The sequence below is a fragment of the Neltuma alba genome, unplaced genomic scaffold, assembly GCF_004799145.2.
Source record: "Neltuma alba isolate B1F8T4 unplaced genomic scaffold, ASM479914v2 tig00013326_pilon, whole genome shotgun sequence".
NCBI lineage: Eukaryota > Viridiplantae > Streptophyta > Magnoliopsida > Fabales > Fabaceae > Neltuma > Neltuma alba.
The window spans coordinates 1-51,690 of NW_021637600.1; the positions used below are offsets into that span (position 1 = coordinate 1).

The 51,690-nt window shown below is 34.2% G+C and overlaps 2 protein-coding genes, 1 long non-coding RNA gene and 1 pseudogene across 3 annotated transcripts; 1 reads left to right on the forward strand and 3 right to left on the reverse strand.

Moving 5' to 3' along the window:
* Positions 1–27,711: 27,711 nt before the first annotated feature.
* On the reverse strand, positions 27,712–31,701 carry LOC114736308 (uncharacterized; annotated as a pseudogene).
* LOC114736309 (uncharacterized) lies at positions 30,973–48,434 on the forward strand. The gene is made up of 3 exons (XR_003739338.1): positions 30,973–31,050; positions 31,727–31,730; positions 48,406–48,434. It is a non-coding gene; the product is annotated as an uncharacterized LOC114736309 (long non-coding RNA).
* On the reverse strand, positions 31,744–32,563 carry LOC114736307 (uncharacterized). Its single transcript, XM_028924095.1, has one exon. The coding sequence runs from the start codon at positions 32,307–32,309 to the stop codon at positions 32,097–32,099; it is 213 nt and encodes a 70-aa protein (XP_028779928.1). The 5' UTR covers positions 32,310–32,563; the 3' UTR covers positions 31,744–32,096.
* On the reverse strand, positions 36,481–44,017 carry LOC114736306 (protein ACTIVITY OF BC1 COMPLEX KINASE 7, chloroplastic-like). The gene is made up of 7 exons (XM_028924094.1): positions 43,964–44,017; positions 38,326–38,410; positions 38,122–38,183; positions 37,888–37,962; positions 37,641–37,745; positions 37,218–37,354; positions 36,481–36,704 (listed from the first exon to the last, which is right to left on the reverse strand). The coding sequence occupies exons 5-7, from the start codon at positions 37,728–37,730 to the stop codon at positions 36,626–36,628; spliced, it is 306 nt and encodes a 101-aa protein (XP_028779927.1). The 5' UTR covers positions 37,731–37,745; positions 37,888–37,962; positions 38,122–38,183; positions 38,326–38,410; positions 43,964–44,017; the 3' UTR covers positions 36,481–36,625.
* Positions 48,435–51,690: the final 3,256 nt, after the last annotated feature.

Below are 51,690 nucleotides of genomic sequence, written 5' to 3' on the forward strand. Positions count from 1 at the left end.
CTACATTTGCGCTATTCACATTCACAACATGTACAGCAGCCAGTGACAACCATACTCACCAGAATGACAACACGAACAGACTGAAATTACAACCTATACATAAAACCAGGTGACACCAACACAACCCAATGACAACCTGCACACAGGACAATAACAACCTCCACACCATCCACTCACAACATATACATAACGGTTCACAGCGTACATTTCCCCAACTGACGACATAGAGTAGTAAATAACAACATATACAGTGACCAATCACCACCTACACATAAGCGATCACAACCTACATTTGTGCTATTCACAACATGTACAGCAGCCAGTGACAACCCATACTCACCAGAATGACAACACGAACAGACTGAAATTACAACCTATACATAACCAGATGAACACCAATACAAGCCCAATGACAACCTGCACACAGGACAATAACAACCTCCACACCATCCAGTCACAACATATACATAACCAGTTCACAGCGTACATTTCCCAACTGACGACATAGAGTAGTAAATAACAACATACACACTGTCCAATCACAACCTACACATAATCCTGCCACAACATACATTTGCGCCATTCACAACATGTACAGCATCCAATGACAACCCATACTCACCAGAATGACAACACGAACAGACTGCAATTACAACCTATACATAACCAGGTGACAAACCAACACAGCAAATGACAACTGCACACAGGACAATAACAACCTCCACACCATCCACTCACAACATATACATAACCAGTTCACAGCGTACATTTCCCAACTGGACGACATAGAGTAGTAAATAACAACATACACACTGTCCAATCACAACCTACACATAAGCCTGTCACAACATACATTTGCGCCATTCACAACATGACAGCATCCAGTGACAACCCATACTCACCCGAATGACAACACGAACAGACTTGCTACAACCTATACAACCAGGTGACAAACCAACACAGGCCATTGAACTAAGTAGCAGCCACTAACAACCCACGCTAAACCAAATGACAACATACACACCATACAGTCACAACCTACACATCAGCTAATCACACCTACATTTGTGTCATTCACAACATGCACAGCAGCCAATGACAACCCACGATAAACCGAATGACAACACGAACAGAAGGCAATTACAACTTATACATACCCAGGTGACAAACCAACACAGTCCATTAACAACCTGCACACAGTACAATAACACCTTGACACCAGCAAATCACAACCTATACATAAGCAGTTGACAGCGTACATTTCTCCAATTGAAAACAGAGTAGTAAATAACAACATACAGAGCAACCAATCACAACCTACACAGCACATTGACAATAAACTAACATCAAAGTAAATGAATCATACCCACACTTACCATTAAGAAGTACATGCAACCTCCCACATTTTTCGCCCATCAGCTTTTCCTTTCTTCTTTCCTTTCTTGAACTCTGCAATTGAGTTGCAGAATTCTTTCAAAACTAAGCTGCTCCAATCATAGTGTCCTAAACTATCCTTTGTCACCACCATGACTTTCAACACTTTATCACTCACCCATACACTAGAGCCAGGACATAAGAGGACTCCTAGTGCATACATAACAAAAAGGAATTCAAACTTTTCTTCCTCTTTTCCTTCAATCAACATGTTCCTATGTTTTGTATGGCACTTTCCCGTAGTCACTCCTTAATTTCTTAAACGTTTCATCTTCATCTCCACATTTATTTAATATCTTCCCCCTTAAATGGTAGACCATCAATTCATTTACATCTCGGGCCCCACTAAATGCGTCTTCCCTCGAATTAAAATTTGCCTACTTACAGGGTCAAACACACGGATCAATTCACCACAAAAATCTCTATAGATCTGTGAGCAGCATATGTCAACCAATTATCAAAACCAATTCTTTTCAGTCTTTCCATCTTATCTTTACTTTTCTTTAATTGCTTGCAGACTTCCATAAATTGTCCCAGAGCACAGCGTGTGTGAAAGGGAACAATATAATTCTTCCCTTTGGTGGGACTCTCATTTCTTTAGCCCTTTCACCATATTGTTCTTTCTCCTCTTCTGTTAAGTTCCCCCAAGCCTTTTTCACAGAGTTAGTGCCCTCTTCAAAAGACTTAAACTTCTTCTTGTTCTGCTCATAAAACTCTTCAGTGAATAATATGTATCCGGAGAAATTCCTAGCCCTTTGTCCATCTTTGCTCTTACTCTTTTTAGTCATTTTGTTCGACTGCAAAAAGGAAAAAAAAATATTGTCATCAAACATATTTTTAAAATAGTAAGTTTCTTCAACACCACCAAATTATTCACTAATCAACAAAATCAAAATATATCCCTTTGATGACAGAAAGCAATGAACGGCAGTAAATAATATGGATCACAAATCAATCCACCAGAATGAATTTCCCTTCATTGGTTATAGTATAGAGCCAATAGGTGCTATATCCAACAAGCAATTCCCTTTCTGACCTTATGCCCAAATTAACATTCCACCATGGAGCCCACCATAAAAAGCCAAACAAAACCTTTATTATTTTATTGCCGAACAAATCAATTACATAAAGTTCTCCCTTTTAATTCAGCAATATTAACAATAACTGATTGCTGCATTTAAAAAGCTCTACCGAATCAAATTTTGACAATTTTAACCAGTGTTCTTTCAAACTGATTTCTAATATAACTTAGTACCAACCAGCCCCAACTTTTGCCCCTAACTTTGATTCGCATGTCAGATCATTGTAATATCAACATACTTCATATTTCTAATATCAGAGTGAAAATACAAGTCACAATTATCACTGGTTCCATATATAAACACACGAAACAACCGAACATTCCAAACCACTTCAGGTCATCGAGCAGCTTTACGAACAATCAACAATTCAAATGTTCAAACATTCCAAACCAAACATTTTTCAAAATATAACCAAGAAGCTTGAAATTGTCAAATATTCTAACCGAGAGAGACTACTTGTATGGAGATTGAGGCGTTAGTAGAGAGACCACCGGACTGTACCAGAGAGTTCACGGCGTCAGAGCAGACGGCAACCGAGTGCGGACCAGAGAGGGATGGAGTGTTGAGCAGAGTTGGCCGGACCGTGCTGGAGATTGAAACCGTTCAATGCATCGGAGAAGAGGCGAACGAGGGCGACGAAAGGGCGGATGAGAGACCGACGGCGTGCAGACCCGAGACCGATGGACCGAGCAGGGGATTGAAGGCGTCGGACCACAGAGTGACCGAATGCGGAGCACCGACCGACAATGTACCAACCAGAAACTAACAGACCTCGCCGAGATTGAAGCTGTCGGAGCACACAAGGATAGAGCACCAACGACATGGCGGCGAAGTGTGAGCGGGCGACGGAGTGTGAGCGCGGGCGGCCGATTTCGCGAAGATGAAAAACGAAACGATTTTGAGTGTGCTTCGGTTACTTTCTCTAATCAAAAGGGCAAGAAAGTAATTGCAAGTTTCAAATTTTTTGCTATAAGGTCCCTTGGGACCTCATATACATTTGGGGATTTCATGGGACCTTTTGGTAGTAAATTGTCTTCTGTGGGACTCTACAGTAATTTTCCCTAAAAAAATTATTTGTTTAGATCTAAGGGGCGAAGTACTATGACACGGTGGTGTAAATTTCGGAATTTGACTTCAAGGCTTCGTAAAGACTTTTTTTTTTTTGCTGGGGGCAGCAGGGAGAAATTTGATATAAAGTATTAGCAATATTATTATTAAAATATTAAAATTTAAGTATTCCTCCGGCCCTTAATAAAGACCTAATTGTTGAGTTAATTTGGTCATAAATATAAGACCTATTTCTCATACTTATCAATTTCTCTAAATTATCCCTATAGATACTCTCTCAACCATAATCAAGTAAGAGGGATAGGGATATTAAGAAGAGGGATTATGGTTTTTAGGAAAAAACGTGTCATATTTCTTATAATTAACTAACTTACCTAACTTTTTAATCTAATCAAATTAGTTAAATAGATCTTATATTAAGGACAGGAGGAGGAGGTTAATTAAAACTTGATGCCAATCAAATAAGTGGTCAGGTAAATTATCTCAAAATCCTAATTGGGGACAGAAGTGAAAAACACAATAGTGCCTGTGAAAACAAAGTAAATTTATTTTCTTTAATGATTGAATATTGATTAAAAGGCGCGAAACAGTTTTTTTTTTTTTTTTTGAAATTGAAGGGATGAAGAACTATGTCTCCATAGTAGTAATTTTGAATTTGACTTCTAGGCTCTGCGAGGATTTTTTTTGGGGGGGGCGTTGGGGAGAATTTTTTATATTAACAGTATTACTGTTAAAATATTAAAATTTAAGTAGGTTGTCTTACCAAAACAAAGTAAAAATAAAGTAGGTTGGTCGAAAATTGATGTCAACCGAGTAGGTGGTCATACAAACTATCTTAAAATTTCAATTGGAGGCAGAAGTAAAATAAATGATATAATATGGGGGAAAAAAACGTAAATTTATTTTCTTGGATGATGGAATAATGATTAAATAGGTTAAACAATTTTTTTAATCCAAGGGTCAAACTTCAAAGAACTATGACACGGGGGTGTTAATTTTAGAATTCAACTTCTAGGCTCTGTAAGGATTTTTTTTTTTTCTTTTGGGGAGGCAGGAAGAGGTTTTTGATATTAACAATATTACTATGAAAATAATAAAAATATAATATTTGGGGGGTGGCAGGAGAAAATCCCATTTTGAGTACTATTTTGCTATTTTGGCAGGGTTGATGTTGTTCGTTGTCACAAAAATGTGACCAAGGTGACCTTTGATTCTATTAACCAAAAAGAACAATGACTATGAATATGATTTTGGTCGGGAAGAAGCAGGTCCACCAAATGATGCGCCTTTGATGTGAATACAGTATGTATGGTTTGTTACCCGTTTCACTGATTAATGACTATTATCAATTTTTAAGCTATAATTGTCATAGACATCGTTTTGGTTCCAACTTTGGATAAAAACAAGACTATGGTTTTAAAAGTGCCTTTACGGTATACAAAGTAAATATATAGAGAAGGTTGTCTCGATTTACGAAAAATGTTTCTGAAAAGTGTTTCTGAGATTGCCCAAACACTTCTTTGGATATACAATTATGGAGGTCACACCGTGGACTCCTTACATGATTTGAACACACATGTTTTTTCATTTCGCATGTGAGTCAAAATTCCCACTCATTTTCACTAACCGTGCATCGCACGGAGGCTATCACTAAAATGTGATTTCTCATTGGCTGCCTACCCATTGCTGAAACGGCGTGTATGTCTATCCCTTTCATTTTTTTTCTTCCCAGAAAAGACTGTGGTTTATATCCACATATATTTGTTAGGCTATGATATAATCGAGGAGTTATTGTGATCAGGTATTCAACAGATGCCAAAATAAATTTAAAGCTTAGTGATTAAACTATCAAATTAAAGGCCAGTTGGCCCGTGCAAGTTACTGGGAGAAATTATAGCCAAGATGGAGTAGCGTTGGGTAAAACAACACTTGTCTCATTTTGTGCCTGATATTCTTTTAAATATGATATATTCTTTTTCCTTTAAAGATGCGAGTGATATCACATTCAGGTCTTAAAGGCTATTGGTTTTAATTAATATGTTACTCCCTCTTGTTCTTAATATAAGAATTAGATTGACTTTTAATCTAGTCTTAACTATAAGAATCCAAACTATTTTATCTCTCATATTTATCTATTTTTTAAGGTAATCCTTGTATTAATTGCACATGTTAAATTTTTTATCAACTAATACTTGATTAGTAAAGGTATTTTAGAGAAAACAATATATATTTATTACAAATAACTAAATTAACTAATTTTTTTAATATACTTAAATTAGTCAATTAGCTCTTATAATAAAAACTGGAGGTAATATTACTTTACTGCTAGTAGTGTTTCCTTTCTTTCTTTTTCAACGTGGATGAACTCATGGGGGTAAAGGTGGAGAAGGATAGTGGGAAGGAGCCTCATTGATTAAAGATGCTGAAAACAAAATTTGACATATTTAACGCTATAAACAACTTTTGCTAATCGTAAAAAATTGATATATAATTTTAATAAATAATAATTTTATTATTAATGTCTTGATATATTAGTTGCCGTATAGTATCACTTACCATTATTTTGGGAAATAGAACCGAAGTCACATTTATCTTATGGGCCATAAAGACATCAAATATGAAATTATGTATGCTTGCTTCGTCGTAATGTATAGAAAGTTCTAACTGACATTTCATTGTGTTGGTAAGCATTTTTTTAAGTGGATATATGATGAAAGTATTTGCAATAGACTCATGTTCCCAATATATACCCTTCAAATTAAATAGCATATTTTAATATAAAACATTAATACGATATTATACACTACTGTTTACCAAAGCAAACGACTTCATATCAGAATGAATTTATTATCAGGCTAATCTTCTGCACTCTCTTTGCTTCAGTGATCTCATTGTCTTTGTATCTTTATACTTTGCCCTCAAAGATTTGTTGTATATTCTGAAGGGTGAAGGTCAGGAGGGAAATGACGAGGCATCCGGATTCCTCTTCATTGTTGTTGTTGGGTTTTTTTGTTTTTTTTTTTTTTGGGAATCTTCAATGCTGTTGATCGTGATTTGAGGGGAACAAATTCTTGATGGCCCACAAAATGTCTTATCAAATCAAACTTCTGTAATGCATTAGTTCTGCAACTTTTTTCACATGTCACTCACAAAATTTTGGGGCTAAATCATACAAAACCTCTGAACTTTGGGATGGGGTTGCATTTAACCTTCCTCACATTTCAAAGTTCAAATTCCACCCCCTTGATATTTTGGTTTTTTTTTTTTTTAATTATGGTCCTCTTACCGTTAACTCACTGTTATCTTTTTAATAGAATTAATCATGTCAGATCAATATGAGACACATTGTATCTTATGTGGAATCTTACATGGCATATTATCTAAGTTAATTTTATAAAACTCTCTTGAACTTTAAGCTAGTTGCACATAACTCCCCTTACATTTTAATACTAAACCCCCTTCCATTGCTTTCTTTCGTCCTATTTAATGCTTCTCAAGATCAACTCATTACTTTCACTGTAACATTTGTACAATGTTATGATCTTATTTTACAGTCTTAATAAATTTATTAAGATTTTGACAATCGTTTGTTAATTAAAATAGCCATTTTTTGTGTATAGAAGAAAAATGTTATTTAAAAATTTATGTTGACAACAAATATAAGAATAAAAATGAGTAAGATTTTTTTTTAAATGATAAAATGACATTTTAACCCTTGTATACAAATGATGTAATTATTATAAAATGATGATATTAGATAGGATGTTGTTGGTGGCAGTTTCACCCAAAAAGAAGGTGAATTGGGTGATATATAAAAAATTAACTTAATAAAATAAATAACCAAATAATTCAATGGAGACAAGTTTAGAAAGATTTCATCGAATATGAACAGATGAAGAATGACATAAGAAATAATACTAGTTCGGTCTCAACTACTTGACCTATATTCAGTCTTCAAAGCACCTTTGAATTTTTCACTAAACCCTAAGATTCAATGGGCTCTTGGTGCCACAGTATAGCAATTGAGTTCACTCTCAATCACTCTTTTTTATTATCCATAAGGTTACAATCCCTTCAAGAATCCCACACTTTTGAGTCACTCACAAATTTGAGTAAAAAAGATTACAAACTCTCTCTTAGAGTGTATATGATAAGCACTAAAACTCAAGAAATAAAACAGAGTAATGAATGCAGAGATTAATTTTGACAGTTGGTAGCTCAGTGAATTCACTACTTCATTCAATGCTCTTCTCGCCATTTATAGTTAGAGTCTTTCAAGTTTTTGGTAGACACAAGAGCTTGTAACCGTTGGGATATTGTTTGCGTGTGTTTGGCAGTTACAATGGTTGTTCGTAATAAATGCTTCTGACACAGGTAGCTTGAGCCTATAAAATGTATTTGTTAAGCATTGTAACTTGTGGAAATGTCTAGATACAAAGATAAGTTTTCTTCTCAAGTGAATATGAATGAATAACAGAAGAAATATTGATCATTTGAATTAATACAAGAAATGAAAATCATAAATTAAGGATCAGATAATTAGAGAATCAATTTAATTGAATTTTATCAAAGATCTCATCGACAATTGTTTAATTGATAACTTTATCAATTAATAGAAAGGAATGAGACTCAAAAGATGAAGTCATTTATCGATGTTATTATGGATCATTTACTTTATGGAATAGGTGATCGATAAATGGTGAAATATAGTCAACAAGAAGATATTTCTAAAATCAGTTAGAAAGCTTGTAATCTTGAGACATATGCCTTCTTATTTTTTATAAGAATATAAGATAATTACTAAAGATCGAGAAAAGCTTGAAGATGAGATAGAATTATATTTTCTGAATAGTATCATGAAGACCAATAGTTTAAAAAAAAATATGTTTGTACTTTTATGGAACAGATGATCGAAAAATCACTTTTTCAAATAGATTATTGGTAGTTTAAGTTATCGTGGAAAAATACTTTAAACATATTAATTTGAAACGTTATCGATAAAGGCTTGATCAAACAAGTTATCTCAAAAGTTGTTCTGAAGGACTTGAGATTGATTTAGATAGAAAAACATGACATTAATCGATTAAATGATTGATAATTTAATTATTGATTAAATGATCGATAATTAACCGAGAAAACTTGAACTTGAGTAAAACAGAGAGGGACTTGATCAATCAGCCAAAGAAGTTTTGTCAAACAATTTTAGGGCAAATTATTAATAAATGGATGATCGATAAGATGATTGATAAACCATAAAGCATTCCAAATAGTATGTGAGTTGAAGAGACTTACCAATGATCGATAACCTCTTAATCGATAAGGTGATTGATCAAGTCCTTGTTAACAGTGACAAAAATTATCCTTTTAACTTGATATCTTATCAAACATTTAAATTGCCGATCAAGTGATCAATAATTTCCTAATAATACTCATATTCAAACAGGTGATCGAATAATATATTTATCTAACAGGTTATCTAGCACAGTAATGATCTAACATGTTATTGATAAACACTTAACAGTATTTGAACTCATAATATATAGTTATTTACCTAATACAGCGTATTTGATCAACCCAATGATCTAGCACATGATCGAACAACTTAACTTGTATGCAGATAAACTTAATTACTTATTTTGTTATCATCAAAATCTTAAAACTAACAGATACCACAGTGTAGTAGATTCTGCTAAAAAGATAATGGTAAGTTAATGGCAAGGTGTTCATAATAAAATAACAAAAGATTGGGGGGTTAAATTTAAATTTTAAAATGTCCAGGAGGTTATATGTAACTATCCCATAGTTCAAATGACAATAATAATTGATTGTGTCCTAGTGGCTAATGCGATGGTTAATACTTTACTCCATTTTCCAGTTTTGCAAATCCTTTTTATTTTAGAAATAGCTGTAGTTCAAATGATAATTATAATTGATTGTTTCTTAATCAAAAATACTTTATCACAATTAGTTATCTTTTGAAATGCGTCTCATATCCTATTTAGAGGATGTTTAAATGGAAGCCAAACCATGATTTTTAAAAGTGCTTTTACAGTATAGGAAACAAATATTTGGAGGAGTTTGTCTCGTTTTACGAAAAAGTGCTTTTCATAAGCACTTTTCCATCTTGCCAAACACCCCTTTGGACTGAACAATACTACGCCTGTTTTCTTCATTCCGCATATCTTAAAATTCCTATAATTGTTTAACACAAATATTTCAAATAAGTCCAAGAGGCAGAGAACTATGACACTGTGATAATAATTCTGGAATTTGACTTCAGGGCTACGCAAGAATTTTTTTTCTTGGGGGGATGACGGGAATAAGATTTGATATTAACAGTATTACTATTGAATTATTGAAGTTTAAGTAGGCTAATTGAAACTAGATCCCAACAGAATAGGCGATCATGTAAGCTTTCCTAAAATTTCAAATGGAGGTAAGTAAAAATAAAATAAACAATAGGACAGCGGAAAACAAAGTAAATTTATCTTGTCTTATTTTCCAGTTCTACAAAATCCTTTATTTTCTTTGATGATTGAATGTTGGTTAAATAGATTAAACAATTTTTTCCTACAATCCAAGGGGCAAAGAACTATGACACGGTAGTAGTAATTTCAGCATTCGACTTTTAGGCTTCGTAAGGATTTTTTCGAGGGGGCATGGTGAAGTTTTAATATTAGTAATATTATTATCAAAATAATACTACCTCCGATCCTTAATATAAGAGCTTGTTTGGAAGTTTTAATATTAGTCATATTATTATCAAAATAATACTACCTTTGATCCTTAATATAAAAGCTTGTTTGACTTTTATTTTAGTCCTAATTATAAGATACCAATCTAATTTGTCTTTCATATTTATTCATTTTTTTCATGCCAAGTAGAGAAATCCCTATGAAAAGAAAAAAATAATTTTTCTTTTTATAATTAGTAAAAATTTGAGATGGTAATAAATGAGGACATTTTGGAAAGAAAAAAAAAAAGAAGAAGAATGGATTATAGATCTGACAGAAAATAATTACAGTAGCTAGAGTACTGTAATTATAGAAAAAGAATTAAACCCGGAGCAAAAATACACTGATAAAGTAGAAAGTAGAGTCTTGTCCTTTACTTGGCCCACGAGTTGCCATTTGTCAAGCCATCAATGGAAAGAATTTGGAATGCCAAGTGTCAAGCCAAGTATGGAGAGAATCTTGACTTTAAAAATTGATTTTTAATTAGAATTAAATTAAAAGTGAAAAGTTGCAAGATGGCTTAGGGATAGGGCTGCACATGGGCAGGATTAAGCATGGTAGGACCCTTGCCCGATGCTCAACTCGAAAAATGAACAGGCTAAAAAATACAGCACATTGCCTGACAAATCCTACCCATGTGCAGCCCTAGTAAGTTTGGGCTGGACAGGGCAGGCTTCCATGCCCAACAAATCAACATACTATATTAATTAACTAATTATTTATGTTCCTCTAAATAATCTAATGTAACTTTATATTAAAATGGCAACTTGACCTTAATTTAGTTGCTACTAATTAATATATTATGAAACTACATTTTATAGTAGCTAAGAGGAGTGAACTATGACAAACAAAAATGTTGTTAGTATATTTTATTAAACTTAATTATTTTTCTAGTTTCTAAAATTTCTTAACCAAATATGAATTTTTTTTTCCATAACTCCCAAATACTCATAAGAGGATGAATCAATTATACAAATTGCCAATGGTCATAATGTTTGCATTAAAAAAGAGAATGATTATACAAATCACAGTAAATGATAACACATTTAACTCTCAAAATCATTTGAAAATAAATAAGTATAATAAACACTGAATATTGATGCAACAATGTGTTTGATTCAGGAGATAAATATGAGGCGAATAAAATATATATAAATACAATTATATATATTTTTGCGGGCAGGGCTAAATGGGTAGGGCGGCATACCGTGCCTGATACCCAGCCCTGCTCGATAATTTGCCCGGCCCGCACATGCCCAATATTTCTTTCGGGCTATTTTCTTTTAGGGCGGGCTGGGTATTTTTCTGTGGGCTTGGGCGGGCATAGTGGGCAACTGGGCTCCATGACCCCTACTTAGGGAGGTGACACCTCACACTTGCATTTATTATGGTTGGTGAGAGTTTATGCCTATAAATAGATACATCCTCTGTCACATCCTGAAAATCTTATCTGGATATAGAAAGTTAAAAATTTGAATGAGGGCCAATATAGAAAATAGACGGAGAGATGAAATAACTTTTGATGTGAAATTTCGAAAGGACCCGGGCTGACATTTTCAAAATTTTTGGTCTAAAAAGGACAAAATGAAAATTTTTTCAGAAAATCCTTGAAAAATAGTAAAAAGCTGAATTAGAGGTTTTGGACCCTCGATAGAGGTTCTAAAGGTGAAAATCATGTGAAAATGAATTATTAAGGAATTTCTCAAATACGGAGGTTTTTCAGGAAAAATAGTGAAAAATCAGAGGAAAATAATTATTTTAAATAGTTAGAGGCTTCAATAATTCTGAAAAAATATGGATTAATTATCTAAATATTTATGGGAAATTATAAAATTAGTTTCAGGCCCTAGAAGCTTAGGAATTAATTTTTAGAAATTTATTTTTCACAATTTTACTGATAAAGGCCTAATTCGGAAAAATTCAAAATAAATAACTAGAGATGGAGAAAAATTCTAAAAACTTCCAGATCATATACTTATATTAAAAATGGATATTTTATGGAGAGAAATAAATTTTTGGAAGCCTGTAAAAATTATAAAATGTTATTAGTGAAAAGTAATCGATAAAGTTTCAAAATGGTCTGGAATTGTGATTTGGTTTCAAGGTCATCTTTTTAGGCCATCCTAAATCATGAGTGGACCCAAAATTGGGCCTGGAGAAGGCCCAAATTCGTGCGCAATCTGGACCCTCCAATTAAATGGAAATAGAACCCATTTTTCATACAAAAATCTTGGAATATTCTAGCAAATGGACACATCGCTTGATTTGAATGTATCCCATACTTGATATCAGCCAAGTGCCCCTCTTAGGTGGCACTTTGGTCATCCAAAATAGGGGAAAAATAGTAAATTATTTTGCCTATAAATACCCCCTCAAAATACCTAAAAATGGTGGGAAATTGGAAAATCTAGGAAAGGTTTTGTCCAACTAAATTTCTAGCCTGAAAACCAAAATTTGTAAGGGTGTTTGGACAAGAAATCATCAAGCCTTGATCAAGGACTCATCAAGGTATGTCTAAGCCTTGCTATGGTTAAGATCAAAGCTTGTTTTGGTTAGATTTTTGCATGAAAATTCAAGGGAAAATGCTGCCTAAATTCGGTATGAACGCTTGGTCATTAGGGAAGTATATAAACCTTAAATATGATGTGGAATAAGCATGTTTAAGTGGTATATAGATTGATTTTTGGAAGAAAACCAAGTTAGGTTTTCTTAGGGTTCATTTCGGCCAAGAAGAAAAGTTGGGGTAGGAGCTTGTTTCACCTTGATTTGATGATTCTAACGGGTTTAAAATGTGGTTTTGTGCACGAATATATAAAAGGAAAGTGTTTAAAATCATTGGAATCAAAAATAAAATTTTTGGAAACTTACATACCCCTATTTGGCCAAGACAGTTTGAGAGGGAAGGAGTTTGATTTTCATAAATTTGATTGGATATTTGAATTCTAAATAAAAAATTGTATAGGAATGAGTCAAGAGGTCATTGAAACCAAAGGAGGAATAATTATGTTAAAAATCAAAGGAAAGGGGGGAATTAGGTAGGTTTATGGCTAAGTGTTGTATTTAAGTTGTGTAATTGTTAATGTCGCTTGTATTTATGTTTGGATTAATAGGCTTTGAGGAGAGGAAATAAGGAGAGGCTTAATTCCTTGAGGAGGATGAAATTATTCTAGTATTGAAAGGTAGCATTGAATTATAATTTGAATGTTTATCTTGCTTGTTTAATGTGTTGTATTAATTGCTTTGAATTGAGGAATCTATGTGGTGGAATTATTGATTTGATGACACTTATTTTGCTTTGGCCAAATGCATGATAACATGTTAATGTTAAAGTGTATTGGATTCCTCTCTTTTTTGAATGCATAGCATGAATTTTGCATAACTTGAGGATGTCTTGAAGTGCTATTGTATAACACATTATGTCTTGCTTGATGAACATGAGAGTTATAGTTTATTTCTACTGGGATTTCAATAAAATCTCATTCCCTTCTATGTTAAATTATGTCTCAAATAGGAAGTGGCTCATCCGTGGACAAGGGCAAGGAATTAGTGTTGAGCTAAAGGCACAATATGGATTTTGTGATATGTGAATATTATGTAATATTTTGATGAACTTTATGATGATGTTGTAATGGATTTTGGATCATACTGTCTTGTATCCATGTTTACATAATGTTTCTTAGTGCTGGAAATATTGATCATGGAATGCTTGATTGGTATAGCACATGGAAAAAGAAAAGAAATTCATGAAAATAACGAATTACGGGATAAAAATACCTAAAACAGGGGCAATCTTGTATCACATAAAATAATAAGCAAATGGACGAATTTGGACTTGAAACTTGGCAGTCTTATAGATCTCATTTTAGCTTTAAAACAAGTGGTAGATCATTAAATTTGGAGTTTTGTGCTAAAAGGTATGCCCTTAAAAAATTGAGCTAAAATACTGAAAATTAAAAAATTTACCATATGAACAGTGCATCTTATCAAATTTTCTGGCTCTGTTTTGAATGGATATGAGACCAATGATATTTTTTTCCTTAGAGAAGGCATAACAAGCTTCAATTAGAAATTGGAACTACTCAGTTTTAATTTTTCTATATTTAGTTATAAATTTTCAAACTTGGCCTAAGATACTGTGAATAGTGAATAGTAAACCGAAAATGAAAATTTCATATTTGAATTTTTCCACACTTAAGGCTTGAATATTAATCCTAAAATGTTCTAATTGCTATATAATAAGGTAATAAAGCAGGTGTGACACTTTTTGGTATGAGAGCAAAGATTCTAGCTCTATATAGTTGTACTGTATGAATTGATATGTACTGTGAAATATGATTGAATATTTATATTGGTTGTTGATTGTTTTTGTGAATTGTGGTCAAATGTTTATATTGGTTGTTATTTATGGTTGGTGAATTGGATTGCTCTGGCTGGATTGTGTATTATAAATTGAGTTAAGCATAGGAAAGAATATGGCCTGCTGTGAAAATAGTGACTCCGGGGAAATAGTAACTCAGAGAATGCTTGGGGAGCCATACCTTCATATCGAAGACCCTAATGATCCTACTCCGCCACCAGGATACTATCAGCTACTGAGCAAAATAGAGGATATTTACTCTAAGGAGGACTTTAATGAGATTATACAGCTCTATGATGGTGATGCCCAAGTACCACGAGGCCTAGATCTAACCCAGATGAAGCGGGCCCCAGTGCGATTAGGACAGTGCCTATTAGGATAGTGAGACCGGAGCATATCAAAGTTAGAGACCGGAGCAAATCAAATTTAAAGACCTTTATTGGTAAAGAAAGAATTTAAAGACTATAATAACATCTTCCGAGAATTTGTGGAGTTGGGAAGGCATATTGACCAAACCTAGAATCAGTATGCTGCCATCTAGATTTTTTTTATCTGAGGTTGTTGCACAATGAAGTGCTTGAGGAAAGTCAATACATAGATGACACCCTTTGGTGCCGAGTATTAATGGATACACTACCGACTACTTGGTTTGGCAGGAATAGCTCTGCAGATTTGTAGTTCCTCTATATCACGCACTTTTGATCAGTTGCTGGATGATCTGGGGCTCTTTGTGGTTACTTTGTTTCCTTTCTCTATTTCTATAATGTAAATTAAGATGACTGTATAATATGAATGTGATGGGATGTGTTAGTATTTGAATAATATTTTGCTAACGATGTCGTATGTATGTATATGAATATAAAAGTAAAATAAAGTATCTTTTCTATAAAATGATAATTCTGTTCCTCCTGTAGTTAAGAAGAAACAACAAAAAATGGTAAGAACAAGACGAGGATCGAGAATGAGGGGAGAGTCATCAAGACCCCTTGTCGATCCAATATAAAGGATTATGGAGAGATTAGAGGAACAGAAAAGTACCATGGCTGATATACAAGCTACTCAAGCCAAACAAGAACAAGAAAGAGATGCTACTATTGCTACAGTAATAGTGGTAGCATTGGCACAGTTACAGTAACCCGGGCAAGTTGCAGCCGGGACAGCCCAACCAGCTCAACAACCACACCAGCAACCATAGGAAACAACTCCTGTGACAAGGTTTTAAGAGATGGACCAGATCGGACAGTCAGACCGGTTAGACTGTCACCCGATCCACACAACGGCTCATTCAGAGACATTGGGCCGCATGAGTGGTTTACCCTTTTTGGACTGTCTTTTATCCGCTTTTGGGTTGAAAATTGTTTTTGGGTAGGAAATCGTTCTGGTTTTTTGAAAACCAAATGGGTTGAAGATATCATTAGAAATTGAAAAAAAAAAGGCCCAAAAGTCCAAGATGTTATATATGATTAGTTTTGATGATATCAAATAATAGAGCAAAAAGTTTGTATAAATTATTTACCTCATATTTTGACTAACTATCATACTTAATATCTTGTGTAGTTTCCTTAAGAAAAAAAAGGAGTTATTATGTTGAACTTTGAGTTGTGGAGAATGATCAAGAGGAAGAAGAAGAAGAGAAATTGAGAAAAGAAGAACTTGCAAGACCAAATGGAAATATCAAGATTCAAGTTCATAGATTTGATGTTAAAGGTTGCTGTGCTTAATCAGAAATTTGAATGGCTCAATCGGAAGCTAAAATGCACAAACCAAAAGTTATATAATCATATATTGAGTCACCCTTCATAGAAACATGGAAAATAAGCTTCAGAGGTGATTTTTATGGGCATTTATCGATCACTTGATTGATCATCCACTTATCGATCAAGTTATCGATAAAACACATACTCTGTTATGCTCTGTTTTTCATTCAGCTCTGATATAAGTTCAGTATTTCTCTAATATCTCTTATACCAAAAATTATTTTGAGGTGAGACTTGATTCATATGAAACTAGACTCAGAACACGGTTCATGACACCAAAATCAGCTTCAAAGAGTTTCATATGAGGGAGATATGTTGTTCGAAACATTGCAGTAAGGATTAACGCCTTGATTCCGACCTTCAGTCACTGTGATGAAGATAACTTTGTAACTACAATGAATTTTGGGGTGATTCTTGTTGCATTAGATAGTAGACTCAAAGAGCTTTCTGGGAATATGTCATTTGCAAAATTTAGAGTTGAATTGGAAGATTTATGATCACTCAAAGTTGACATTCGTTTTGCTTGAATCATAATTTGAATTTATTGAGGCAAAGACCAGAAGTTCTACACTGATTGATTAAGCTCTCAAGCAACATGCTACTGAAACATGTTATTGAGTAAAAGCACTAGAAGAAATGAGGAAATAAAAAGCTATTATCAAATATTACTCAAGCCTGATCAAGTAACTACATACTCGATCACTTTATCAAGTTCCTGGTACTATCTCTTCAATTCTTCTCTTTTATCTTCATATGCATTATTAAGGTTTTTATCAATAACCTATTGGATAAATGGTTTTTGGATAATGTTATGGATAAATGTATTTATCGATCACTTGATCGATAAACAAGGTTAACGTTATGGATAAACAGATTATCGATGAGAAGACAGATAAATGGTAATGCGCTCTACTCATTCTATGTTTTGCTTTAGTCACCATTTATCAATCACATTATCGATCAGCCATTTATCGATAATATGATTGAACACTGCTTCATAACTCTGCGTGGAGGTATTTACTTCAATAGCTTATCGATCACCTGATCGATAATCAGCACATCATTGTTAAATCATGGCGTTTCGATCACCTGATCGATAATCAGATTATCGATAATATTATCGATCACCGCACTTTATGTTTACCTTGTTTTCACATAACGTGATCGATAAATAAGTTCTTTGACTATACAGGATTAAACCTCTTTATCGATCACTTAATTGATCATTACTTAATCGATCACCTATTCGATTAACCTATATAGCCTGTGTTTTCAGTAAATATACTTTTGCTTATTAATTATCGATAAAGTTATCCAACATCTATTTATCGATGATGTGTTCGAAAAATTATTGCTTTAAATTCTGTTCTATAATGCCTTGTTTATCGATAACCTAATTGATCAACAAGTTTTCGATCACTTGTTCGATCATTGTACAAGTTCATTTCCTAACAGTATTTCACGATGATTTCGAAATCTTTTATCTTTTTATCTTTAAGCTTTTCTCAGCCTTCTTTTTACATATAACTCTCTATTAAAAGGATACGAAGGCAAACGTAACTTGAAAAAGATTATCCTTGCATAATCCATTTAAAACTCGCTGCATACATGCTTCATTATTTATCGATCATTTGTTCGATCATCATATGATCCATAATCTATTCGATAATTACATATATCTGCTATATCTTTTCTTCATATAATTAATCGATAATATGATCGATCAAAGGATTATCGATCAAGACATCGATTAAGTAAGTTCATCTTACTTTCTGAATATCTAAATATCTGATGATTGATTTCATGTTTTCCAACTTATTGTTTCTAAGATTATCAGATACTTATCACTTGATTTGAGGAAGATTATTTCAGGTAAAGAGCCACAACGAATTTATGATGTGAAGAATCAACTTTTGTCAGAAGCTTCTAGCGGCTAGTTTCAACGGTCATATTCTTTAAGCCAAACAGGAAGAAAATGCTCAACGGTCAAGTACCCAATATCATCTATAAATAGAAGAGCATTCAAAACAAGAAAAAAAAAGAAGAGTCTGAGCTTACAACATCAAATGCTAAAATGCCGTATCAACATATTCTCATTTAGAGCTCCCAGAGAAAACTCCCTGTCTCTGTACTTCATAGACTAAAACATATGTATTCGTAAGATAGAGAGGAGAGTTTCCCAAACGTGCTTAAGATTCATCTATCACTTCTTTGAGAGAAGAAATATTCAATCTTCTTTATCATTATTAGATTGTATCCTTACGGTGAGTAAGGGGGAGTATTTACCTCGGTGTGAGGTTGCTGTTGAATAGACTAGTTAGTCTAAGAATTGTAAGTGGCGTCACAAGTGCCCGAATCAAACTTGTGGTTGTAGTGGTTCTCAAGTACCCGTGTTAAACTTGAGGGAAATAGTCGATTGAAAATCTCAGGGGGAGCCTGGGGACTGGACGTAGGTCAGTGAGGACCGAACCAGGATAAATCACAGTTTGCATCTTCTCTTCCCTTCCCTTTTTATATTTCCAGCTAAACCATTTTACTACTGTGATTATGCTTACGTCGATTCATTGTTTTTATACTTAGAATTTCTTATGAATTTTATTACATTGCGAAAAGGTTTTTAACTTTAATTAACACCCAATTCACCCCCCTCTTGGGTGATCAGCCATTCGTACACAAGACTTGTATATTTTATTTATTACCTTTCAAAAAATATTTTTTTTTAAAAAGAGACCCTACCCTTGTTTCTGTTTGGCTCTTTCTGTCTGTGAACGCGGGACCGAAAGTCTGAAACTACCGAATCTGAGTGCCCTAGGTCCCCACCATCACTTCTCCATCTCTCTATCTTCTTCCTCTGTCCACCGTGCTTTGTCGTGCTCTGTTCATACGCGTCATTGTCTGCCAGCATTTACAGTCAGGTTTTATTTTTTATTAAGTCCATCTTCATCTACACGTTCCCATGGTTGAAGCTTTGAAGGTGTTGGAACCAAGTTAGAGAAGTTGAGGCTTGAAGGCAGAGGTGATCATAAATTTGAAGTCATCACAGTCCAAATCTGTTGGATTCTAAATAGGTAAATCATTCTCTGCTCATTGGATTCTAAACAGCTTGGTATTGGTTGTTTGTTTGGTGAACCTCGATGCTCTGTTTATTTGGGCAAAATCAGAGTCGACTACCAGTACCAGAGATAGAGAAGATAGCATTTGATGCTTATATATATTGATTGTGCTGTAAGCCTGTAACTATTTGATTTTGACTGATGTATAAGCTTATATATATATATATATATATGTCGAGTGAGCTTTGAGCTGTGATCGAGGAATCCATATGATAAAACAATTCGGAAGCCTGTTACTATCATATACAAATATATGTATATTTGTTTCCATTTGTATGTAACCAAGAGGAATTCGTTCATTTCGTTGAAGTACTTTGGATTTTGGAATGAAGTTAGAAAGAAATATAAAAATAAATAGTGGGACCTAGCCATATGTACAGAGTCAGAGACTTAATATTTTAGCTATCTTCTTGGCTTGGTATTCGAATATGGGGCATTTGAATATTTAGCTATCTTTTTTGTTGTCATATTTTGTTTGTTGGACTATACTTATATATTTGTTACCATTTTGATTATGCTCGTTTAGTGCATATCACTATATCTAATAATTTGCAAGTTTATACCTTATGAAACAATGACAATTGATTCTTTATTCTTTAACTTAAAGAAGCTTGATGGGTTGAATTTAAAGAAGGCTATTGGGGATCCAATTTGACCAAAAAAAAAAACTAAATATTACTTATAGTCCTACATGATCCATAAATTATAATTATATTTCCATAAACTATAATTAATTGTTTAAATAAGTGAGTGCTTAAATTCAAAATCCTTTTCTTAATTAACAGGCTCTCTAAATATGTTTACTAGTTATAATTAATTGATACTATTGTATATTTGTATTGTAGAAATTAGAAGATGCCATCCCAATCCCAACAAGTATTCGGTAATGCTCCCTCTACACAATCTGAGATCAAAGGCTGATCCTGCATGAGATGTATGTATTATGCAAAAGAATTTAGAGGTGGAGGGATACATAGAATGAAACAACATTTTCAGGAATAAAAGGAGATATAATAAGTTGTAAAAAGGTTTCGGGTGATGTTCGCTTTCAATTGGGAGAAAATTTGAAAGAAATTGAAGAGAAGAAAGGTAAGAAACAAGATACATATAAAGAGGACAATCCTTATGGCCTGGTCCTAGTGTTACACCATTTGAAGGGGATGCTCTAAATTTGCAAGAGGTTCCTCCGACACAGATGCAAACTTCTACTCAGACTACTCCAACTCCTACTCCTACTCCAACATCTGCCTTAAGACCATCTCAAGTTGTGAAAAAAAAGCCATATGCACCTATAGACAAATTCTTTGCCCCAAGGACAAGTCCAGGTGCACAATCGAGAATTAGAAGCGCGTTTACAGGTAAGGAAGTCGTGCATAGAGCAGACTTAGCTATGGCTAGGTAGCTCTACGATTGTTGTATTCCAATTAATGTTGTTAATTCTCTTTACTTCCAGCCTATGATAGATGCTATTGTAGCTATTAGACTTGGTTATAAAGGGCCATCTTATCATGCTTTTAGAACCAAATTACTGCAAGATATGAAAAAGGAGGTTCAATTATTAGTTGATGAGTGTAGAGGCTTTTGGGTAGAAACTGGTTACACAATAATGGCTGATGGTTGGCAAGATCAAAGAAATAGACAATTGATTAATTTTCTTGTTTACTGTTCTAGAGGAATTGTGTTCATTAATTTTGTTGATGCCTCAGATATTGTGAAGGATGCCTAAACTCTTTGTAACTTATTCTTGGAAATGGTTACATTTGTTGGTGTGGATAATTTGGTTCATTTGGTAACTGATAATGCAGCTAATTATAAAGCTGCTGGGAGGTTATTAACTGACAAGCATCCTTCTATATATTGGTCTCCATGTGCTGCCTATTGCTTAAATTTAATTTTAGCAGACATTGGCGAAATGGCTATTGTTACTAATTTGGCATCAATAGCTTTAAAGGTTTCAAAATTCATTTACAATCATGCATTTTTGCTTGCCTGGCTGAGGAAAAGAGAAGGTTGGAAAGAAATCATCCATCCAGGGCCAACACAATTTGCTACTACATTTATTGCATTAAAAAGTCTTCTTGATCACAAGCATGATTTACAAGCCCTGGTAACTAGCAAGGTGTTTTTAGATTCCAGATACTATAGAGATCAGAAAGCCAAAGATGTAACAATAATTATATTAGATAACAAGTTCTGGAATGATTGTAAGATTATTGTTGAAGTTGTAAAAACCCTTGTTCGACTACTGAGAATAGTTGATTCTGATGATAGGCTTTCACTTGGATATATCTATGAGGGTATGTATAGGGCAGGGAAAGCTATCAAGAGTACTTTCATGGACAAAAAAACTTTATACAAGCCCTATACAAGAATTATTAAGAGAAGGTGGGATACATAACTATGCCAGGATCTTCACGCGACAGCTTATGTCATAAATCCTGCTTTTCTTTATGACTAGCCTAACTTTTCTCAAAAAGTCAGAGGTTATGAATGGATATCTTATGGTTATAAATAGGAAAATAGCTTCCAATAAGACCAAGTTCTTGCAAGAAGGCACACAATATCAAAATAGAAGTGGTAGCTTTAATCATCTTTTGGCCCTTGAATCTGCAAAATCAATGTGACCTAGTAAAGTTTTATATTTTAATGTTTGATGATAGTTTGATGAGTCATAATTCTTAATTCTTAGGAATTAAGCCTGTGACTTAATCATTTGATGATATTATATGTTTGATATGACAAATGAATGGTGGTGATATTTCGGAGGTAGTTGTCCAAATGTGAAAAAGTTGGCTATTCAATTGTTAAGCCAAACTGCATCTTCATGAGGTTGCGAAAGGAATTGGAGTGTCTTTGAAAGAATACACTCTAAGAAAAGGAATAGGTTGGAGCATAAAAGGTTGAATGATCTTGTCTTTGCTTATTACAATTTTCATTTGAGGAATAGGTATATTTTTCCAAGCTTTACACTTTACTTGAATTTATATTTTTCAAACAATTAATTAAATGAATGCTAATACTATGTTAGTGTCATTTGTTTTTTAGAGTTGTTGACAAGAACAAAACTTTTGACCCTATTGATTATGAAAGTATTGATAAGATTGAATATTGGATAATTGAAGAAGTTGATTCTCCTCCACTTTCAACACTTCGTGTTGATGAGATCGAAGAAGACATCATTTATGATGATACAACACTACTAATGCCAAAAGTTTTCATTAATGAAGAAGGTTAGATGTTTTCTAATCTTTCCATTTTTTTAAAATTTATATTATACATTTTACTAATTTCAATAATATGATTGTGGCAAACTATTTGATAAAGATAATTATGAAGAGAGGGGCAATGAGGCTCAAGTTGAGGATGGATGCTTTGGAATTGGAGTTGGAGCAGGTGTTGATTTAGGATCATTTTCTCAAGAAGACATTGATAGTCATAGTGTAGAGGCTGCAGATCCAGATGCCTTTTTGGAGACTCATGCTTGGCTTAATCAAGATCCTCCAATATTTGACAAGTCATCAAGTCATTTGTCTTAGTGCAATGTATTGAGTACTTCGAGGTCATGTAGTGTTATATCGTTAAGGTGCTGTTACTTTCAATGATTTTATTTTGTTAAACTTAAAACATATATAGTGACTTTGCTAATTTTACTATAAATTGTACTAATTATGTTTATAATATTATATATGTATATAATATATACTATATAACACTATTTTTAATTTAATTATTATCTTACCGGTCTGACCATTCCAACCATTGAACCATGACCCGCTGCTCTTTCCGGCTCGAGTTTTGGTCTGGCTTTTAAAACATTGCCTGTGAGACCACAACCTGCTGCGGAGCCTGATACACTGTAGCAGTGGATTGTCATATTCGGGAAACACCACCCTCTAACTTTTGAGAGAACATTTGATGTTTAGGTGGCCGAGGACTAGATAACTCAGCTAGAGAAAATTTTCAATGTCTTGGAATTTCCATCTAAAAGGAAGGCTTAGATGGCAATATATAAACTTGAAGGAGAAGCAGATAGATAGTGGAGGAACACTGAGTTGGTCCTTCAAGCAAATGCAACCCCCATCACTTGGAAAGTCTTTAAAGAACAATTTTTCCTGAAATATTTTCCTTACTCTGTCAAGGACAAGAAGGAGGTAGAGTTCCTCACGATCAAGTAAGCGGCCAATGAACCTTTTGATCAATACTTGGCCCGACATATCAAATTGTCAAGGTATTCTACTTACCTCCAACATATGAATGATGAACGCTGGTTTACAAAAAAAATAATCAAGGGGCTAAAGCCTGAGTTAAGAGAAAAGGTGTCCCTATGACAACTTGAGGTTTTTAATAAGCCAGTGAAAGTTTGCCACATCACTAAGAATAGCTAGAATCATATGGAACTGGCTAAGGCAACTCCAAGAGTTGAGAAGCTAGGGGCAAAAGCAGGTCAGGAAGGCATCTCCTTCAGTGGCAACTGGAAATGAAGGAAGTTTAATTGGAACAAGAGGTTGAGGCGGGGAGTACCATGAGGAGGTATAGAAAATGTTCACCGAGGACGAGAGTATGAGCACTATGGCAGGAATGAATGAAGGACATGTTAGGAATCTTAAAGATCATTAATCTCTTACTCATATTAATTTGTGCTGTCGTTATATTTAATTAAAAGATTCAATATCCTACAATATCTTTTATTTAATTAAATATCACAACTAAACAAATTAAAGGAAGCATCTCCTCATCAAATCCATATCATCATCTCCTATCAATATTAAAATTCAAATCATTATTTCTCTAAGACCAAGCCAATCATGAAAAAGAAAGTACATGTTATCAAAAAAAGGAAATACAAAGATATTCAAGATAAGAAAGATGAAGCGAGAAAGATGAGGACTAAGATAAAGATCCGTCAAGATCAAATATCAATAATTTAAATTACATTATCTTGATTATCTTCACATTTTTACCTATTTAAGTTACCTAAAGGAACACATCTCTAACGTTATAAAAGTAGGGTTTAGATGTAGATAGAGGACAGAGCTATACTCACAGAACATGAAATACACCACTCTCTTGCTTATTCCTTTCTTCTTCTTCCTTCTTCCATCGCCATGTGTGGCTAGTCCTTAATTCTTGAGGATAGATCTTATGTCTTGAGTTCTTGTTCTTCCTTAGAGAGTTGTAGTTTGATTGTTCTCTTTGTAAATTTAATGATTTCTTAGAGTTCTGAGTTTTGGAATTTCATATGTGAGACTTTGATTTTTTAAGTTGATAATCTTTGTATCAAACTCTTTGTGGTTCAATTTATATTTTATGATTTGATGTTCTTCATTCATATATCTTGTTCCTCTTATAATTAATTTTTGTTTTTCTGCAATAATATTGTTTGAGATGCATGGATCAATTATATTTTGAATTAATCCGTCATTATTCTATTTTAGGGGACAAACTATAAATTAAATTGAATCACATGCTAAGTTCTAGTCCTTATGGTTTATATTTAGACTTTGCAAAATCAACTGCATATCTATTTGAACCGTGATAATCATATATCTATCCTTAGGAAGATTCACTATCATATTTATTTCTTTCTTTATGTTTTATTCATTTATAAAATTAAAATCTTAAAAACTTATTTCTTCTATTTCCTTTATTTTCTTTGACTGTGTCTTTCATATTTAACTAGTTTTAGGGGGTGTTCAGCAACCCTCAAAAGTGTTTTTAAGAAGAACTTTTTCATAAAATGAAACAAACTCCTTCACATATTTATCTCGTAAACCGTAAAAGTATTTTTGAAACTATGGTTTAGTTTCTATCCAAACACTCCCTTAGACTCAAATTTAAATTGACTATGCATGAACAATACAACTTAGGTTGTGCTGCTATACTACATTAATTTAGAATTAATTTGAGTGCTTTAGCGATGAGACGTTTCACGAGCAACAAGCATGGATATACAGTCTACGAGGTTAAGTAACTAGCAAGCATGGCCGAAGCCACAAATACAAGCACAGGAATGATGCCCACAAATATCAAGCGAGCTTGTAAAATTCCTTAATTAAATATAAAAATGTGTTATAAAATAGGAATATATCAAGTAGCCACTAAATTAAATCTTTTTAGGGAGAACTAAATACTAATGACAAACGAGAAGTTTGTAGATGTAAGAGTCAAGATCTCTTTTAGTCTGGGAGAAGATGGTAGAATAGCCCATAACGACTTTGGAGATTGGACGTAGAAGTTACGTAAACTTAAGACTGAAACAATACAAATCATTGATACAATCTTCATATACTCTACTTATATTTACAGTGATAATTGTTCATATTTCTTTTTTTTTTTTACTGTTTTATTGAATGTAAAAAATTTTATTCAAAAAAAAATTATTATCGCGCTATTCTTAGTGACCTCCAAAACTAACATGGATTTTCAATTCAGTGGAGTTTCTATTATTATAATTTCTTTTGCTTAAAACTTTAGTTTGTATGGAGCTTTAAAGCAAGAATAATTTTTCACTCCCTCAAGTTCTTCTCTTTTGCCTCTCCCACAAGTTCTTCCCCTTCTAATCTTTTTATTGATTTTTGAATTGACTGGTTCCATGAAGCGAAATTTAAAAACTGCCAAGCACACGCTTGAACCGCAGCCACGCTATGGATCTATTTGGATTAATAGTAGAAAAAATAATTTATTTTTATGATTTTTAAAAAAGTGAAATTGTGTCAAAGTTATATTGGGTAATATAATTTATATTTGGATTAATTTTTATAAAAGTCAGTTTGTAAAATAAAAAAGTTGGTTGGATTATAATTAAATAAATAAGTTTAGTTTGTAAAATAACTAAAATGGTTATGATTTTTATTAAATAATTAAAAATAATTAAAAATATGAATTTACAAAATATAATAATTTTAAATTATTATAATAGAAAGAAGTTATATTTAATGAATAAAATATATTTAAATTAGAAATCATAGTAATATGAAAATCTTTGAACCAAATAATATTATATAATTAATTAGATGATATACTATGCATGATTTACGTAAATATAAAAAGAACAATAATGAAGTGGTAAAATAACTAAAAAGGGTATGAATTTTATTAAATAATATGATCTCCGATCCTTAATATAAGAACTAGTTAGACACTTAATTTGGTCATAAATATAATATCCTAATTCATTTTGTCTCTAATATTTATCTATTTTGCCCCTAAGTAATCCTTACGTTATAGTTATTACACATGTTAATGAGTTTTCGTTAAGAAGTAGCTTTCAATGGGCATGATTTATGAGAGTATTTTATGAAAAATAACATCTATTTATTACAAATAATTAATTTAAATAACTTTTTAAATATTCATAAATTTTTTATGTAGCTCTTATATTAATAATTAGTGTATATATATTATACTAGTATGAAAATTGTGATGCTTATATTTTGTATTAGAAAGAATACAAGTCTAAGTTTGAATATAAGATGGTATAATGTAATTTAAGATAAATTCTTTTAAAAGCATGGGGTCCAACTTTCTTTTTTTATCTTCTCTCTCCACTTTCAAAAGTCATAAGCTTCAAATTTTTACTTATAACTTATAGTGGTTTTTAATCCAAAAGCTGAATTGCTCCACCGCCATTACAAACACACCAAATTTCACTCAATCTGCACAATCGTACATTTTGTTTCAATAAGTTACTTTTCTCCTATTGAAACGCTAAAGCAAACAGGTACTATATTGTCAATTTCCTGTTTTATGCAAGATTTTGATCGGTTTACTTTTAAAAGCGTAGGATTTCCAAGTCATGTAAGTGACAAGTAACCGTTCACTTGTTTGTAATTTAAAAATAAACATTCACTTGGTTAGTTGTCTAAGATCTTTTGAAGTACAAAAGTAATTGCATATTTGCATATAGTATGGCAAAAAGAGATGGGAAAAATTCACTAAAAAAAAAAAAAAGAGATGGGAAAAAAAATAAAAGAAAGAGAGGATGACGTTTGAGTAGTCTCATCCAATCACCGTCTCTAAGTGCATGCCACGTGACTATAAAGATCTAATTTGGTTGATTGTAATTCTATTGAATGTATTATATATAAGGTAGTTTCAGGACGCAAACTCAAAACCGGGTTCACTCACTTGGTAAAGGTACTTCCAGCTTCTTCGAAAAGCTGCCTAACTTGCAACATACACACGCACGGAGGTTTTTTGTGACCAACATATATGCAAAAAACTCACTAACTCCTGCTGTTCAGAGAGTTGGTTACTTGAGAGGCTAAAACGGCAGCCTTGGCTCTTGTACTCATCAACATCAACTCTCTCACAGCACGACGCTGGTGCTGCCGCGCATTCTTTGCTCGCTTTGGAGCTAAACGGGTGTCCCTTTCCACAAATGCTACTCTGAATTTCTCAGCCGCTGACAATTCAGAGGGACATTCAGGAGATGGAGGGGCGGCCTTCATAAATAAATCCGTGCACTGCCCATGTCCTGAAATCAATATCTCTAACAGCCGCATCGTCCAATGTAATATGTTGTAATGCTTCCCAAGGAACATGATCATCGTTGAACCCAAAAGAGATTGCTTAGGATTTACTACAATGCGTGGACACTCTGCAGAGAAATCTTCTAAAGAATCCTTATCAATATTCGGCTGCAAGAAAGATAAAAATGCAGGTGAAATTTAGCAAATTCTATTTTAAACATCATGGAAACAACTCCAGCAACTAGTATTATTTAATCACAGAAAATTCCTTCAGACTGTAAGTCGTATGGAGTAGATTCTAGTCAAAAGAAAACTAGTACTCCTCCGGTCCTAATTATAAGACTCAATTGACTTATTTGAAGAGATTAAGGAAGTAAGTTAAGTTGGTTATTTATAATAAATAAGTGTTGTCATTCCTAAAATATCCTTACTAATTAAGTATATTGGCTAAAACTATCATTATTAGAAGGATTATCTTGGAAAAAAATGCATAAATATAAGAGACAAAATGGATTGGGTCTTATAATTAGGACCAAATAAAAAGTCAAATTGGGTCTTATAATAAGGACCGGAGGAGTATTATCCAATCACAGATTCTCCCAACACATCTCAATACTTTCCATGCCTCTCACAACAACCAACCCCCCAATATACTCACACCCTTCCTCTTTAACTGCCAATTAAGAAATACCCAAAACATCCTTCACTCACACGATCTGCTCTCACATTCTCATTGGGCTTCCTCCTATACTAATTGAAACCCATGTCCGTCAAAACATTTAATTAAAAAGCAAGGAAGAGTCTTATTTTATCGACGAACAAGGGAATCATCACTGATAGGTTGGCTAGAAAATCTCAAGTTTTTATTTTGGCAGGCGAAAAAATGAGTTTTAAGCATAATCATGTCCCTCATTTTCTTCTAATCCTACCCTAGAAGCCCTGTCCAGATATGTGCACAAAAACTATCAACATTCCAAACTCAAGGTAAATTATACATCTGCAATTCAGCAAGAACAGAATCTGCAATTAGGTAAAAGTTACCCTAATTGAGATGAGAAGAGTTTGAGTCTATACCCATACAAGCCATCTCAAAGATTGGGCACCACAAGCAATTGCATTTGTATCAAGCTCCTCCCATGAATCTTCCTCCATATACTTAAGCATCAACGGGCAATGCTGTCACTCCTTGGACACCCTCTGCAACATTAACTATAGTTCATTGCCTGTTATGAAATTTAATCCTAGTTAAAACACAATGTATCTCCCAATAGTGGCCAAAAAGTAAATCGCTATGCAATGCATGGAATGAATAATGAGGCTTCAAACTTTTAATTTTCTTTATCGAACTAAATATACCAGTATTAATCATAAATCTCAAATAACAAAGGTGACTGGTACTGGACTGCTTTAAATTCACATAGAAGATTCATCCATTTATGCATATGTGAATAAATGAAATTTGTTGAGCTATTTAGTTGTACTTGCACGATAACCAATCCTAATTCCTAAATTCATCAGAAACTGTTAAGACATTCAATTAATGAAAAGCTTTGCACACAAAACCATGTTAAGACATTCAATTAACTCCCTATAAAGTCAACCATAAAAATCAGCACCTACGCAATAGAGGAATCAGAGAGACAAATTGAGATATGACTTGTGCCATCTGTACAATGACTGAATCGCATAGGAGATATGAAATACATATGAGGAATTCTTCCATGCTCGAATTTATCCAAAGGAAACACGATTACTACAAATCCACTGCAAAGACAAAATCATCAAAAAATAGAAACTTCTGCCTAAAAATATCAAAGTCTCATGTTTACTCTCTCTCGAATATAGTCTTGGCCATATGAGCAGGCCATTCATTTGTGAATGCTTTAAATCTTGCTCAATGCCCTAATCTGCAACTGCCAACTGGCTTTGGTCTAGTTCCCATTGAATTTCCCATTTTCAAGCGCACACTGGCCCTTTTTTGGCTCTCAGATATATTCCTTTTCTTCAACAACGTGGGATAAAACAAAGAAAGGAAGAACATTAAAGATGTCTACAAGACAGATTAGGTACATAACTGCATCTTAATGTCTCCAACAATGAGCACTGCTTCACAAGTTCAGATACACCCATAGCAGTAATTTTGCTGCACCGGCTGCGAAACAGTCACAATATATCAAGAGGCTTCATAAGATAGAGAAGCAAGTTAATCTAAAGTACAAGAAAAGTGCATATCTTATATCATGCGGGCCACGAATTACAATATGCTGATGTCTAGCTAGCTACTTGCGGATGCAAATTGTACAGCTGTTGAAAAATCAGCAAGATGTTTGTTTGGGCCAGGGTAAAAAGCAAAGAAAATTCAGTATAATTATAACATCTGGTGGAAGCATGTAATCAGAAGAGTAACTGAGAGTCTGCTTCAATTCTATTAGCTTCATAAACTCATACATATAGCAAAAAGGCTAAGGTTACACTCATTAAATCAAATCAGATTCTAAACTAAAGATATCTCAGGATAACCTAAATAATAATATCAACAAGTAACAGGAAAAAAAAATAACAGAATCAGATTAGACCAAATAATAATAACAATAGGATCTTCCTAAGGGAGAAATGGCATGGCAGCTATAAGCTATGGACAACAGAACCAACAAAGTACATTATCTGTAGTTAGAAAATCAAACCTGAATTCTCAATAGTAATTAGACAATTTGAATAACCTCATGGAATAGTTTAAATGGCTGAGTCCACCAAATAATTTTCAATCCAGCTGGTCCAATTTGCATTATGTTTATCATGCATTCTTTTAGCATCATCAAAGCTTATTAGTTATGATTATTTATAATATATATCACATGTTAAGAGACTAAAAATCATGAAATATCTATGGCATTTATTTGCTATGTTAATACATTGAAGAGCCAAAGCTCTATACCTAATATTCAGAGCTCTAATAAGCCTGCATACTTCAGCAGCTTTTACTATGCCAAAATCAGAAACATCTGAACCAGAGACACCTAGGATTTCCCAGGAAGTATCAGCTAATGATATTAGAACATCATCGTTGAGCAACTTCCTTCGCCTAGCAATAGCTGCCACAACCATCTGCCAACGTGTAATAAACTACTTATCAATAGATTAGTAACAGTTTGTTACACGTGTGGTCAAATAGTCATTACTCATTTGCTCACTTACAGCTGTAATGACGTGTGTCACTGCTTTAGTTCACACTAGCTTACATTACTGCTATACAATATACTGAACTATTCGATAATCGATGAGATCCGGATCTGCAATTCATCTCTAAACCTTGCATTCTCGTACAGATTGTCCCACCAAGCCTTTAGGCCATACCAAATTTCATTTGCCGAGGATCAAACTCGGATATCAACACCACCTTCTCGTTTGAAGGAGAATGATAGAGTTCAAGACAAGAGCCCAAAAGCTCCCCCCATCCATCCCAAATCTGACTCCCAGCAGAAGTCCAATTCCAAATCTCAAGTACAACTCACCCAAGGCAATACATGGCAAATTCAATCATTTTCCTTTTGTCTTAATTTCTATTTAGTATTGAGATTACATTTTAATTCAATTTTGCCGGACCAAACCTCACTATTTTGATTCGTTCTCTGCTGTCGTAATCGAATTTGTTAACTTAACTCCGTAAAAATATCACGATCTTGATTTACCATTATTAAGTTACATATTAGGTTGGTGCAAAGTAAAATTGCATATCAACCGTTAATATCTTCAATAGAAAATATCAACACAGATACATTGTTCCAGCAATTCGTCAACGTCTTTTAAAGTTGAAATCATACATGAAACAGAGCATATCAAATCCAACAGCATCCCAAAACATATATGGGGAATTTCTTTTGGTTCCCTCCTTTGTCATCATGGAACACTAAACAGGCGACTAACTAAATAAAACCGAATCTCAAATGCCGTACATATTGTACTCAATTACAACCGATACCACACAACCATCGAACAAAGAAGATATCTCTCCAAAAGAAAAGGGATCACCGACCCACACAAACACCGAAAAGTATACGAAAGAGGAAATTATTGATTGGATCAAACATTATCAGCGTTGTCTGACTTTGAATGGTGAGTTGGAGGAGGCGAATGAGGAGGAAAAGAATTTGGAGGAGGAGTGGGCACACCGAAGACTTGAGGATTCGTCTTTATATCTTGTCTGCCTCTGGCTCTTCCCAGGAAGTAGCATCCAAAACCCAGAATTAAGCAGAAGAGAATCAGAGGCAGAGATATCACCACCACCATACCCATCTTTCCAGAGCTTTAGTTGACCGATTTGAGCCGCTCACAGGAGAAGATGATGACGATGAAGACGATGAAGGAGCAGAATGAGTGGTCTCAAAATCCGAGAAACGATTGGGAAGTATATGTACTATGCACTGGAAACAGAGAAAGGTGGGTTTATATACATACACACGGACGCGAAAGACGAAAAAGAAGAAATGGGAAGCATAAGCAATCAGCGCAGAAAGCGAAGGAAGGTGGGAATCTATATATATGGAAGACGATTCTGGCTGAGACCGCTTGTGAGGCCTGGAAGGTTTCAGATTCTGTCGTTTTATGAGCTGGCGAAGGTGGGACGGGCTTAACGTTCAAGTTTCAACGGTCACTAGTTGTGGGCCCCAGCACATTAGATGCAATAATTTTTATAATAGTTCTACGTATCAAAATTTTTATTAAGTAATAATTTCAGCTGTTACGAATGATCTAATCAAAAAATAATTATTGCGTATTATTAGTAATAATATTTTAAAAAAATACATTAATTAATTTTTTTAATCAACTCAAATTAATTAACTAATTCTTGTATTAAGAATGCTATAATTATTGCTTATTATTTTATTTTATTAAAGCTAAAGCTGTAGCATAACATTGCTGGTTTCAGGTCAACAAAAAACGTATAACGTCTCTGACGAAAAAGAAAAATAACAACGAGGCTTTTTTTGTCTTTTACTTTTGGTTATTAATTTTTGTACCACTTTTTTCTCACAATAATGATATTTTTTAGGGCTAGTATAACCTTTCGTGTATTAAATTTGCTTTCATTTTAGTTTTAATCTCTTAAATTTTAAATTATAAGTTTTGGTACCTGAATGTGCAAACTGGTCCAGTTTTTTACTCCCTCCGTTTTTTATTATAAGAGACATTTGATGCTCATGGCATGTTCCTATATATAAGAGACACTTACAAGTTGTCTCTACTTTTTTGTGTTGATTTACTATTTTACCCATATTTATTATCTCCAACTCACACTCTCTCCCCCTCCCACTTCTCTTTCTTTCAATAATTTAATTGTTCTCTCTCATGCTCTCTCTCCTTCTTAATGAGGGCATTTTTGAAAAAAAAATTATACTTTTTACACATTAATTGTTCTTAACTAATTTTAACTGTTTTTTTTATCAACGTACTTCGGTTATTTGTCTCTTATAATAAGGAACGGATGGAGTATTTAATTGTGGGAATCAATATTTTAAATGAAAAAAACTTAATAAATCAAAACTAAAAACAGGACAAACTTAAGAGATTAAATTGTATTAACCTATTTTTGTTATCTCCCCTGTATGTTATCTTTTCCTTATTTTGTTGTCATCCTTGTTTATAAAAATAACAGTATGCAATTTATAATCAACTGTTATTAATATGAATGTTACGTTCTTATACATATAGAGAGAGACACACAATTCTCTCATGTTTCACGTTTTCTGTCTCCACCGATAAGCTTAGGATGATATTTATCCAAACTTCTCTTTCTAAGTCCACGGGGAAAATGTAAATATTGAGTGCAGCTTTTTCTTCACGACTGATTCTTTCACAACCGCTTGGTAATTTTGATAAAGTTGAAGTTCCCCTTTATTTCTCAAAGCTAAGCCCCTTTGCACTATTCTTTCCTTCTCATCCACTTGCGTGACAATTGTGAGATGAGATATAAGGAATATAAAGGTATTTAGGTAAAAATCAAACTATAGTTTAAAAAGTGATTTTATGATATATAACATCTGGTTTTTAATATAAGAGTTAGTTGACTACTTTGGGTATATTTAAAAAGTTCGTTAAGTTAGTTATTTATAATAAATATGAGTTGAATTTCTTATAATAATTTTGCTAATCATGTATATTAGCTAGAGTTACCAATTAATAGAATATTTAACATGTGCAACTACTACAAGGATTACCTTGAAGAAAAAAATGAATAGAAAAGATAAAGTGGATTGGAATATTATATTTAGGACTGAATTGAAATACAAACTAACTTTTATATTAAGACCGAAGTTAGTACAAAGTATACATATGAGAAGAATTTTGTCTCGATTTATGTGAAAGTATTTTTAGAAGTGTGTTTTTTTTTTTTGGGAACCAAACACTCCAATAATCATATAAGTATAGACATACCCTTTTGCAGCCCAAGAAGCCTCGACTATTTTGAACTAGGCAAGGACGGGCTTCTCTATTTAAGAATGATGCCTTGTCAATGCCACATGTGAGGAGAAAAAACCTTCTCCAATCATATCTAAAAAATACATTTCATTTAATCTATAATTAACTTTTAAAATATTAAAATACAAAATATCAAGCTATACCAACATATTCAATTTGACAAATACAATCACCTCTCTAAAATGCGACTAGATTCATCAATTGTTGTTTTGTATTAGCAAATGAGTTATATTCCCCCCCCCCCTGTTTGCGAAATCATCTCCCTGGAAAGTGACTGCATTCATTATCTCCCCGATGCATGTTTTTATATCAGCAAATGAATTATGTTCCTCACGTTTTATGACTTAAAATTACAAGAGAGCTTCATATCCTTGTAGGTTTTATATCATCCACAATAATGCTGACAACCACCAAATTACAAATTTACTATAATAATCCTCCAAGTTACGAGTTCCAGCATCTTCACTAAGAATAAAGCTCAAAATATAACTAGTTATCTTTTTCAAACTATCACAGAGATAAGCATATAACAATATATATCAATTTAAATTTAAAATCATATGGAAATAATCAAACATTGATCCGTTAGAGGGATAATGAAAAACGGGAAGATATTTTTTTCCTAAATGTCAAAAATATAATATAATTTTGTACTATATATTATTACAACATTCCTATTGTCAAGATTCACGTTCTCTTGATTTTACTTTATGCAAAACAATCCAAAGGTTGTCGTAATTCTAATAGTTCATAATCTGTAATATCTCGAAATATTATGGTCTTGTCTTCTCTATGTAAGGTCATTCTCGTGTTAGTGCTCACAAATGATGAATGCAACTTGGACATAGTATGTTAAATCCTCCTTCAGTGTGATGTTTTTCAACGGGGTACTCAAACTCTAATGTGAATTCTATACATAAAAAAAAAAAAAATTAGAGCCGATATATTATTATTATTTTTAAAAGACACTAATAGCTTTATTTGAATTTTTTAATATTATTTTTTATGTTTTCATTAATTATTATTTAGTCTCACTGCATGAATTATCTTATTTACCCATTTTCTCACTCACTCACTCTCTATAAATAAGAGTATTTTTAAAAACAAGTTGTATCTTTTATATATTATTGTTTTTAACCACTTTTAACTAACTCTTGTCCACATAATTTAGTTTTTTGTATGCCATAAAACAAAAAAAACACCAAATGGGGTACATTTCTAAATTATCAAACCCTTACTCAGTGAAACTAAAAAAGTGAAATTGAAGCATCCAATTCATTCACACTTATGAATTTTTACAAGAATCTCAAAAAAAAAAAAAAAAAACCTTTCAAATTTTAAAATTCTAAATTAGTCCTATTCACTACACTTTAATAAAAATTGACAAAATTTGAAAAAAAAAATGATAACACATTTTTGTTGTCATTTTTTGTCATTCCTAATTTAGGTTTTTGAAATTTTAAAGGTTTTTTTTAGATCTTTCCTAACTTCTTTTTCTTTTTTTTCAGAATTCTCTTGAATTGCCGAGAGAGCTGGTCAAAATCTCAGTGAAACACTGAAATTATTGTCATATCTATTTTTGGTGAAGAGCAGAGTTGGACGCCTGTCTTGAACAAATTTTAAGCATCTTCCGCACTCGTAAATATTAGACGGCCAATAACTCCTTTTGGCATTTGACTCTATTTAGAGGGACAATCTGGTCCATCTAAAAATCATTTACTTCAACTGCCACATTTCACATTCTGGATTACTGACCTTGTAATGACAACGATTTGTATCTGGATATGATAACAGAGAGCGATTTGTACCTTAACATATCATTCCCACTGACCTACCAGACAACAATTTCAAAAGTGCAGCACAGCTTTTTTTGTCTTATAATGCACAAATCCCTCTTAAGTAGGGATGAAGTGTGGAAACAAAGAAGCTATGGCATTTCATTTGCCTTGAACTGACTATATTACTGTATATGTCTTTGCAGTATCATCATCGTCTCCTATCTTGCTACTGTGAAACTCGTATACTTGGATATTTTCAAGGAAAAAATTAGAATGTTGTACAGTAAAAGGAAATGTAAGAGTAGAAACACACACACACACAACCTTGAAAGAATCGAATTTGTATGGTATATGTCATGTCATTTTCTCAAATTTATCAAGCTTCTTTACCCTTTGCATAGACTTGAAGAACAGCGTCATAAAAAAACCTGCATGACCAGGTAGTGCTAATCAGCCACATGAAAGGGAAGAACTGAAGACTCAAACAAGAACATAAGGTTATGGATAATCTCAATTTCTTCAGATATTAAACTTAAGAGACAGCCATAAATCGTGTGACAACCACATAAAATTGGCATTCATAATTTCAGACCCCCTGCAACACAAGGGTGCTGTGCAGAACCTACACGATAGAAATCCATTGACAAGAAATTGCCTCATTGAGTGGCCATGGAAGCTGCAAATGTGACCAGCCAGATCATTTAAACCAATGCTCGCTGTTGGATCTCTGTTGTCTAGGCTCTGCACAGCACCGCCAGATGTCCAGGATAACAGAGCTGCATAAATTGTGGGTCCCAATTAAAAAGATGTACCTCAATATTACTATGGATCCCCGTCATTTGTCCCCATCTTATATTAATATTGTCAATTTTTCCCCCAAGAAAAAAAAGGTACAGAGAGAGGATGAACATCTTGATGGAAGCGTTATAATATATAGTTAGCTGCACCAACAAAGGATCCATTTGCAATGGCGATATTGCCTTGGGTGGTCAAGGTGACGCCAAAATTTAGCAAGGTTCCTCCCAGTACTGTATACGTAGTTGCCATTTGCAGCACTGTTGCTTTTTGAGCAGCTCTCTCAGACTAAGAAACTGGGTCACAAGTTTGAGATGAGAATTTGTACGCAAAATAATGGCATGTTCATATATTATTTCTGTCAAGGGGGAAAATGTTACATTCCACGCCTTTTGAGGTCAGAGGAATGCTTTTTATTTAACAACTTTTTTCATAACTTCACTCTTGTGTATAGGCACATCAGAATAAATTATGTAGTGCTAACTTTGTTTTTGTGATTATATTTGACCTCCTTAGTTCATTGTTCTGTAGACAGTCCTGTACGGATATATATTTTTTTAAAACAAAAAGTTACCTCAAGCACCCGGACCAGGAGTTTCAGATCCCTATCCTCAAGCTGCTTCACAAACTCATCTATTCCCTGTACTCTGTATGGCATTGACATAGTCGAGGATCTTGCCTAACAAAGGAACAAATGGTACAAGTTGATTGATTATAGCATCATTGAATAATCGTGTTTTCAAAAATTTCCTTGTGTCAAGGAATATCATCTGGACCGGGAAAAAAAAAAAAAAAAAGGAGTTCCAGATACTGTTTCATACGTCATCTGCCTGTTTCCTTATTTGCTCCACTAGTCGTGGCCCTGTCTGCTGCTTTTGCCGTACATCTAGAAGTTCCTGTACAAAATTAATATCAAATTAAAGTAGACAGTGCTACGTGTAACTCATGATCATTGTCGCTTATTACCTGGACTCCACGGGATGTATGGAAACCCACTTAGAGTTAGAAAAGTTATCACATTATGAGAAAACTACTTCGTCAAAGAAAATACGCACCTGAGCATAAGGTGCAGCAATCTTCACGAAGGAAAAATCTGGATTGAGTCTGTAACCTATGCCTAGTAAAAAGGAACAAGCAGCAGGCAGAAGAAATGGGTTAAAAAGAAAGGGCAGACATCAAATCATATTCACTAATTCCTCTTTCTGCTATTGGACTACTGACTGAATAAAATTTTCTGAAGCCCAAAGAAAGAGGCACACCTTCAAGAGTTGAGAAGGCCCTGATAACAAAGGTGAAAGTGGATGGAAATCGGAAAGGTTGATCTTGAGCTATAGCAATTAAATCCTACCACAAAAAGCCCCAGTTTACAAACTGCCAGGTCTAGATCATGAGGGAAAATGCAATAACCCTTTAAATTTTGAGCAAACTCCCTCATCAAATTTAAAATAGGAAAATAAGCCCCATAATTATCACCCCATAATGGAAAACTTATGTTTCGATAAGTGAAACACAGAAGCTGTCCTCTTTACCAATGACAGCCAGGGAATAGAAAAGATTGATGCTATTCTTGTGAGCAGGAACTATAATAGTAAAAGTATGGTTGTGTTTTGTATCGCACTCAATACTATCTATGCTCTTAGAGGAATTTTTTGAATTGCAGTTATATTTTTGGTGTGTTTAATAATTTTTCTTTTTACTAACACAAACGTATGTATCTTGAAGTATTATATCATGTATTTTCCAAGAACAGAAATACCGATTTACCGGGTACGTCATGTATAGTTATCTCCATTATAGCAAGTCACGAATGGCCCAAAGTTGAAGGAGAGGCCATTTGCATAGCTTTCAAAATTATTATTGTTGAACACCGACCTGCTCCAAGAATCCCTAAAACACACGACTACGGACTGGAAGAGAATTATTTTATTGAATCACAACTGAGAAGGAATTCGCATAGATGGGCCAACAACAGACCCAATATTTATATACAATGCGCAGCTCTATGATCCTAACTAAACGGCTCACAAGAATGGGCCACTGATGGGCTTACAGAAACGAAGTACAACCAACAACAAATACAAATAAATTTATTCTAATATTTCCAACACTCCCCCTCAAGTTAGGGGCTTGAAAATATCTATAGCTCCTAACTTGCTCAACAGGCTTTTCTGTACATTTCCCGCAACTGGTTTTGTCAGCAGATCTGCTTCCTGGCTGTGGCTCCTAACATGCTCCAGATCAATCAGCTTAGTCTCCCATTTCTCCCTAATGAAATGACAATCTATTTCTATGTGTTTTGTGCGTTCATGAAAGACTGGGTTGGCTACAATATGAATTGCAGCCTTGTTGTCACAATAAACCTTCATAGGTTGCCTGTGATCTATTCCCAAATCTTTCAATAAACTAACAGCCCATACCACCTCAGAAGTTGCCATGCTTAAGGCTCTATATTCTGCCTCTGCGGATGACTTTGAGACAGTATGTTGCTTCTTAGTTTTCCACATCACAAGAGATCCTCCCAGCTTTAACAAATATCCAGATACAGATCTCCTTGTCATAGCACAAGACGCCCAGTCTGAATCGCAATAGCATTCCAAAATTGGTTTCCCTTCTGAGCTAATGAAGATTCCCAATCCAGGTGTGGCTTTCAAATACCGCAGGACATTTCTAGCTGCTGCCATATGAGCTTTGGTTGGCATCTGCATGAACTAGCTCAAGGTCTGCACAGAATAAGAAATATCAGGCCGGGTCATTGTCAAATATATCAACTTACCTATCAACCTTCTGTACTTTGCTAGTTCTCTCAATAGGTCTTCTACACGGTTCCTCTTCTCATCATAAGCAAATAACTTCAGATTTTGAGCCATTGGAACTCCTATTGGCTTGCAACCTGTCATGCCAGTTTCAAACAATAGATCCAGAACGTATTTTCTTTGTGACAAAACAATTCCTTTCTTAGCCTTAGCTACTTCAATCCCAAGAAAATATTTCATTAGTCCTAGGTCCTTAATTTTAAAATGATTACGCAAGAATTCTTTAGTTTCAGCAATTCCAGACTTAGTGCTCCCTGTAATCAGTAAATCATCAACATATACCAAAATAAAAACAACCCCTTGCTCAAAATGTTTAATAAAAAGAGAATAATCAGCCTTGCTTTGTGTAAATCCTCCTCTCTGCAGTGCTTCAGACAATTTTTGATTCCATTGTCTTGAAGCCTGCTTCAAACCATAAAGGGATTTATTCAATTTGCAAACCATTTGCTCCCCCTGTCTCTCAAAACCTTGAGGTATTTTCATATAAACTTCCTCATCTAAGTCACCTTGTAAAAATGCATTATAAACATCCATTTGATAAAGATTCCATTTGTTAACAGCAGCCAATTTTAATACTACTCTAACTGTAAACATTTTCACAACAGGAGAAAAAGTCTCATGGTAATCAATACCCTCCTTTTGATTAAAGCCCTTGGCTACTAATCTAGCCTTATACTTTTCTATACTACCATCTACATTATATTTAATTTTATAAACCCATTTGCAACCAATAGCCTTCTTACCCTTAGGCAAAGATACTATGGTCCAGGTTTTGTTACTTTCTAACGCTTTCATTTCAGTTTCCATGGCTTTAACCCAGTTTTCACTTTGAACAACCTCTTCATAACAAGATGGTTCACAATTAGAGTCAATAGAAGTTAGAAAACACATATGATCAGCTGACATGTGTGCATAGGAAAGATAATCATCAATAGGATATTTACAATTAGGCTTTAAAGGATAATCAGAATCAAATTGCAACAAGGAACATACATAGTCATTTGCCCAGATAGGGGGTCTTCTAGTACGAACAGGTCTTTGACTCTCAACACTGGTTTGATTTCTACGGTTATCACATTCATCATCTCCTCCATTGTTTGTGCTGTTATACATAGGATCTTCATCATTATTATTAGCTGATTCTGGTTCTGCAATGGTTCCAGAATTTTGATTTCCAGAATTTTCTGATTCAAACCAAAACATTGATCTCACACCATCTCTTAACATATCTTGAAAGTTGTTTCTAACGTCCCTGAAGGGAAATTTATCTTCTACAAAGTGTACATGTCTGCTGACAAATATGGTATTTTGCTTTAGATCTAGGAGTAAATATCCTTTCTGATTATCTGGATATCCTAAGAAAACACTAGGGATTGATCTAGACTGTAGTTTATCACTGACCTTTAAATCAGTGGCATAAGCAAGTGACCCAAAAATCCTCAAATTACTTAGGTCTGGTTTGACTCCATAAATCCTTTCGTAAGGTGTTTGGTAGTCTATAACCTTTGAAGGAATCCTATTCACCAAATATGTCGCCATTTTAACACATTCCCCCCAATACTTAATGGGTATTCCTGACTGTAAGATAAGACTTCTAGTGATCTGCATAATGGTCCTATGTTTTCTTTCTACTACCCCATTTTGCTCTGGTGTATAGGGACAAGATGTCTGATGAATTATGCCTCTCTGTTGAAAATAAACTTTCAATTGATTGTTAGTAAACTCAGTTCCATTATCACTTCTAATCCTTTTTACATTCACAGAGAACTGTGTTGAAACATAAGCAATGAAGTTTTTAATGTGAATTTCAGTCTCATTCTTATGTCTCATCAAGAAAATCCAAGTTCCCCTAGAAAAGTCATCTACTAAAGTCAAGAAAAACTGAAAGCCTTGATGCGTGGGGTTCCTATAGGGTTCCCAAACATCCGCATGAATCAAATCAAAGCTTTTCTGAGATTTAATAACACTAGAATTGAAAGGGAACTTAGGTTGCTTGGACTGAATGCAAATATCACAGGAATTAGAAGTTTTATTCAAAACAGAGTTTTCAGTACAAATTTGATCAATGTGTCTTATCACAGATATGGGGGCATGTCCTAGTCTTTTATGCCATAATTCGATATCACAATCCTTTCTAAAGGGTCTCTGATTCTGAACAGTATTTGCCAAAACAGGGGTATCTGTCACTTTTAGCACATAAAGCCCTTTATACTCTTTATCAATCATCTTCATCCTCCCATCCTGAAGGCCCTGCAGTACATAGAGATCAGGAAAGAAGGCTGCCATGCAAATGTGTTCCTTTGTAAATCTAGATATGGATATCAGGTTAAATTCAAGACGTGGTGCATACAGAACATCATGCATAATAACATTTTCAGCAATAGTGACAGAACCAACATGAGTGATAGGTAATCTATCTCCATTCGGTATTTTAATTGTCTTAATCGGTCCATTATACTGCTTATAATCATCAAACAAGTCTAATTTACTAGCCATGTGAGTGGTTGCCCCAGAATCTAAAATCCAGTGTGTGTAAGTTTAAAGTTTGGTATAGGATTGATCAAACCTGTACCCGTTAAAGCGTGTACCGTAGGCTCCACATCTTTGTTCAACATCTCCAAGATTCTTTCATATTGCTCCTTAGTGAAGGTCGGAGCTACTGTTGTGACGGCGTGGCCTTGAGGGTCAGGGTCTTTGACTGAATCAGCTCCCCCTTGCTGAAATTCCCTCTGCTGTCTCCCTTTGTTTCCTCTGAAATTGGCTGGATACCCGACAATCTAGAAACAATTCTCCCGAACGTGCCCCTTCTTATGGCAGTGAGAGCATTCGGGTGTAGTGTCGCCTCTGCCTCTTCCTCGACCACGTCCCCTTCCTCTTGCGGCCATTGCCAATCCTTCAGTGGGGATGTGTCTATCTGCATATGAGATAGAACGCTGAGTTTTGTCCTGGACTATCATTACATATGCCTCGTTTACTGACGGGAGAGGAGACATCAGTAAGATCTGGCTTCGTGCCTGATTGAAAGTCTCGTTGAGACCCATCAAGAATTGCAACAGCTTTTGTTCTTGTATGGCGTCCGAATATGCCTTCGCCGTTGCACACGAACAGGAAGGAATTGCCACGAGTGCCGCCTATTCTTCCCAAAGTCTTTCAGCTTCGAAAATTATATGGTAACCGAGTTCGTGCCTTGCCGAAGAGAGCTAATTTCCCTGTGAAGAGCGAAGACGCGAGATCCACTCTTTTTGTCAAAACGTTCCTTCAGTTCGATCCAAACAGCGTGCGAGTCTTGGAAGTATATGATTCCGCTGGCTAACTCCTTCGAGATGGAATTAAGCAACCAGGAGAACAACAACCGCGTTACACACGTTCCCACTGCGGTCTGAGACGCTCTTCTTGGTCGGCTTTCTTGCAAGTGCCATCGATGAAGCACAATTTATGTTGCCGAGCAGTGCGATCGTCATCGCTCGGGACCAAACAGTATAATTTTCAGTCCCGGTGAGAATATGGGGTATGATCGCCGTCCCCTGCGTGTCGGACGGATGCAAGAACAATGGATGTGAGAAAGGGATACCTTCGACTGTGCCTTTCTCATCTCCCATCGGATCGGTCGGGTAGGGTTCCGTGGTGCGGTGTGTCAGTGTGTTGGGCCTGAATCGGCAGGGTCCCTTCGTAGCCCTAAACGATCGTGCTCCGTGGCTCTGATGCCATGTTGAACACCGACCTGCTCCAAGAATCCCTAAAACACACGACTGCGGACTGGAAGAGAATTATTTTATTGAATCACAACTGAGAAGGAATTCGCATAGATGGGCCAACAACAGACCCAATATTTATATACAATGCGCAGCTCTATGATCCTAACTAAACGGCTCACAAGAATGGCCACTGATGGGCTTACAGAAACGAAGTACAACCAACAACAAATACAAATAAATTTATTCTAATATTCCAACAATTATGCTCAACCGTACCAATAATTATCAATCTTAAGATGATTGTTGTCAACAAAGGGAAAAGAACACCCAGAGTAATGTTAAAAGCAACCAAAAATTCATTGATCCATTATCAGTAATTATGCACATACTTCTCCAATTGCAGCCAAAGTTTGCTGCTGATCCGGTGTCCGGCTTAGCAAATTGTCCAAGAAAACTGTACAGATCTCCTTACTTGGAAATCACAGTAGGCATTCGTAACTGTAAGATGTGTATTACAAGTAAAAGCACTGAACCAAGATAAACTGTATAGATCTCCTTAGATAGAAGACACATAAAGGCATTTATAGCTCTTGGACACCGATTATGAATAAAAGCACTGAAATAGAAATCTTATCGAGTCGAAGAAGTTTATTTACTTACTGATGATAAGTCTCCACTGGGTTGAAGGGCACCAAGATCAACAAGGCATTGCATAAGCTGCACCATTGCTGCATGTTAGTTCTACATTTTTGCGATAAAAATCTTTACTTTCATCTTTACTAGATGCATGAGTTAGATCTTCTGGGAATAGTTTGAGCAAGAATCTCACTCAAAGAAAGCTAATAGCCAGGAGAATCTCTAAGAAAACAATGAAATTCTGATTATGACTCAAGATACCTTTTACAAATTGACATGCGATTGTTTTAAGCAAGAGAATTCGCCAAACTCCCTAAAGTATGGACCACTAGCAAACTGACTCTGAAAGTGGCATAGCAGACCTCAACATGTTTAATTTAAATAATAAAAATACCTAAAATGAGATACTTGACTAATAACTAACACCTACTACTAGGAGTGTTCAATTTGTCCTGTCCTGGTCGTTCCGTCCCGGTCCCAGTGAGTTCGGGACGGGACAAAAACGGGACGGGACGGGAGGGACGCAGGACGGGGTCGTCCCGTCCCGTCCCATCCCGGAATTTTTTTCTTTTAAAAATTATTTATTAATAATTATTATTAGATTATTCAATTTACTTATTATAATAACTCTTATTTTTATGGTGATTTGTAGCTCTTAAGTTGTAGTAGTATCTTAACAAAATCTCCTTCGTCAATAAAATAATTTATAAAGTCATTATATAGTGTTTTTTTTTACGGTATTTTTACAACTATTATTTTTTACACCTTTTTATGCTATATAATTAAACTTTCTACATAATATTTTTTCTAATGTTTTTATCTTTAAAAGCCCAATAAAAATAAGTATTATAACATAAAAAAATTCATATAAAAAATTATGGTATCTTTTTTTAAAAAAAAGGGTTAAGGTGCGCCCAGCACCCCGAACTATTTACCCAGGTGCGTCTAGTGGCCTAAAGTAATTTTGGGTGCATCCAGTGTCCTAAACTAATTAAAATGGTGTGTCCATATCCCAGGCTAACAGAAATGTTATGTTTAACTGTTACTTTCCTGACTCTGCTTAAAGTTGACCCCAGATATTCTACATGGTAGACACATGGGCACCCGATGTGTATTATTCTTACTCAAAAGTCAATTTATTTAGAAGAAGAGGAAGGAAATAAATTCAATTTTGAGTAAGAATAATACATATCAATGTCCATGTGTCTACCATGTAGAATATCTGGGGTCAACTTTAAGCAGAGTCAGGAAAGTAACAGTTAAACATAACATTTCTGTTAGCCTGGGATATGATGCATCATTTTAATTAGTTTAGGATACTGGATGCACCCAAAATTACTTTAGGCCACTGGATGCACATGGGTAAATAGTTTAGGGTGCTGGACACACCTTAGCCCTTTAAAAAAAAGGGGAAGCGGGACGTCCCGGTCCTGTCCCGGTTTCGTCCTGGACTACGAAGACGGGACGAGACGGCCTGTCCCGGTCCCGTCCCGTCCCATGAACACCCCTACCTACTACCCCTAAACTTAGGTGACATCTAAACTGACCACTAATAAACAAACTATATATTCTGCCAAGAAATAAAGTCTGCTATATTACTGCTTTACAAATGACCTCCTTCTACCATAGGTGATAAGTGGTCTGTTACTAGATATTTATTCCCCCACATTCTATAAAAGGAATCAACAAAAGTTCACAAAGATATAAAATGTTCTATACAAATAAATCGACCCATAGCATCGTGAAAAATGTTAAACATTTCCATTTCTTAATTATCAAGCTCTCTTCAGTTTTGGACCAGCCAAAGAATCATTTCATAAGATACTAGAAGCAGACGGAGGAAGAAATTTATCCTGAATAGGATATCGAAGTATCTATCATTTGACAGTCGACAGTTAGAATGAGATAATATATAAAATTTGAAGTGAACCCTGACAGACAGCAGAAAGCTAGACCTTCTTAGCATCCTTCTCATAGACAGAATAAAAAAGTTCAAGCAGCCTCTCTCGGGTGAATGACCTGATATCCCCCATCATGCCAAAGTCATAATAAATAAGTGCTTCATCCACATCAACAGCAAGATTTCCAGGATGGGATCAGCATGAAAGAATCCGGTTTTAAGCATCTGCAAGAAGCAAAATGTGATATATTTCCACCCAATACATTTTCACTCTTGTTGACAAGGTATAGAGTTGTTTAAATTTTTTTTTTTTTGGGTTTCCGGGGGGGGGGGGGGGAGGACAACAATATCATAAGTGCATTTTTAATTCTCAGCAACAGAAAAGTAATCATATTCAAATCAAATACCTGAATCAAGTATGCTTCAATAGCACGTGATGAGATCTTCATTCGATCACAACCTCTGACGTTAGGGTATCCACCTGATTTATTTTGATACCTAATCCAGAAGTAAAATCATGATAAGATGGTTAAGAAATTAAGTTCAGTAAAACAATGACATGCATTTTTTCAACTTGAAAAGTATTATTAGGATCCATTGGTAAAACCAAAAAGATTAAAAAAAATTACGTTAAAGTGCCAAAGAAGGAATCTAAATCTAAACACACAAAAGTATCATGAAATCTACAAATAACTCGCAAGTCACTTATGTGTCAATAAGTTTTCATACCCATTACTATATACCTCCATTAAAAATTATTAAAAACAAAAACTTAAGCTACAAGCGGCTAGACCTCTAGCGACCAATGGTCAATTTTTAGATGGGGAGGTCTTAATAGGATACAACCCCAAACCATTTGTTTCCTAAATTGGTTGTTAACTATTGACAGTCAACACTAGTTTTTCAATGATGGGGCAATATTGTTACGATTTTAAACTTTCGAGATAAATTTGGACCCAAAATACTTTCGAGTGCTTAGTGCTCTTGAGTGAAAACTTCTAAGACATTTACACCTTAACCCAAATAAAATAATAACTTGGGGTATGTAAATAACAACTTGGGTTTGAATAGAAAACAATTCAATTTTTGTGAATAGAAACTTGAGTCTATAGAAATAGCAACTGAGCTATGTGTCTATAACAACTTGAATTTGCAGATATAACAACTTAGTTTAATGTAATGACCATTTCACTTTAAGTTATTATTTACTTAAACCCAGCAGTTTGTTTACTGATACCAAACAAGGACAGGGCAAGGAGATAGTTTTGAGTTAAGGAGGCCTTATGAATTTTGTGACAATGTAACGTCATTATATTGTATTTGAAGAATTTTAATATAATTTATAAAGAGCCTTGGAAAATGTGAATCTATAACCATGCATTTATAATATGGTAATATTGTTATGAATGTTGGTTTTGGTATGGCTGGTTGGTGTGGCATGAAAAAGAGGAAGAAATTCAAGAAATTATGAATAGGGGATAAAAAGGGTTTAAATTGGACGATCTTGTGATACAGAAAATAATGAGCAAATGAATGAATTGGGACCTAAGATTTTGCAAACTTATAGATCTCATTTTTAGCTTTAAATCAAGTAGGAGATCATCAAATTGGAATTTTTGTGTTAAGAGTTATGGCCTTCCAAAGTTAGGCTAAAATATCAGAAAATTAAAAATTACCAAATGAACAGTGCAACTTTGTGAATTTTCTGACTCTGTTTTGTGATGATATGTAACAATGAGTATTTTTCCCTAAAAAAAGTATTGCAAGGTTCAAATAGAGCTTAGAACCATCTCATTTTGATTTTTCTACAACTAGTTATGAGTTTTCAAAGTTTGCTAAAAATTCAGTGTTGGATGAATAGCAACTTAGGTCTAAATTTTAAATTTGGAATTTTCTTACCTTTAAGGTTTAAATAATGGTTCCAAATGGCTCTATTTATGATTAATGTGAGATAAAAGGAGGTGTAACACTTTTTGGTATCATAGCAAAGGTTCTGGCTTTGTATAGTTCCACTGTATTGATTAATGCATGATTAATTGTTAGTTATTATTTGTGAATTGATTGTATTAGGCTGTGTATTATGGAGTTGATATAAGTGCAGAAAGAAAGAATGGCCTGTTGTGAAGCAAATCTAGGGGCATAGTGAATCAGAAAATATGGGGGGAACCATACCTAGACTGGTACCATTCACTAGTTGAAGACCCTAACAACCCTACTCCACCATTAGGGTACAACCAGCTATTAAGTGAGATAGAGGACATACACTCAGAGGTAAATTCCAACCAGATCATATAGCTCAACAATGATGCTCAAAGTGTCATGAGACCTAGACCAAATCTAGATGAAGCAGGCCCTAGCACAATCAGGGAAGTGCTTATTAGTGTGGTAAGACCTGATCAGATCAAGGCTAAAGACCTGCCAATTATGAAGAGACCCTTATTGGTGAAGAAAGAATCCAGAGGGTATGTGATATTTTTTCTAGAATTCCTGGAATTGAGAAGACATATTGATCAGACACAGAACCAGTACGCCACCATCTATATGGATTACCTCTTTTATGTGAGGTTGTTGCATAATGAGGTAATCGAGGAGAATCCAAATGCAGATGACACCCTCTGGAGCTAGGTATTGCTAGCACTGCAAGAAAAAAACTTTTAACGGTGGTTATTAGTGGTTTTCATGGTAGTTTTGGAGGCAAAGTTGATATAGTCGACGTTGAAAGGTTTACAAAACACTGTGGTTGAGAACTGCCGTGAAAAATTGATTTTCCATGGTTTATGTAAAAGACCGCCGTGGGAAGTTTGATTTCCACAGCGGTTATTAACAAAACCGCCGTGGAAAGTTAACTTTCAATGATGATTTAATTAATAACCGCTGTTATAGTGTCATTTTCCACGGCGGTTTTTTTACATAACTGCCTGTACTGCGTGGAAAAGAGTTTTAATGGTAGTTATTTAAATAACTACCATTAAAATTTAATTTTTTAAAAAAAAACATTTTGCGTGATTTTCTTGTTTACCACCCTGCAGTTTACAGTTCCAAATAAATATAGGCAGTACAGAATACATAGAACAAGACCATATGAACAATTAATTAACTAGCTAATTAATATATACATCAAGCATTGAAATTTCTTTTAACATAGGCACAAAGCAAAAATAGAGAACCAAGAGAACTCAGGGGAACCTAAGACCAAAAAACATGTATAGGAACTAAAAGACCAGTATCTTGAAATAAAGTAACAACTTCTGTCTGTACAATAAAAATAATGAACATGTATAGGAGGAAACCAAGAGAAAATATCTAAAAATGAATTTTTTGAGGAATGACCTAATTATTTGAAAGTTTCAGCATTCTATAACAATATTGTTGACAAAGTGTCCCTCATCAAGTTGATGTCATCCATGGGATATGGCGTAACATTTTGAAATACCTGTTAATAAAAAATAACATAGTGAACTTAATAAAAAATGTGAAATGAATTGAAGAATGTCATGCAATGTAACTTATATTTACCTCTCGTCTAATTTCTTAGTCACCCCTGTTTCAATAATGTCATTCATATAGCGAATAACATAATATCGACATTCAACATGTCCTTGTTGACAAAATGAAATATAAAATTGAATATTAGACATTATTGATTATAAACATGAACTTTAATTCATCTAAAAAAGGTTTAAAAGTATATATTTAGCTCAAAACAACATACTTTTGGGAGAATCCATGTTGGTAGTTGTCTATTTTGTTTAATCGCCACAACATTAAAACTATGAAAAGCCCTATCAACAGTATAAAAGAAAATGATATTAGAGCATGTTTTTATAAACTTCACACGTAATAAAATATATAAAAATAAACTAATGTGTCGATGACATCTCTGGTTTCTTCGGATGGACTTCCACAGAGAAAATCAAACCAGTATAACTTAACCTCTAGAAATGTAGAGGTTAGCTTTAAATTATTTAAAGCTGGAATTTTTATGGGTAAAGGATCAATTTTGGAGAAAATTTAATTAGAAGAGTTATAGACCAAAATAAAATTTGAGAAAATTTGGGAAATCATTTCTCATTTAGAGAAAGCTATTGGTGCAAGGAAATAAGTTTTTTGAGACAGTGAATTTAATAGGATTTGAGAAAAATTCAACCAGTTCTGTGAAATTACACTGTGGACCTTAAGCTTGGTGAGGTCAAATTTTGTTTTCCTATTTTTCTGACTTGAATGGTGCCATTTATACAGATTGATTGAGGACCTACATGGAATAATACAATTTATTTAGGATATAGTTGCAAGAATGGATTTTTTTTTAATAAATATATGGAATTTCACATGTAGATGATTAGGGTGTCCTATGAGGTGGCATTTTGCATTAAATGTGGAGAAAACCTCAATCCCTATATGGTGCCATATCAAGGGAGAATGGAAGAAACTTGTACATCTATATGTGATAAAAAAACAAGGGCTAGCATGGTAACATGTGGCAAGTTAATTCTATGAGTAGACTGCCTACAGAAGCAAGGGGAGTGATTAGTTCTAATTGTTTGTGATTGTTTCCCTAATGCCTCTTTATGTGTGGTTAAGAAGCATGAATCATGGTATGTTGATCTAGCTATCTCTCTCTCTCTTAGATTGATTCCTCCCTATTTTTCTAGGTTCAGGTACACAAACTGAAGAGTAACAGGACGCTACATAAGGTTATTAAGAAGTTAGACAAGGTAAATATAAGTTATATTGTAATTCTTCAATTCTTTTCACAATTTTTTATCCAGTTGACTAATGAATTTGTTATTTTTAGTTTACAAGCATTTCAAGATAGTGTGTCATATGACCCTGAAGAAATCAACTCAATAAGAGATACTTTGTCAATAACATTACTTGAGAACTTTGAAAACATGAATTAGTTAAGTTATTCACATTTTAGTTCATGTTTATTATATATGTTTAGTTGAAATATTAATTAGTTAAGTGTTGATTATTAGGTGTAGTTGATTGAATAAGAATTGAAAACATTAGTTTTGTTTGTGTTAGGTTTGAATTTATGTCTTGAAATGGTTTTGTATTTTTTTGTATGCTTGTTAGAATTGGTCTGTAATCGGCATTCTAGGAAGGTTGCATAGAAAATTGAATCAAAATTTGTATTTGAAAAAAAAAAAAACCTTTCACAGCATGAAAGAGATTTTTAACAATGGTTACACAAAGTAACCACCATTAAAATCAAACTTTCTATAGCAGTAAGTTATAAAACCATTTTGCCCAGTTACTTTTTCATGGCGATTACTTTATAAAACCATCGTAAAAACTAGTTTTTCATGGTTGTTATAAACTGTCGTGAAATTCTTTGTTTATAATGTCAACAAGATTCACTATTTCTTAAAAGCCACTATGAAAAGCGTTTTTAATTGCTGTAAAGGTCTTTTTGTGGTAATGTTACAAGGACTTTATCGAAAATATGCCCAAGATTTTAAACGGGCTTGATCGAAAATACAGTGGATAACACCTGGTCAAAAGAAAAAAGGGTCCCACCATTTAAGATGGACGGACGTTTGGTGGTTAACAAAGCTAGCATTTTAGACCTATTTG

Bases quoted from the DNA above. Each gene is read 5' to 3' on its own strand.
- LOC114736307 (XM_028924095.1), bottom strand. From the start codon at position 32,309: ATGGGTATGGTGGTGGTGATATCTCTGCCTCTGATTCTCTTCTGCTTA.
- LOC114736306 (XM_028924094.1), bottom strand. From the start codon at position 37,730: ATGTCAATGCCATACAGAGTACAGGGAATAGATGAGTTTGTGAAGCAG. The intron at 37,355-37,640 runs GTAACTTTTTGT...CCAGTTTCTTAG, and splicing joins TCCTGGTCCGGGTGCTTGAG to TCTGAGAGAGCTGCTCAAAA. The intron at 36,705-37,217 runs TGCAGCTAACTA...ACTACCTGGTCA, and splicing joins GCAAATGGATCCTTTGTTGG to TGCAGGTTTTTTTATGACGC.